At 34.2% G+C, this 72,089-nt stretch overlaps 3 protein-coding genes across 3 annotated transcripts; 1 reads left to right on the forward strand and 2 right to left on the reverse strand.

Annotated features, from left to right (window-relative positions):
* Positions 1 to 6,423: 6,423 nt before the first annotated feature.
* LOC116139109 (uncharacterized mitochondrial protein AtMg00810-like) lies at positions 6,424 to 6,798 on the forward strand. Its single transcript, XM_031424782.1, has one exon. It carries the CDS (start codon positions 6,424 to 6,426, stop codon positions 6,796 to 6,798), a length of 375 nt encoding a protein of 124 aa, XP_031280642.1.
* Positions 6,799 to 23,354: 16,556 nt separating this feature from the next.
* LOC116139134 (NAC domain-containing protein JA2L-like) lies at positions 23,355 to 25,414 on the reverse strand. Its single transcript, XM_031424803.1, has 3 exons — positions 25,167 to 25,414; positions 24,647 to 24,900; positions 23,355 to 24,095 (listed from the first exon to the last, which is right to left on the reverse strand). Exons 1-3 carry the CDS (start codon positions 25,318 to 25,320, stop codon positions 23,643 to 23,645), a joined length of 861 nt encoding a protein of 286 aa, XP_031280663.1. The 5' UTR covers positions 25,321 to 25,414; the 3' UTR covers positions 23,355 to 23,642.
* A 31,250-nt stretch (positions 25,415 to 56,664) lies between these two features.
* Positions 56,665 to 59,210, reverse strand: LOC116139141 (cytochrome P450 71D9-like). Its single transcript, XM_031424812.1, has 2 exons — positions 58,285 to 59,210; positions 56,665 to 57,530 (listed from the first exon to the last, which is right to left on the reverse strand). Exons 1-2 carry the CDS (start codon positions 59,173 to 59,175, stop codon positions 56,919 to 56,921), a joined length of 1,503 nt encoding a protein of 500 aa, XP_031280672.1. The 5' UTR covers positions 59,176 to 59,210; the 3' UTR covers positions 56,665 to 56,918.
* Between the last annotated feature and the right edge of the window lie 12,879 nt (positions 59,211 to 72,089).

Raw genomic sequence — 72,089 nt, forward strand, 5'->3', positions numbered from 1 at the left:
CTCATTTTTCATCAAAGAATTGTATTCTTCATTTATAGCCCTTTTCCATTGTAACTTGTCAACACCAGTCATAGCTTCTTGAACTTCTTCAACTTGCAAAGCATATGCAACTAAATCTACATATCCAAGTCTCTTTGGAGGTCTTATTACCATTCTAACATGATCCCTGGCCAAATGATAATCTTCCAAGTCTAAATCATGTTCCATTTGTTCATCTTCAAGATTGCCAATTGGTTCATCTTCTGTCTGATCATTCTGAATTTCAGTATCATTAGCTCCACCTTGATTTGAATTCTGTCCAAATTGAAAATTTGGAAGTTCAAGCTGTAGATTCTCAATCTCAGATGACATTCTTTTTGAATTATCAACTTCTTTACCAAGTCCTAGTAGGACATCTTTTTTGAATACCACATCTTTGCTTATAATGCATTTTCTAGCTTCCAAGTTCCAGAGTTTGTAGCCTTTAACACCTTCTAGATATCCCAAGAAAACACATTTTACTGCCCTTGGTTTTAGCTTATCATCCTTGACATGGACGTAAGCTAAACAACCAAAAACTCTTAGATTGTCAAAGTTGATTGAGTGGCCAGTCCACTTCTCCATAGGCACTTTGAAATCTATTGCTGAGGATGAAGTCCTATTAATGAGATAGATTGCAGTGTGTACTGCCTCTACCCAGAACTTCACAGGTAATTTTGTACTTGACAACATTCTTACTTTTTTTCTAAAATGGTCTTATTCATCCATTCACATAGGCCATTTTGCTAGGGAGTGTTCCTCACTGTTTTGTGCCTCACAATACCATGTAACTTGCAGAAACTATTGAACTCCTCATTCACAAACTCCAAGCCATTATCAGCTCTTAACTTCTTTAATTTCGTTCCAATTTGAGTCCCCACCATAGTCTTCCACCCTTTAAACTTAAGAAATGCTTCATCTGTGGTCTTCAAAAAACAAACCCAAACATGTCTTGAGAAGTCATCCACAAAACTGATGAAAGATTTGCATCCTCCTAAAGAGTAATGTCTAGAAGGTCCCCAAACATCAAAGTGAACATAATCAACTAGAGCTCTTGAGTAATGTTGTCCAGCACTAAACCTCACCCTGCTCATCTTACCATATACATAATGATCACAAAATGGAAGTTCGTCAATCTTGTCTCCACAAAGTAGATTTTGCTTGCTAAGTTTTGTTAGTCCCCTTTCACTTACATGAGCTAGTCTTTGGTGCCAAACCATGCTTCTATCTTGAACTTCTAGAGAGCCTATAGTAATTGACCCATTTGCAACTCCCTCATTCAACACATACAAGCCATTTTTCTTCTCAGCCTTTATAAGCACTAGAGAACCGTTCATCACCTTTATACTACCATTAGTAGCTTTGTAACTAAAGCCATTTGCATCAAGAGTTCCAAGTGAGATTAAATTTCTTTTAAGATCAGGGATTTATCTAACATTGGTAAGCACCTTAGTCAGACCATCATGAAGTGTTATTCTAACATTTCCTATTCCCTTTACCTAACACATAGCATTGTTTCCCATCAACACCTTCCCACCATCTACCTACTGAAAAGCGTTAAACCAATTCCTATTTGATGTCATATGAAAAGTACAACCTGTATCTAAAATCCATTCCTCACTTGTTTTTCCCTTAGAGACTATTAAAATCTCAAAAACTGTCATAACCATCAGCAACTACATTTGCACCACCCCCTCCCTTTTCCTTCTCTGATTTCTTTTTGTTTCTTCTCTCAGGGCAATCACACTTAAAATGCCCCTCTTTATGACAAAAGAAGCATTTTCGAGCACTAGACTTAGACTTAGATCTTTGTCTACCCTGATTGTGTGCCTCTTTTTTTCTAATGTTTCTTTTTAGATCTTTCCTTAACATTTAAACCTTCTCCATCTCCACTAGACTTATCCTTTGATTTGTTTTTAGAATCTTTTGCAGAAATTGCCCCTGTTACTTCCTCTAATCTCAAAGTTTGTCTTCCATGCTTCAAAGTATCCACAAAGTTAGAGTATGATTTAGGCAAAGAATTTAACAATAACATAGTTGATCTTCATCAATAATCTCAACATATATACTCTCTAAGTCCTATACTAATTTCAAGAAATCATCCATATTATTTGATAAATATTTCCACTCATCCATTTGAAAACCAAATAATTTTCTGTTTTAAATAAAGCCTGTTAGGAACTACTTTAGACAAATAAAGAGAGTCTAACTTACTCCAAATCTCAGCGGCTGTCTTCTCCTTCTTGATTTCCCAAAGAACTTTATCACCTAGCCCAAGAATCAAGGAACTATTTGCTTTATCCAGCATCTCCCTCTTCTCAACTGCTAGCATGGATGTTGGAAGCTCTGATTCATCTTTCAAAGCAAAAGCCAAGCCTTCTTTTACCAATGCAGGCTCCATCTTCATTTTCCAAAGCCCAAAATCACTGGTACCTGTAAATTTCTCCAACTCAAATTTAGTAGACATGATTTTAGATTAAAAACACCTTCAACCTGGCTCTGATACCAATTGTTAGGGTTATAATCTAAAATCTAAATGAGAATAAACAACCAACTACAACATAATGAACAATGGATTTAAAACAGACTTCAATGAAAATAAGAGACACAACGATATATATTGGTTCGGCACTCAAGGCTTACATCCACTCTCCAAGACAAAGAAGGATTTCATTCATTCACCAAGGTTAATTGATTATAGAGTATAGGTTAACCTCAATATAAAACAATCAAGAAAAATCACCTCTAAAACCTAGCCTCCCTTGTTTTTCCCTCTACCCTTTGTAAACCCAAGAGTAAGAATTTATACAAGAGAGATAACCCCTTTAATCAGCCTCCACCTGGATTTATATTCCCTTCTAGCCATGAGATGATAATCACACTCAATCTTGCCATTCATTTTTATCGCCATGAGCAAAAAGATGAAGAAATGGAGAGTGTTCTTTTAGTTGAGCAAATGACACGAAGCAAAACAAAATAGAAGTGGTCCTCCCATTCAAAACGGTGTCACTTCTCATATTTGGGTTTCTTTGACTTTTCAACATTGCTGATGTGGCAAAGCATGTGCCACATCACCACACATAAAATATTTTAACAATGGATCGGACTATTTCTATAATGATCCTCAGTAGATGTTTAAGATGCACCACAAAAAACCTGATCTCAATGGAGGGGACTACTAGGAAAGCCCTACGGTTGAAGTGAGGTTGAAGGTTGTTAAGCAGAATGTAGCAAAAGCAGTTTTTAGAATGGTCTAGGATTTCTAGTTTTTAGTTTTCTATAGGAACCAAAGTGTTGCATTTAGAAGTCAGTCTGGAGGACTAAAATGTAAAAAGTAAAAAGTAAAAAGTAAAAGCAATACTGTCCGTTTTGGCTTTGCTACAATTATATTATAAACATCCCACTCAACTTCTTCATTCTTTATTTTGGGTTGTAACAACTGTTTCTGTTTTTTAGTTAGTAAAATTTATTTCTTCAATTTGCTTAGCTTTTCTTCGAATCTGGAAACTTCTTTGAAGTCTTTTGCATTAGCTTGCTAGTATGTCTCTGCATGACACTTCAGCTTTTGGAAACACAGTAGTTACCACTACATCAGTTTTAGAAGCTAGAAATCTAACTTCACAACCTGCCTCTGCACATATTTCATCTCCTAGACATGTTGCCACTCCACAAACTTTGAATGATCAAACTTGGTATGTAGACTCATGAGCTACCAATCATATGACTGTTGACGAAAGCAATTTCTTGTTCAAATCCAATTACCTAGGAGATTCTCAAGTGTAGGTTGGTAGCGAATAATCGGTCCCCATCACTCATATAGGTGTGTCGTTTATAACCTATCATACTTCTCATAGGTTGTTGCATTTGAAGAATATGTTATGTGTGCCTCAAATAGCTAAAAATTTGCTTAGTATTTCTCAAATAATCAAAGATAATAATGTAATTGTAGAATTTCATTTCGAACATTGTCTTATGAAGGACAAAGTTACTAGAGTTGTTTTTGTTTAAGGCAGTCTCAAATTATACTGAAGGTTGCTCTTCCAAGTTCTTCACTTCTTGGTGTTAAATAACTTGACTTTGCACCTCAGCTTGCGTATGCTCATCTTCATGAATTAGCTTCTCCTAACAATAATAAAACCTGATCTAGTTTGAGCTCAATCCCAAGTAATTTAGATTAAGTAGTTGATGATCATCTATGTAGGAAGAATAAGCCATCTGATGTAAAGGCCAACTGCACTATGCTATGGTATGTTAGATTAGATCATCCTCATGTAAAAACTTTGCAGATTGTAATGAATAAACTGCTTGTATCTGGTTCTGTTGCTGAAAATAAAGTACTATTTTGTGAAGATTGTCAATTTGGCAAAATGCAACAATCCTCTTTTCCCATTTCTGATTCAAAAACCAAAGCACCACTTGAGTTAGTTTACTCTGATTTATGGGGCGCTGCACTTGTTATTTCTTCTGAAGGTTACAAATATTATATAGTTTTTGTGGATGGATTTAGTAGATATATATGGATTTATCCATTAAAATTGAAGTCTAAGGCTTATGGAGTATTTACTTAGTTTCATTGTCTTGTGAAAAGATAGTTGAATGCTAAACTTAAGGTTCTACATACTGATTAGGGTGGTGAGTTCAAACCTTTCTCTAGTTATCTACAATAACATGGTATTTCATTTAGGCACCCTTGTCCTTACTTACATCAACAGAATGGTAGAGTGGAAACAAAACATAGACCAATTACAAAGTTTGGATGGCTTTGTTAGCTCATGCTCGAATGCCCCTGTGTTTGTGGTGGCAGGCTTTTACAGTAGATTTGTTAAATAGATTGCCTTCAGTTCCTATAAGGTATACATTTCCATTCTAGAAATTGTTTGATCAAGACCATAATTATAGTGAGCTTAGAGTATTTGGTTGTTGTTGCTATCCTTACATTAGGCCTTATTAAAAACATAAATTGTCCTATCACATTGAAAAATATGTATTTCTTAGGTACAATCCTGCACGTAAATGCTACAAATGGCTTTCTTCGTCTGGTAAGTTATACATTGTCAACCAAGAAAAATTTAATGAGATTGATTTTCCTTTTAAGAATGGCTTTCATTGATCTTCTTTCAGGGGTACTAAATCTGCAAGCTTAATAATACACACTGATGGAGCTACTTCTTGAAGAATACCTCACTGCTCAAAGGTTTCCACTAATTCTATTCTAGCTCCTGATTTTGATCCTACTTATTCTTGTAAAATGCAGGGCACTTCTCAAAATTTGGGATCAATTTTGGCCACTACAGATACTCCTGCTCTTACTTCTGATTCTAGTTATTCTCATAAAATGCAAGACACTTCTCTAAATTCTAGATCACAGTTGGCCACTGATGATACTCAAGTCTTTATTTCTACCTCTCAAAATGCTACTACACAATTGGAAGGACCATTAAGTCCAATTGCAACTTCTTCTACTAATATGTATGTTGACGCAATGCAAAGTGTGCATAGAGGTAGTTTTGCCATCTCACAACTTGCTGCAGTTTAGAATATTCATCCCATGATTAATAGGTCTAAAAGTAAGCTTCAAAATTTAGAAGTTCGCTCTTATCTTTCTGCTCATCATCTCTCATCTGAACATAAAACTAGTTCAGAAACATTACTAGTTTTAGAATGGAAAGCAGCCATAGAAGATGAGTATCAGGCGCTCATGAGAAACCAAACTTGGGAGTTAGTTCCTATGCACCAAGAATGAATATAGTTGGTTGTAAGTGGGAGTTCAAGACAAAACTTAATTCTGATGGCTCTATTCAAAAATAAAAAGATAAATTGGTGGCCAAATGATTCCAACAAACACCAAGCCTAAACTACTTTGATACCTTCTCACCTGTTACTAAAGCAACCACTATAAGAATCATGTTCTCTCTTATAATGCATAACAACTAGGACATCCAGCAAATTGACATCAACAATGCATGTCTAAATGGAAAGTTAACTGAGAATGTATTATGGTACAACTTGAGGGTTTTTTTAACTTGTCTGAACCTCTACATGTTTGCAAGTTAAAGAAGGCACTAAATGGTTTACAACAAGCTCCCAAAGCCTGGTTTGGTAAACTCAAAATTGTCTTGCTTAAGTGATGTCAACTTGTTTCACTTCAAGAAATGAGGTCAAGTAATCTATTTCCTTGCATATGTGGATGATATTTTACTTATAGGAAATGGTTCTTAATTAATTTCTTAGATTGTGGCTAATGTGAACAACAAATTTGCTCTCAAAACCTTAGGGGTATTGCATTATTTTCTTGGCTTTGAAGTTCAAAGAGATGCTTTAGGCTTGCTTCTTACTCAAACCAAATATGCTCAAGAATTACTCCACAAAGCTGGCATGTCAAATTCCAAGCCTTGAAATACACCTATGGCAGTTGGAATCAAGCTTAGTAAAGAAGACAGTGAACCATTTGATTACTCTACTTTATACAGAAGAATTATTGAAGGATTACAATATCTTACTTTGTCAAGGCCTGATTTAGCTTTTACAATCACTAAGCTAAGTCAATTTCTTCAAGCTCAAAATGTTGCTCATAGAAAAACTCAACATTTTATCCTTGAAAGGTATCCTGATGTAGATTGGGCCAATGATGTTAGTGATAGGAAATCAATGAGTGGCTATAACATTTTTCTTGGGTGGAATCTAGTCCAATGGAGCTTTGGAAAGCAAAATGTTGTTTCCTTATCTTCAACAAAGACTGAGTATAGGTCACTAAGTCAAGCTGCAACTGAGTTAGTTTAGCTCCAGACCTGTTTCAAGAACTTGGAATTGAAGTCAAGGACATTTTTGTTTTGTAGAGTAACAACATGAGTGCAAGAGCCATATCCTCTAATCTTGTATTTCATGCAAGAACCAAGCACATTGAAATAGATGTGCATTATGTCAGGGATTTAGTTGCTGAGAAAAAATTGACTATACAATATGTAGCTACTGAATATTAGATAGCTAACATTCTAACCAAGGCTCTTCTTGGACATAGGTTTTGTTAATGTTTTTGTCACCTTATGATCCTGTTTGGAGTCTTGCACTATTTTTTCTTTTCTGCCATTGTAGGCACACTTGCTGAAGGTGAACACCTTCACAAATATGATCACTTTAGCATGTGTGTGTACACAATACTTTTGGTAGATATTTTCCCCTCAATCACACTTCACACACTCGTTTTACTTTTTGGACAATATTGTTCCTTGTCGATATTCTGTTTTGTTCTTTTACACTTGTCCACCTTTTATTTGCTGTGAGAGAAAAGGAATATTGCTTTTATCTGTGGTCCCAAATTTCTTGTACAAAAAGAAAAACACAAAAGTTGTTATTTAACTTTTTTGTCCCCCAACCCTAGATGCATTGATCTCTATATATTCACTCATTTCTGGCATTTTTCTTTAAGGAATCTGATTACATTTGTTTTCCTCTCTGAATATTCTTTGAGGTTCTCATTTTTTGTTAAGGTTTCTTACTATGATTTGATAGGTTTAGAATTACCATCCTCACTTGTCCTTATGTGAGATCTTTGGATGTTGTTTCCATTGTGACGAGAGCTTGTGTGTAAGTTGTTGTCCTGTCTTCATTGTTGAATCTTGAGAGGAGCTCTTCTTCAACATGATGGTGCTATGCTCGTGAAGCTTGTTGTGAGGACTTGAAGTTCAACCAAAGAAGATAGAGTTGTTGTGTAGAAAACATGAAGTATTGTACAACTTTGGTTATCTTGCTTTGTATTTGAACTTATAAGTATTTCATAGTGAATTTACTTCATCTGGACATGGTCCCATGGATATAGGCTTGATGCCGAACCATGTAAAAATGAGCGTGTTCTTTACTTGCTTTGATTTATGTTTTAATTAAGTTTCTCACAACTCATTTGCACTAAAAATTGAACAACCAACCCATTCCGCATAAGTTTTAAACACTTGGTAATCCTTTAAAACTTTCATTTGGTGTCAAAGTACATTCTGAAGAGTTATTTCAGTTGATCCTTGCTTGTTTTTAATATCTTTAATCTGAGTTTTTGCTTGTTTGTGCTGTCTTTCATTTCGTGTCTTGTTAAGCAGATATGCTCATTCTAATATGTGTGACCACATTTGTTGTCCTATCACTATGAGTTTTTTTGGTGAAGGTGGATCTACTCAGACCACCATTGTTGGAGGGAATTAGCTTTTCCTTCTAGAGACCTAGTGTAATGCCCACATGTAGGTACGTAATTTAATTTATGCTCTTATACCTTTAGTTGATTTTTTTGCTAAAGTTATTTTGAGAGAATGTGAAGAAAATGCCTTAAACTTGCATTAAGGGTAAAATGGTCTTTTCACTCAGAATTAGTTGAAAAAGTGGGGAGTGAAAAGAGGTAGAATTTCATGGAGAATGTATTAAAAATGAGGGCATTATGGTAATTGAATAAGGGACATAGATGGAATTTTAAAGAAAGTGCAAGGGCAAAATCGGAAAGTATGCATATTAATATGAGATACTAAGAGTTCAAGCAAAAAGACCCTATCATTCTCTATGCTCTCTCACGCCACTTCACTCTCAATTTCTCTCATCTCTTCATCAAAATTTCCAAGGATTTTAGAGGGCTTTTAGTTGGATTTTGGTAGAGATTTGATCCTAAGCACCCAAAGGTAAGAATTCTTGCAATAGATGTGAGATTAATTTTTAAAGTGTTGAATTCTTATAGTGTTTATGCTTAGGGTTTTAGAGAAAGAACAAGTCTACCAAAGAAAGAGAGATTCTAGTGGAATTACTCAAGCACAAGGTAAGTAAATCCTACCCTAAGTATGATTTAAGTTATGTTGTGTAGAGAACTTTCTTTATGCATATATATGTGTTATATGTAAAATTGTTGATGGATTTGGTGTTGAATAATGATTAGAACCTATCCATGAGAAGTTGTGTTGGTGTAGTTGTTATTTGATGAATGTTTGGATGAGATTTGGAAGAATCGAAGTGAAAATTTTGAATTGTGTATTTTGGGCAGATTTGGTGTTAATTATGGAGGAGTTTATTCCAAATTTTTGGTGGCCTAAAATAGAGATAGAAGTGTAGCCAAATTAGTGTTGATTTGTGCACATGAATTGTTTGATGAAATGCCAAATAGAAGTGCGTGTATGAGAATGATTATGTGTTACTTTGGGATGAGTTTGTAGATGGCAGAGAATGATAGTTTGCATTCCATAATGCATAATTGCATTTAAATATGTTGAATTTAGAAATAATTATAAGCATGAAACCATCAACATGCATACATATTCATAAGAGCATGAAAAGGCCCTAAAATATGTTAAAGAGAAAATAGAAAGAAGTGAGAATATTAAAGATATTCAAATCTGATTTTTTCTTAAAGAAGTGTAAAAAAAAAGATAAAAAGAAGAGAAGGTTGCTGCAATGGGGAGCCGTGAGTGACATAGTCCCACATGCATACCGCCTTTAGTGAGCGGCCTCAAAATTTAGAAAGAAGAATTGTATAGTCCGTTAGCAGTGTGTTTGGATGAGAACTGTACCCAGAATTAGAGAATTCACTCACAAGGCCAAGGCTCCAAATTCATGCCTCAACCAAGTCCGATCGGCAAGAATAGAAAGAAAGAAAGCAAGAATAGAAAGAAAGAATAGAAAAGAAAGAAAGAATAGAAAGAAAGACTAGAAAAGAAAGAAAGAAATAAAGAAAAAGAAACAGAATAAGAATAAGAAAAATAAAAAAGAAAATGCATAATCTATGCATTTGTGCATTTGCATAATGAATATGCATAATACTATGCTCATTATCGTGAGTAGTGAAAAATTAGAAAATTGAGAGAAAAATAGTGAGCAAAACAGAGAAAGAATGAGAAAGAACAGAGAAAGAATAGAGAATAATCGGGAAGTATGATGTACGGAAAAAAAATTCATCATTTAAGCAACGGAGAGAGAAGGGTAGCATATCAGGTTTACTTATTGAGTCATTAGTGCTCACCCCATTGTTTTTAATGTTTTGCAGGTAATAGATGAGTTATAGTTGCTCGGAACGTCACGCAGTGGAAGGGTTGGGTTACACTGTCAAGTTGCTACTTTTTAGAACATTTTGTAAATATTTGTATATAAAGAAAATTAAATATGGGCCCATACTTTATTACTCGTATATATATGTGTATTTTCTTATATATATATTTTTAATGAGTTTTATTGATTATTTTACGAGTATACTAGCTAGAAAGAAAGCATTACACCTAGGATGAACGCCTTCTTAAAATCTATTGATGAAAGGGCTTGGAATGCTTGTGTCGCTGGTTGGAAAGAACCACAAGTTGTGATTGAACAAAGAGGTAGCAAGGGGAAACCCCTAGATCAATGGACCAAAGCTGAGTTGGAAAAGTCTAATTTCAACTCTAAAGCTCTCCATGCACTCTTTAATGTTGTCAGTATTGGCCAAATGAAAAATATAGCCAATTGTGAAACAGCTAAAGACTCATGGGACAGACTCCAAGTTAAGAATGAAAGAACTGACATGATTAAAAAGATCAGACTTAGGAGATTGATTACTGATTATGAAAACCTGTTTATGCATGATGATGAGTCTATCACTGATTTTCATGGTCGATTGTGTGATATCACAAATGAATGCTTTCCTTTGGGTAAGATCTATACTGATGTTGAACTTGCTAGGAAAGTCTTATGTTCATTGCCTATGAAGTTCATGTCTAAAGCAACCTTTATCGAAGAATGCCAAAATCTGGATGAGATACAGCTGGATAAACTCATTGGATCACTTCAGACTTTCAAACTCAATCTGAAACAATGGGAGAAGAAACCAGGAAAGGGTCTTGCTCTAAAGTATGAGGTAACATCTGAACCTACTCTTAGTGTTGTTTCTAGTGATGGTGAGGAAGATGAGTGCGCTTTGCTCACAAAAAAATTTGCTAAATTCTTGAAAAAGAATATGAGAAAGCCTAAGTTGAGGTTGTTAAACAACCTTTTCTAAAGAAGTCCACTAATCAGGTTGGTCAAAGTGCCTTCTCGAAACGATTTTCGAGAGATAATGACAAAAAAAAAAAAAAAAAAAAAAGACATCAGGTGCTATGAATGTGAAGGGTATGGACACATTCAATCAAAATGTGGGAACACTCTAAAGAAAAAAGAAAAAGTCATGGCTGCCACTCTAAGTGAAAGTGAGGATACTGAGAGTGGATGTGATGACACGAATGAGGATGAGAATTTCTTGGCCTTTACAGCTAACCAAGAGGATAATAGTAGTGTGTTCTCAGATGACTCAAGTGATATTTATAAAGAACAACAAGAGGCTTATGACAAGATGTATGAGTCAGAGGCGAAAGCCATCAAGAAGATCAAATCTCTTGAATTTGAAAACTGCACCGTAACTGAAGATAAAAAACTATTGAATGATAAGTTGAATGCCTTGTTTATTGATTTATCCAACAAGGAACTCCTATTAAATCAAGCTTAATGCCATTGTTGAAAGATTGAATGTAGGTTCTTTTAAACTTGATGAAGTTCTTGGCCAAGGGAAGTCTTTTGGTGACAAAACTGGATTGGGTTTTTCTCCTAAAGCAAGTTCTTCCAAACCTGGTGTGACCACTTTCATTAAAGTGAGCACCTCGAAACCAGTTTTGATTGATGCATTGATTTTACAACATGCAATCTGTAGCAAGTGCACTAGTCGCAAAAAGTAATAAAGTAATAAGTAGAGTATCGTTCCCACAAGGATTGTGTGTTAAGCACTGATTTTCCTAGTTTTGTATCAAGTTAGAGTAAATGAAAGATGTTTGGATTGCGGGAGGGAAATCAAGCTAAAGTTAAAACAAAATCCACTACATAATTTAAAAGCTAATTAATGGCAGCGAAAATCAATTCAAGAGAAATATCAATTAAAACAAAGCGGTTAGGGTTTTGACTTCACTAGGATTTTATGAATTAATCTATGATTTCTGTTACTTCTGCATTCACATGCAAGGATTATAAATCGGACACCCTAACATGTAAAACATACCTTCTTAGGCTATGTTTTCCTACTTATCCCTATTAAGCTTCCGTACCCAACAATTTGAAGGTTAATAGTTCCAAGTCCGTTAAGTTAAATGGAATCCTAAATTGATTTTATGGATTCTCAAACCTATCTCTAGTATTCAATCAATCAATGGCATTTACCCTAAGAAGCTAATACATGATTCACTTCTCAGTCTCATCATGTTCAACAAGTAATTTCAATAAGTAGTAGAGTAAACACACAATCCATGCAATAGAATGTGAAAGCAACATCAATTTATTGATTAGACATTAAAATCCCAATTACATCAAAACCCTAACCCAAAAGTGAGTTAGTTCATACTAAAAATAAAGCAATTCAAAATAAAAGCTGCAAACAAAGAATTCAACATGATGGAATAACGAAAAGAGAGTAAGATCTTCCCTAATTGATGAACCCAAAGACTTCCAATCTTCAATTTCTCTCTTCTTTCTCCAAAACAAAGTCGAACTCCCTTCTAAAATAACTAAGTCCAACTTATATAGTCGATCCTCAAAACCTAAGACTCATCTCATACAATTAAAACGCATAGTTTTAATAAACTGTAAATTACAGACTTCACCGTAGCATCAAGTTGGCTTCTATTTCACTATCTAATGTGAGAGTTTCTCACCACGGTGAGGAATATACTTCACTGTGGTAAACTTTTCTGAATCTATGACACTGCCGTCCACTTGCTTCTTTGCTTGAATCTTCAATCTTTGTGATCTCCAATAGGAACAAGCTTCATAGTGCTTCGAATCTACATCAGAACTTTCCCAAATCTTGAAATTCGCTTGCTTCTGGGTCCAGAAACTCAATTCTGCTCAGTATTTGCTCTAACTGCACGTTTTGTCCTAAAACATAAAATATATGAAATTAAGTTGCAATTCAGGCACAAACTTAAGAAGAAGTATCCAAAATCCAACCAAAAAGCATAGATAAAACAGTATAATCCTAGGATTATCAGTGACCACCACTGTTAATAGAGTTTCAGACTAGAAGGTTATTGATGCACCTTCTGATTCTCTTCTTAAGGTAAAAAGGTTTACTCCTGTTTGTCATTTTTGTCAAAAAAAAAAATGTCATATTAGACCAAACTGCTTCAAGCTCATTGCATATTTGAAAAGATGCATTGGAAATCATGTTTTTCCCTCTCAGAAAACCCCGCATCAAAACAATTTTTTCAAGAATAGAAAAATATGGAGACCTAAGCCCAGTACCAACTGTTTGGTTGCTCATACATCATTACTTGCATTTCAAAATGACCAATAGTACTTTGACAACGGTTGTTCAAGGCACATGACAAGTAACAAAGGTTCGTTGATTGATCTTGAATTTTTTGAGGTTGGTCATGTGACCTATGGTGATGGCAAAAGAGGTAAAATCCTTGGCAAAGGATCTATTGTTATTCCTGGCTTTCCTATTCTGAATGATGTGTTTTATGTTGAAGGTCTTAAAGTTAATCTCACAAGCATAAGTCAAATCTGTGATAAAGGTTGTGTTGTGAACTTTTTAAAAAATGTGTGTCAAGTTTTGAATGATGATGGTACTTCTGTTCTTGAAGGAAAGAAATCAAATGATAATTATTATCTTTTGACTAACAAAGTTTCATGTTTAAGTTCCAAATCAGATGATATTGATGTGTGGCACAAAAAACTTGGACACATGAATTTCAGAGATCTTATAAAACTCTCTAAAAAGGATGTTGTGAAAGGTTTACCTAAACTAGTGTTCCCAAAAGGTAAAGTTTGTGGCCCGTGCCAACAAGGTAAGCAAACTAAGTTTCCTCACAAATCTTTGTCTCAGTTGAATACCTCATGTGTTTTAGAATTTCTTCATATGGATTTGATGGGGGCCTATGCAAACTGAAAGTTTAAGAGCTAAGAGACATGTCTTTGTGTGTGTTGATGACTTTTCTAGATTCTCTTGGGTTGATTTTTTAAGGGAAAATTCTGATACATTTGAAGTCTTTCAAAATCTGATCAAAAGACTTCAAGTTGAACAAAATTGTAGGGTGAAGAAAGTTGTGAGGATAAGAAGTGATCATGTAAGGGAGTTTGAGAACACTGATTTTTCCAGTTTTTGTGATTCGCAGGGTATATGGCACGAGTTTTCTGCTCCAAAAATATCTCAATAGAATGGAGTTGTGGAGAGAAAGAATATAGTTCTTCAAGAAATGGCAAGAGCTATGTTAAATGACAAAAAATTACTAACAAGATTGTGGGCTAAGACAATCAACACTGCATGTCACATTGCAAACAGAGTTTTTCTAAGGAAAGGTACCTCACAAACTCCATATGAGTTACGAAAAGGTAAGAAGCCTGATATGTCCTACTTTCATGTTTTTGCATGCAAGTGCTATGTGTTGAATGATAGAGATCTCCTAGGAAAATTTGATTCCAAAAGTGATAAAGGTGTTTTTCTCGGATACTCTTCAAATAGTAGGGCATATAGGATTTTCCATATGAGAACTCAACACATAATTGAATCATTTAATGTTGTTTTCTCTGATTTAGAAGATTTCTCATAGTTTCCTCATAAAGATGATATTGATGACTTAATGTCACCTCCTAATGTGACCATTGACCATTACAATGTGCCCACTCCAAGTTCTCCTAAAGATGTGACCACATCAAAATCTGAAGTGAACACATCTGCAGCTCGAAAAGGATCTCTCCCAAAGAGACAAGGACTTGAACTGATTGTTGATTTATATAATGAAATCACTCACCAAAAGACACCCAAAACTAGAGAACCACCCTCTTGGATTAAAAAGGCTCATCCACCATCTATAGTGATTGGAAATCCGGATGAGGTATTGGTCGCTAGACGTAAAACATTGAGTGAAATTATTAACCTATGTTATGTTTCCCTTTTAGAACCTAAGAATGCAAAGGAGGCTCTTGAACACAATTGCTGGACTGCTACCATGCATGAGGAGCTGGAATAGTTTAAGAGAAATAACGTGTGGAAACTGGTTCCCAGACCTGGAGAGATTAATGTTATTGGAACGAAGTGGATTTTCAAGAATAAATCAGATGAGTTTGGGAACATTGTGCGAAACAAAGCAAGACTTGTTGCACAAGGGTATACCCAAGTTAAAGGAGTTGATTTCGATGAAACTTTTATACTTGTGGCTAGGCTTGAATCCATAAGACTAATGCTGGGAGTTGCTTGCTGTATAAAGCTGAACTTTACCAAAATGGATGTGAATAGTACATTTTTTAATGGAATGCTGATGGAAGAAGTCTATGTTGAGCAACCAGTAAGATTTCAGAATCCTTATAAGCCTGACCATGTGTTCAAACTTAAGAAAGCAATCTATGGTTTGAAGCAAGCACTGAGAGCATGGTATGACAGGCTGACGTCCTTCCTTCTTTATCATAATTTCACCAGAGTAATGCTGACAAAAACTTGTTCATAAAGCAAGAAAGAGGTGAATTTTTGTGTGTTCAAATTTATGCAGACGATATTGTTTTTGGTTCCACTTCACATACTCAATTAGAAAAATTTATTGGTTTAATGAAAGATGAATTTGAGATAAGTAAGATAGGAGAACTAAGCATGTTCCTTGGTCTTCAAATAAAACAAATTGATTGTGGCATGTTTGTCTCCCAGTCTAAGTATGCCAAAAACATGCTCAAAAGATTCAATCTCGAATCTGCCAAGCATGCTAACACCCTAATGAGCTCCACTCTTAAACTCTCCAAGGATGAAAAAGGTAAAAAGACTGATAATAAGTTGTTTAGAAGCATGATAGGAAGTTTTTTATATTTGACAACAAATAGGCCTGATTTTGCTTTAGTGTAGGTGTGTGTGCAAGGTTTCAATCTAATCCTACTGAGCTTCATTTTAAAGCTATTAAGAGGATTATAAAATATGTTGCTGGAACATCAGACTTTGGGCTTTTCTTTTCTTATGATTCTAATCCTACTCTTGTGGATTTCAGTAATGCTGATTGGGCAAGTTGCTTGGATGATAGAAAAAGCACATTTGGAGGATGATTCTTTCTCGGGAATAACTTGATCACCTGGTATAGCAAGAAACAGAATTCAATCTCACTCTCCATAGCTGAAGCTAAATATATTGCTATAGGGAGTCGCTGCACACAGGTTCTTTGGTTAAAACAAATGCTACGTGATTATGGATTTGATCAAGAATGCATAACTGTCTTTTGTGATAACACTAGTGCAATAAACATTTCTAAAAGTCCTGTTCAGCACTCCAGAACCAAACACATTAACATTAGGCATCATTTTAAAAGAGACAGTTGATGAGAAGGTGATTACTCTTGCACATGTCAACACAAACTCTCAACTTACTAACTTGTTTACTAAGGCTTTAGACTTGCAAACTTTTGTAATATTGAGGAAGTCCATTGGACTTATTCAAATTGAGTAGTGTCTCTATCTTTTCTAATAAATGTCATGAGACAAATTTCCAACTTTTTATTGTTGCAAGTTTTTTTTTTTTTTTTAATTCTTGTTGGTGATTGAGATTTTTTTTAGTCTTGTGGTAGCATGTTGCTGAAATGTGTCCACCTTGTGCTTTCTTATCTAAAAGCCTTTATGTCTTAAAATCTCTCCATGAGTCTATATTGCTTGACCTTGTCACCAAGTGAAAGAGCTACCTTGCTTGTAATGTGAACATCATAGGTGAGTAATCCTCTAGGATGTAGTCATCCCAATGTTCTTGGAAGATCTACCATTTAGAGGGCTACCTCCATGCAAGTGTTAAAGCTACACTTGGCTATTGTTTGAGAGATTTTATTCTGTTTAATACTTGAATTTTTCATTTAAAAAGAAATAAAAAAGAACTCAATTGAATTGATTTGTAAAAAGAGCATAAGGGAAGGGGGAGACAAAAGATGTTTAATTGACCAATGAGTCAAGTTCCCCTTTGAGGACACTGCACACACTTATGACAAAGAATCTATGCATTCTTGCTCATCAATTGACAAAAGAAATAATTGCTCGGTGTGTGAAAGTCACTTGATTGAGATCATTCCTTCAACATCCCCAAGATTAGTGACATTTTCTCTTTTGTCACACTGATTGACAATACTTGCTTCTGTAAATTTTTGTTTATGAAATTGATCTCATGGTAATTTCCTTTAAATTTTTTTTTTTTTTGTCTCTTGTCTTTTCCCTTGGTCTGATGTCACCACTTTGAGAGTTCTTGTGTGCACATGCCTGCAGCTTTCTGACCATGATTTCTCTCCTAAGTATCTCTTTTATTGTTGAGCTTTGTGTATGGTTCGATGTGTGCACTTTGTCCACTTATGTTATCACATGTGAGACTTTCTTTAATCTTTGCTTTTTTTACGCACATGACTATTTGATGTGCTCACATTATCTTCAGTAAATAAAAAACTTCTAGAGTTGCGAACTTTTCTATTTTTAAAGTCGCATTTTGTTCTTTCAGCCATCATATCCAAAGTCCACAATTTTTTATTCTTTCTTTTCTCTCAGTATTCTCTCTTAACAACCTTTTGCAAGATTCAATGGAGCATCAACAAGGATTTGTTGACGACATTAGGAAGGCTACTGAAGCCAAGAAGAAAACAAGAATAGGGCAGTCCTCACATACCCAAGAAAGTGTGCATTCTTCTGCATCAAGTGAAGGCACCCCCTCTGCTTCAAAATCAGTGTCCAAATCTTCATCTTCATCTTCAAGATCCATACCATCTGATGATCAACCTCTCATTAAGAGACTGAAATGAAAGGGTCCTCTGTTGAATCCCAAGCGAAGAAGAAGAAACAAGCTGAGATTGCCAAGGTAAAAAAGAATGTGAAAGTGCCACCTCAATCTAAGGTTTAAGGTAAAAAAGAATGTGAAAGTGCCACCTTAATCTAAGGTTTTAGGTAAACGAAAAATTTTTGTTTTCTCTTCTACTGAGTCTAGGTTTAAAGACTCTATTATTTTTAGGCCAATTGTCTATGAGTCAAATGTCAAACTCTCTGAGTTCGCTAAAATTACCAAAATTGTGGGTGAATGAAAATGGAAAACTTATGTGGTGAAACCTATGCCACCTTGTCAGGGTTTTGTGCAAGAAATTTATGCACATTTTAGGAAAGACATTGAACAAACCTTGTTTCACAAAAACCAGGTCTGGGTAAAGGGTGTTTAGATAGATTTTACCCCTGAAGTGATTAGAAAATTGTTAAAGCTCCCTGTTGTGAAGAACGAAGATGACCTAATTGTCCCTGTAAAGGAGCATAGCTTTATGGCTAGTGATCTTAGTGGTGGGGTTGTGACAGTTTGGCCTGACAATGGTTTTCTTCTTGTCAATGTGCTCACATCCCTGTACAAGACTCTTTTCAAAATCACCATCACCAACTAGTCTCCCTCTAGGCATAATTTTTCTATTAGGCTTGATAAAACACAATTGGTGTATGGCATTGTGCAAGGAAAGAAAATAGATCTTGCTTCTGTTATTTACAAATCAATCAAGATTGCTGGTGAGTCTGAAGGGAAATCCTTCATTCTGCCTTTCCTTTCTCTGATTACAAGGTTTGTTGACTCGTATAAGGCTTCAAAACAGTCCAATGACCATTTTCTTAAGATTATAAGTATTTCCTCTAAAACTCTCAAGCATGTTGTCCCTGTTGTGGATGTACCTTTGTCCTCTTAGGCACCTCCTATAAAATCTAGTGCTTGGTAGTCCAAGTTGTTTGAATTGTTGCAAGCTCTTGATCAGAAAGTGGATTCTTATCGCACCACCTTGCTGGCTCTTGTTGACTCCCTTGAAGCTACTCTTAAAGAAACCAAGGTTGAGCTTCTGAGTAAAAGATCTTCAAGTGGTTCCAAAGATGCCCCTAATGCCTATATTCCTATTGAGAAGACTGTTGTTCCTGCTAAGCCTCAAATTGATCTGAATGCCAACCCTACCGATGCAAATATTGTCCTTGAGGATCAAATTCCAGTCACTCCCGAAGACATTCAAGATATTAATGAAGAAGACATTGTGGATGAACCTGATTCTGGAATTGCAACTGGGAAAGTGCAAAATGAATCTCTGCTTCTGTGCTTATTCCTGAAATTGATCCCTCCAACAAGGAGAAAGAACATGAAGATGTGGCCCCTCTTGCTGACTCTCAGACTATAGAAGATGGTCCTGATGTGAACACCTCTACAGTTGATCCTCCTCTAGCTCCTACTCTGTCAAAACTCGTGTCAAATTTGTTGGTAGGAAGCCCCCGACCAGAAGATCTTCTTGACACAAAAGTTGATCACTTATGATCAAAGAAGGGGAGTTGATGTCGTTATGTTGTTTGTTATTGCTGCAGAGCTAAGATTTTTTTTAGATGCCAAGACTTTATTTTTTTTATTGTGTTCTTTTGTTTTTCTGTTGACTGTTTGTTTTTTGTGATTACTACTGTTTCTATGTGATCACACTTTACGTTTTTCTTTATGCAGAACACTAGAACCTTTTATGGATGTTTTCTTGTGAATTCTTTTTTTCTGGTGCTTCTTTTTATTGCTAATGTTGCTATTGCTCATATTGGTTCTATGCATGAGTTATGTTTTATTGCTAATATCTCCCTTGCTGTGCAGATTCTCTTTAATGACATGTTGATCAGCCTCATTTGGAAATCCTTCGGTAACTTCGTTCTTGACTTATGTTTTGATTAGGAGGAGGTTTACTATTGAGGGGGAGTTGTCTTGTTCTTAAATTGTTTTTTCAATCTCTTATTTGAATTTTTTTTTTTTTTTTTTTATTGTTGTTGTCTAAGAATTGTGCTTTGATCATAAGTGACAAATGGGGAGATTGTTAGTGTTTTTGTCACCTTATGATCCTATTTCGAGTCCTACACTATTTTTGCCTTTCTGCCATTGTAGGCACACTTGCTAAAGGTGAACACCTTCAGAAATGTGAGCACTTTAGCATGTGTGTACACAATGCTTCTGACAGATATTTTCCCCTCAGTCACACTTCACGCACTCGTTTTACTTTTTGGACAATATTATTCCTTATTGATATTTTGTTTTGTTCTTTTACACTTGTCTACCTTTTATTTGCTGTGAGAGAAAAGGAATATTGCTTTTGTCTGTGGTCCCAAATTTCTTGTACAAAAAGAAAAACACAAAAATTAATATTTAACTTTTTTGTCCCCTAACCCTTGACGCATTGATCTCTATATATATTCAATCATTTTTGGCATTTTTCTTTAAGGAATCTGATTACATTTGTTTTCCTCTTTGAATATTCTTTGAGGTTCTCATTTTTTGTTAAGTTTTCTTACTATGCTTTGGTAGGCTTAGAATTACAATCGTCACTTGTCCTTGTGTGAGATCTTTGGATGTTGTTTCCATTGTGACGAGAGCTTGTGTGTAAGTTGCTGTCTTGACTTCATTGTTGAATCCTGAGAAGAGCTCTTCTTCAACATGATGGTGCTGTGTTTGTGAAGCTTGCTGTGAGGACTTGAAGTTCAACCAAAGAAGATAGAGTTGTTGTGTAGAAAACAGGGAGTGTTTTACAACTTTGGTTATCTTGCTTTGTATTTGAACTCATAAGTATTTCATAGTGAATTTGCTTCATCTGGATATGGTCCTATGAATGTAGGCTTGCTGCCGAACCATGTAAAAATGAGTGTGTTCTTTACTTGCTTTGATGTATGTTTTAATTAAGTTTCTCACAACTCATTTGCACTAAAAATTGAACAAGCAACCCATTCCGCATAAGTTTTAAACACTTGGTAATCCTTTAAAACTTTCAAGTTTCAACATGTGAGAGATAAGCTTAAAATCACTTCAACATTGTCCAATCTACAATGATTTGGTAAGGAATGTTTTGAGTTGTTGTGCCAGCAAAGTGTGTAGAAAAATGATGCAACAATATAGTAGAATGATTTGTACAATGTGATTTTTAGTTGCAGAATGTGATTTTCAAGTTGCAGAATGTAAATTGTAGACTGCAGTATTTGTAGTTGATCTAATTCTTGCAGAATTTGATCTGTTCTTATTTGATGAGTTCTATGGAAGAAAAATTGAAGCATGAAAAAATGTAGTAGATAGTTTTTAATATTTTGCAAAAGCATGTAATGTAGTAAAATGAGGCAGTAATGTAGTAGAATGATTTACATAATATGTTGTTTAGTTGTAGTTGGTTGAATTATAGTATTTGCAGTTGGCTTGATTATTTGTAGAATTTGATTTGGTCTTTGGAAGAAAAGATGCATCATGAAGAAATGTAGCAGATGATTTTTAGTACTTTGTAGAAGTATGCAATTTGCAAAAATATAGTGGCCTTAGTTTGTAGAAATTTAGCAGCCTTTAGCAAATTTAGCAACTTATCAATTTGTAGATAAATATGTAGATTGCTAGTTCAACAGCAATTCAGCAGGTTGCAAGGAATTCTGGAAGATTGCCAAGAAGTTCAGCTTTAGAGGAAATACTGAAGCAGAAACATGTAAAAGTGACTTAATGAGAAAAATATAGAAGACTTAATGATTTTTCAAAATCAACAAGCAGTTAAGTCTAAGGGGGAATGTTGAGTAAAATGCAGCAAAAGCAGTTTTCTGAATGGTCTAGGATTTCCAGTTTTTAGTAGAGGTTGGCAAAGTTGGGCCCGGGTTGTCCCAAGCTTGGGCCCTCAAGCATCGGTTCCGCTTTGGGACTGGTTCCTGAGGGATCAGGCCCAAATTGGTTGGGATCAGTCTTGGGCCCATCACTTTTGTGAGGGCCTAGATCGATCCCTAGCCAAGGCTTAGCTTATATAGGACCGGTCTTGGGACTGGTCCTATGTAGGCCTGATAAATATTCATTTAACCCCCTAATTTTTTTTTATATTTGGGGGTAATATAATTATGTAAGGGGTTTTTGTAATTTATCAAAGGGTGATTTATAAATTTTTAATTAATTAGTAAATAAATATAAATGAATGATTATAAATTTATAATGGTTTTTGAAAAATTGCATTTTAACCTCGGAATTTATTATGTATTTATATATTATAAGGGGTTTTGGTTATTTGGTAAGGGGTACTCTGAATTAACCGGGCCCAGGCCTGGGATTGGATGACGGACTGGCCTAGGTCTGGTCACCCCTCCTCAGGATTGAAGGGCCCCGGCTTTTTGCCCAACTCTAGTTTTCAGTTTTCAATTTTCTGCAGGGACCAAAGTGTTAAGTTTAAGAAGTTATTTATGGGACTAAAATGTAAAAACAAAAAACTAAAAGCAATACGGTGCGTTGTGGCTTTGCTACAGCTGTATTGTAAACATCCCGCCTAACTTCTTCGTTCTTCATTCTGGGCTGTAACAATTGTTTCTATTTTTCTTTCAATCAGAAAAATTTCTCTCTTCAATTTGCTTAGTTTTTCTTCGAATCTGGAAACTTCTTCAAAGTCTTTTAGAGGTAGGAGTGGGGGTGCTGCAAATGATGCCCTTGGAACCATTATATATTAATAATATGTTAAAGAAATATGATTAATTATATTATTTATCCTATTAAAAAAGGGAAAAAAAAGAGAAAGATAGGTAAAAGCGCTACTATTAATTTCGGATACAGGTTCGAAGACAAGTATTACATCTCCTAACTTGTAGAATTACTCGCCCCTAACCAATCTCAAGAAACCTAGGGTTAGGATCAGGGCAGAGGTAGGTTTGGAGATAAAGGAATTCCAACACCTATCCAAGGAAATATTAAGGAATTCACAAGTAAGAGCTCTTGAATTAATTTAAGAGGAAGTGCTCATTAAAGGCTCAAAGTTTTTGTAAAATCAGCTGTGATCTCCGATTAACATAATTTTTATGGACTAGCTTGATTGTGATAGGAGGTAGAGTTGAAGATGTTAATGGAGGACCACGCATGACTTGAGTAATAAATGGAAGGTGAACAAGCTTCATAAGCTTCAAGAGTTAAGGCTATGACTATTCATTCCATGTGTTTGTTGTTTAATTTATTGGATTTTCATGAATATCAATTGTGTTTAGTTGCCGAGAATCGATTCGAAATTTTTTCACTAAAGGATAATAAGTTCTGAACCCATAAAAAAACAAACACTCTTGGAGAGCTTTTACATGTAAATGAGAATTTATAGACCAGTTCACAGGAGAGAAATATTGGGTTGTGCTACTTTACTCAAAATTTCAAACTAATTCATAACTAAATTGCTAAGTAGACATTGACACACTATATACTTGTGCTTATCAGTCAGTTGACTGATAAGCACAAATATATGTCCCCAACGTAAACAAATGTCATCGAAGTAGTACTCAACATACATGGATGCACATGACCACGGAAACTCTCCGGAATAGTGCAAACAATCAACATACTTAATTTTATGCAACTGCAAGTAATCTCTAGATAATTTAACAATATGTCCATTTTTCAAACATAAATACATAGATAGTGATTCTCTCTTGCGGATATCCTAATTTTTTTAAACTCCGATTACAATAGCTACTATCAGCTAATTGGTAAAAAAAATTAGGATGTCCGCATCCGAGAATTTTCAAATACTAAGATTCATTCATTCAAACACTAACAAAAGAAAAAAGTTAAAAGAAAGCCACAATGTTAATCAATCCAAACAGAAAACTTTTCATTCAGAGAGAGACTCTGAAGAGATCAAACCGCCATACTTTTGCTAGTTCTGCCACGACCAAAGGCTGAGAAAGAGCTGCTCCGATGAATCTGCAGGTTGCTCAATCTGACCATCAAAGTAATAGGGATCACATGAAGCTTTTGATTGTTGCAGCTTCTCATCAATCACTTCCAGTAGCATGTTTTGTGTAAAATAAAGCTCATACACATTGTCTAGCTGCAGGAGTTGATCGGATTGCAGCGGTTCTTCGCCACCGAAACCAAATTGTTCTTGCGTCTCCATTGAACTTATGGCTTCAAAACAAGGCTCACACACATTTTCAAGCTGCAATGGTTGCGGTTGCTGATGTTGATCACCGACAAATTCTGACTGCAGGCTCATTATTGAACTACTAGCTTCAAAATCTTTATTTGATGCAACTCCTTTTCTGCTATTCTCCAGCTCTTCTTGCGCACTTGGTTTCCCCTTATATTTGATTTTACAAAGTCTCCACTCCTGCAAATCATCAAACATGAAACTACTACTTATTTCATTACTGGAAAAACACTCTCCACCGACGAAAACCGGACACCTGGACTGGGGGTCGGTGCCGCTACAATACACCGACGCCAAGGTGGCGGTGGCGTATAAATTCAATACTCCTATGCCGCCGGCCTCATTGGGTCGGAGAAATACCAATATTTCTCCTTAGGCCGGTTTCTCGGCGATTTTTTTTCTACACATTAAAAGGCATACCAAATCTCTCAAAATGAGCTTAAAAAGTAGAGTTTCTGAAATATAACGGTTATCATGAGTAACTTATTTTTTGTGCAATGAGCTTCTCTACAACAAGATCAACGCATTGATAAGTGTAACACGTTTTCCCTCAAAATCCATATTTTGATTTATGATTAAAGGAAAGTGGGTGGCAAGTGCACTAGTATAAATGTTACTGTCAATTCTTCCCCAACATTTAAAATTTTCAGGGGAATCTACTCATTAGCATAATTAATTTATAGAAGAAAGAATAGGAAAAATGAAAAAGCAAAGAATGAAATGAAACATACAGTTGTGTTGGATTCTAGATTATATTCGTGCATAATCCAATTAGTCTTGATGGCTGTGTTGCGCTTCTTGTCATTACCAGTGAACCTGTGAAACGTCAATGGCCTCTTGTATCCCACCACTCGTTCGTTCGCATAAATTGTCTTAACATGCCCGGTAGCTCTCCACCATCCTCGACCTAAGACTTCTCGAGAATCATTCTCCTTTATACAATAGCAATATCTCTCGTTGTTAGGCACAGCCATATTATAGTCCCCTGTCAACACAAAAAAAAAACGCTAAAATAAGCTCGTATCAAAGTGATGTTTAAAAAAACTTAAACAAAAATTCAATCATCTAACGAAAGTAATCCAAATGCTCATTCATGACAGTATAAGTTAAAATTAACATGCAATAAGCATCAATTGCTTTAAGGAAGAATCTAAGAATCCAAAAAACAAAAATAAATAAGTAAACCAGATATGAAGAGAGAAGAAGGGAAATTAATTAAAGAAGCAAGAAATTAGAGCTTAATTGACGAACATTCAAGATCTTGAGGATCAAACTCATAGACGTTTCTTTCAACAATGAAGTGGCCATGGAGAGGCATTTCTTGGCCATAAACTTTCCTTTCAAGAATTTGGATGAGTTCTTCATCGGTGGGATTGAACCTGAACCCAGTTGGCATCATCTTCATTAATTCCTCTGAAAATTAAGCTGATTTTTTCACTCTAATTCATAAGAAAAATGAGCCCCAAGAATTACCCTTTTAACAATGGAGAGATTTAGGGCTGACTAGGACAATAAACTAGAGGAAGGCAGTTTGTGTCCACATTTACAAAAGTCAACAAAATGATGATGATTATGTCGTGTTACTTTTGATCATGTTAGAGATTTGTGGTAACTTTTGCATTTAAAAGGTGCATTAAAATAATTATAATTTAACTTTCTTGTCAGGTTATGATAGCACTACCACAACTATGTGAGCATTTAAAAGGTGCCAATAATGTTTAACTTGATATAAATCTTGTCAAAACTTTATCCCTAATTTATTAATTAATTATATTTGATCAAATCATCTTCATTATTGTGTTAGAGATAGGATTTATGAATTATTGGAGAGACTTAAAATATTACTACCTAAGTTTCTTTGTTAATTATTATTATTATTTTTTAATAATTTATAAATTTGTCCCACTTGTTTTAGAAGTGTGAGTTTGAAGCTGAAGCTCACGCCGAACCCTATCATCGTTAGGAGACCATTAAATGTCGTCATATATAGATACTCATAAGGAGGGTTCGAACCTTATACCTTGTGGGAGCAAACTACATACTAGACTTGACGGTTAACTATTATATTATACTTTAATAATTTTGTGGATAATTGGAAAATTTATTAATTAAAAACATTCAATGTAACTATTGCGGTTAACATAATGACTATACCTCTTAAATAAAAAAGAAAAATTATTAAAAATTTCACATATACTAATAATTTGATCTCCACCCTAAACATATAGGTTAATACTTAGTTGGTGTAGAGATAGTATTTATTATTTAAGCTATACGCAATTAGGGTAAGACAATCTAAAAAATGCGGAGACGGGTAGAATGTATAGGTTATCACATCGTATCAAAGTCATATCATTGTATGAAAATTTTCTTGTTAGAGTCTAGATAATCAATTATCACTAGTCATGAAATACATATCACCGAAAGTTACATATAACTCACACACCATGTTAAGTTACTGTGTGTGCAATCCTGCGCCGCCTCAAACTGTTCACTAGCTTGAGTTCTAGAGGAAGTTAGAATATTTATTATTATCCTATAAAATGTTATATAATCAACATAAAATCTGCATATATATGATAAATTATATTGTTAACACATACTGATCATTTGATATCATTGTAATACTTATAGTATGTAAAATACAATTATCAAGTTTAATATGTATCTCAATATTGTTTTATACACCATTTCGTTTTATAACCTAAAAGAGTGTATTTGGTTGTTGAATGTTAAATCTCACTCCTCGTGACCCAAATCAATCACTTGATATCCAATAATTAAGAGGTAAGGACACTTCCAAGTTCCAAAATAGTATCTAGAGACTCCGACATATGTATAAACCTAACCCACAAAGGGAAGTTAATCTTATAAATGTTTAACTCAATTATTTTTCCATCTGTATTTTACAAAATGCCTTCTTTGTTTTTTTATGAATAATTCTAAATCTACAAATTTCTTATACAATTTTTTTCATATAAACTACAAAGTGAATGGATAGATTTGTATACAAAATCAACTCAATAAATTTTAAATAACATAGTAAATAATGTGATAATGAAAGAGTTGTGTCACATTCGTTTCTATACTTGATTTGTATATATACTGTAGTACTACTCTTTCTATTTATATATTTATTTATATTAAATTATAGATAATAAAATTATAATGAAGATTAAAAAAGTTACGTGAATTACTGTAATTCTACATTAACCTGTATTAGTATAATGATATAATTGTCATAAATTCTTCAGATTTTCTTCCAACTTTCTTAACTTTTGTTTTTTTCTTAACTAAAGTTGGAAGAAATCAAGAAAATAATTCTAGAAGATGGAGTAAAATCACAAGTAGTGGAGGTCATAGGTAGATAGAGCTAAAGGTCAATGATAAAGTTGGAAAAAACAAAATAGAATTTTCATTAAGAATTTTCAGCTGTGATTAATCTTCGGCCGCCCAGATTATTTTCTTGCATAGACAAAATCATTAATAGGTGTAAATACAAGAAAAATATATACTTGTCTGTATGGCTGAAAATTCCAGCTGCCATGTATGCCTCTGAAGTCAAAAAGATAAAGAACCCTGTTAATTTCTTTCCTTTTCTCTCACGCATAGAGAAACATTCTTAGCACCACAGAAAAAAGAAATGGTCTAAGATTTTTTTTGAATCATAATCCTTGTATTGAGAAAGAAGTCACACTTTTACCTTGTAGTCTGGGGTGGATCGAGCACGATGGGCATACTGATTGTCAAGTCCCACAAATATTTTCAATAATAATAATAATTGCTTGATCCTACCCTAAAAGACACTTAACCCCAACCACAATGGCAATTTCTTGGCTCTGCCCTAAAAGGACACCATAAGCTGAGAAGTCTAAAGCTTTTCATCGCTGTTGCATGCACATGTTGACATATGCCCATGCACATGCAACTGAGTTATATGAAGTAAAAAAAATAATGATCAAGCTTTTGAATCAATTAGATCATCGAATAAAAAAGATTAAAGAATTGGAAAAGGGAACATATATAATTTGTCATACTTTTGGAAACTTGAAATTGATCGATACTCGAAACCTAAAGTCAATACAAGACTTCATCATCTGTACTCTTTATTCTAGAACACCATTAAAGTAGACAAAATAACCCACCCATGCATTTATCTTATTATATAACTCTAAAAATTATAAATAATTTAAAGATCATGATGGTTTGAAAGAGAATAATTTCAGTGGAGGTCCCATTTATTTTTTCTCTAAATAATTTATCATATACTTTTAAGAAATATTGTCATAATTCCCTCCTTTAAAATTATTTATTCCTTCTTTGATATATAATATGAGATATGATCCTCCCCGATCTAATCTTTTTATCTCTTAATTTAATTTATTATTTTTTCTTTTATTACATTTTTTATACGTACTTTTTTTTTTAATTTCTTAGTTCTTCCCTCCATTAATTGTTTGATATTAATTTATCAGATTCTATTTGGAATCGTCTCAATAAGACACAATCTTGATTGATCCATACTGAGAAAAAAGAAAATAAAAGATATTATTCAAAAGAAAATAAACTTATTTGTTACACATGAAACTTGGATATTTTTTAATTTTTAATTTTTCTTATTTGATTGAATGTTGGAATTCAAACTTTTTACTTTTGGCTCTGATATTAAATTAAGTTATTATTTAATCCAAAAACTTAAGTTAATATGTGAGGTGAGAGCTCATCATTAATTTTATAGTCCAATAGGGTCCTACACATGAAACTTGGATTATTTTTATTTTTTCTTTTATCAAGTTGAATATAAGGATGTATGGTAACTTAACATGATATTAGAACCAAAAGTCTAAAGTTTAAATCCTCGCAACTCAACTAGATAAAAGTAAATATAAAATATCTAAGTTGCTATGAGAAGGTTTATTGTACTAATATAATATTCGAGTATTCACATGCTATCTTCAGTTTTTAGGTGGGATGGCAAGTTAACAGCTATGACTATAATTTTTTCCTTAGTTTAGTTGATCATGACTATTAAAATTTATTGAACAAATATTAATTGTGAGGATAAAATTAACGGAACAACCTTGACAAATTTGCTCGATTTAAATAGAACAAAAGGTAATATTGGATCCATGAGAACCGAACACATAAATCATTAAAGAGAAATGAGAGTACTTATTTTTTATACCGATTTAATAACTTTTATTAAATTTCATTGGATTAATATTTACAAAAAAATATATATATATTCTAATAATAACTTGACTTTTGAAAAAACAAAAAAAATAAAAATAAAAAAATCATCAACTAATTTAGTTATAATTTGACATCTAAGTGGATGTGTATAGAAAAATAAAATTATACTATAACAGTATATTTATTAATTAAAATAAAAAATATAAATCAAGATACAAATATTCATGGTTTATGTATACTTCTCTCTATTTTATTAAATTAAATCTTTCTTAATTTTAACGCGGCATAGACACGTTATATGAATTTGACTAAAGCTCATGAAAGGAGTCAAAACGAATCTAATTATGTAAAAATTAGTTGACCCCTTAATTAATTGACTTTAATTTTCCAATGAAAGATTCTATAACCAAATTTTGTGAAATCCAATGGTTGAAAGTTGGGACCATCCTAATCATTCTATATGTTTTGAATATCAAATAAAAATTAATGTCTGTTCAAACAAGTAACCTTTTTCAATAATCTAGAATGGTGTTTGAAAAATATATTAAGATAATATGAAATAGTCATATAATGATTTGAATTTAAGAATTTACAGAATAAAAGAAGGATTTGAAAACAAAAGAAAAAGTGGTATAGAATTATAACAAAAAGGTTTATAAAATTAAATCATTTATTAGAATTATGGAATATTTTCTAGAAAACTATAAAAATATTGAATATTATAAGATAAAGTATAAATTTAATTATAATTATAAAAATTTAAGTGTTTTTTCCTAAAAATGTGACATGGGTTGTAGTCAGGGGGAGCCATCTCCTGGCTCCGCCCCTGTTTGCAACTATAACAATGGTAACTTACATAAGGTGTTACTTCTAAATCTGGGGTAGTTATGTGTTCCGTCGATGAGTCAATTCTTAATTTCAATCTCGTTTTAAACATATTTTTATGTGATTTAAGCTGAGTAAAGACGAGGGATCCCCACATGATAATGATGGATGCTTCCAACTTCTTAATTAACAGTTTTCAAGATAAAACCATCACTGATCAATTATACCAATAAAGGAAAAGACGTTAAGTATCATAATGGATGCTTCTGACTTCTTAATTAACAATATTCAAGATAAAACCATCACCGATAAATTATACCAATAAAGTAAAAGACGTTAAGAATAATATATGAAGTAGGTCGGTGAGCACCTAATTTTAGCTCCTTTGAATAAGATAGTGTAAAATATTTATTTTTGTCAAACTTATGAATTGTGTGTACATAACAGTTATGTGTGTACACTAGTTGTCAATCCTTTTATTTAGCTTGTCTCATCTGTTGTGTGTGTGCACATTAATTCTTAGTGCACACAGTTTACCAGACATGTGTCTTGGTTTGTTTCGTCTCGAATGTGTGCGCACAATTATCTGTGCTTACACTCTCGCTTCAAACTCTTTGCAACCCGACATGAGTTGCATGTCTGATAAAGAGAAAAAGATTTTATTTATCTTTGTCTCTTAATATTTAGGACCTTTTTACATGTATCATTTTTTTTCTTAAGTGGTCCTAGAGAATAAAGTTATCTTCCCAATTTCTTTTGTGGTCCAAACCAAAAGAATGAATACTTTCCTTATATGGACAAACATGAGTCAGCTCCTTGTTGGTTGACGTGGCATTGTTTTGTTGAGAAAGAAAACTTTTATTATATACTACTCTTTCTTGCGTAAATGTATCTAACCTTTTGATCTCTTATTTCATTTTTACTCTGAATTTCTTAGAGTATTCTTTCTCTTAAGGTTCAAGGTTCATTTTCCATTTTGTGCGAAAACCTCACCATATCAAACAAAGACTTGATGGCTCTTGGAATGTGATTCCTTTGCTGATGCTAGTGTGTGGCGTCGGTACTTGAACCTTGGTGGTTTACAAGATGTTTTTAGGTGTGTTCCCGACGAGAGGAAGCTCCAAGGAGTTGTTACATGTTTAAGGACTCAGAGTATAGTGCTAAGTGTAAAGTTGAACAAGGAGTTCTTTTTTACTGTAATTTAGATCAGCTTTGAACTATATCTTGTAATGTTTTTTAACTTAGTGGATTGCTTCAATCTGGACAATGTCTCATACATGTAGGCTAAAAGTGGATTTAGCCGAACCATATATATGGTTGTGTTCTTTACTTTCTGCACTTGTGTTTGATGTGGCTAAAACCTGGAAATGTCTTAATCTACTTGGTAAATATTCCGCTTCACTTTAAAATGGGTAATCCAAAACCAAAGTGGTTTAACCTATCTCCAACAAGTGGTATTGGAGTGAGTTCTGATAAGTTACTTCAGTAGATCCTTACCCATTTTACTCGTTTTTGTTTGCATCTGAGTGATCTGGCTAGTGGACGAAATATATTCTATATTGCGTTTTTACTTCAAATCTAATGTTTGTCTGTGTGTGCATTTTCATCTATGTGTTAGCATCGGTCTACTTGCTTTTCGTCATGAGTTTCTTCACTGAAGGTGGATCTACTCATAGACCTCCTCTATTAGAAAGTCCTAACTATTACACATAGAGACCTAGGATGCATGCCTTCCTTAAGTCTATAGATGAAAGAGTCTAGTCCACAGTTGTAATGGTTGGACAGCCCCGGTTATTGTTGAAAATGAAGTGTCTAGACCAGAACCTGTTGATAGTTAGACTGCTGATGAAATAACTTTGGCAAATTATAACTCTAAAGCACTTCATGCTCTTTTTAATGTTGTTAATGTGAACCAAATGAAAGTCATAGCTAATTGTGAGCTTGCTAAAGATGCTTGGGATAGACTCCAAGTCAAGAATAAGGGAACTAGTACTATGAAAGGAAATAGGCTTAGAAGACTTGTCACTGATTTTGAAAATTTGAACATGGAAGAAGATGAGACTATAATTGATTTTTATGGTAGAATGTGTGATATTTCTAATGAATGCTTTGCTTTGGGAAGAACATATACTAATGCTGAACTTGTCAAGAAAGTGCTTTGCTCTTTGCCCTGGAGATTTATGTCAAAGTTTACCACCATTGAAGAATGTCGAGATTTGGATGCCATGGACATCAATGAACTCTTTCCAAACCTACGAGCTAAATCTGCAACGATGGGAAAAATAGAAATCGATGAAAGGTTTGGCTCTCAAACATGAGGTTGATTCTGATTTTGATGATTGTGATTTAAGCTCTTTGGATGATGAAAATTGTGCTTTACTTACAAAGAATTTTTCAAAGTTTTTAAAGAAAAACATGAAAAAAGCCTCATAATAGTGGTTATGGCCGAAAACCTTTTGTGAAAAAGCCTTATGACCATCAAAACCTTTACAAAGAAATTTTCAAAAGATAAAGAAAGAAAAATAAAGGTATCAAGTGTTTTGAATACGAGGGTTTCGGGCACATACAATCTGAGTGTGCTAATGCACTAAAAAAGAAGAAAGGTAAAGCCATGGCTGCCACTTTGAGTGAGAGTAAGCATGATGAGAGTGATGATGATGATTCGGGTGATGATGAGAATGTTTTAGCCTTCACTGTGAATCAAAAAGATGGTAAGAGTGAAGTTTCAGATGACACTGAAGACATCTATGCTGAGCAACAAGAAGCATATGATAAGATGTATGACCAATGGCTAAAGGCTGTGAAAAAGTTGCAATCTCTTGGTATTGAGAATGCTTCCTTATTGAAACAAAAGAAAGTCTTGTCCGAAAAAATTGTTGCTTTTACTGCTGAACTAACTAAGGCTAAGGCCATCATTGATAAGTTGAATGCAGGTTTTCTTAAAGCTTTATGAAGTGCTTAGTCAAGGAAAATCCTTCGGAGATCGGTGTGGTTTGGGCTTCAGTCTTGGTGCTAGCACATCAAAAGCTAGTGCTAGCATGTTTGTGAAAGCCACCGAAACCCCTGCTGAAGGAACTGCTATGAGGCATGTTACAAAGGTATCAAAATTCATTCCTATATGCCATTTTTGTAATAGGAAAGGTCACATCAGACCCAAATACTTTAGATTCATTGCTTATTTGAAGAAAGTTTTTAAAAACCATAGTTTTGTTGCTAGTATAAATCATAATGCTAACAATGGTCTTTCTTCCAAGAAAGTTTGGAAACCTAAAGCTGATATGAGCTGTTTTGTGTCTCATACTTCTTTGCTTACATTTCAAACTGATCTTTGGTATCTAGACAGTGGTTGTTCAAGGCATATGAAAGGTAATAAATCTCTCTTGACTGAACTTGAATCAGTTAATAGTGGACATGTCACTTATGGAGATGAGAAGAAAGGCAAAATTCTTGGCAACAGATCAATTGTGCTTCCTGATTTTCCAGTTTTGAAAGATGTTTTACTTGTTGATGGTTTGAAAGCTAATTTGATTAGTATTAGTCAAATTTGTGACAAAGATTTTGTGGTTCAATTCTCAAAGAACAAGTGTCAAATCTTGAATGGTAAAGGTGTTTCTCTCCTTGAGGGAAAAATGTCAAATGACAATTGTTACTTACTTTCTAACTGTGTGTCATGCTTTAGTTCAAAAAAAAATCCCACTAACTTGTGGCATAAGAAGCTTGGTCACATGAACTTCAAGGACTTGGTAAGACTCTCAAAGAAGGAAGTAGTTAAAGGACTACCAAAATTTGAACTTCCAAAAGGTAATGTGTGTGGTCCATGTCAACATGGTAAACAAACCAGGATTTCTTATAAAACTTTGTCAGATCTCAATACCTCATATCTTTTGGAATTGCTCCATATGGATCTAATGGGTTCTATGCAAACCGTGAGTTTGGGAGGTAAAAGGTATGTGTTTGTTTGTGTTGATGATTTTTCAAGGTATGCTTGGGTTGATTTTTTGCGTGAGAAATCTAATTCTTTCAATGCATTTCAGAAATTGGCTAAAAGGTTGCTTGTTGAGAAGATAGAAAGATTGTAAGAATTAGGAGTGACCATGGAAAGGAATTTGAGAATGCTGATTTTGCTAATTTTTGTGAATTGCAAGGTATATTTCATGAATTTTCAGCACCAAAAACACCTTAACAAAATGGTGTTATGGAAAGGAAAAACAAAGTGCTTCAAGAGATGGCTAAGGTAATGCTCAATGCCAAAAAATTCCCTACAAGACTTTGGGCAAAAGCTATTAATACAGCATGTCATATTTCCAACAGAGTTTACCTTAGAAAATGTACTATTCAAACTCCTTATGAGCTGTGGAAAGGTAAGAAACCTGATCTCTCATATTTTTATGTGTTTGGATGCAAATGTTACATCTTGAATGATAGAGAGAATCTAGGTAAGTTTGATTCTAGAAGTGATGAAGGAATTTTTATTGGATATTCTTCTAATAGCAGTGCATTTAGGATCTATAACATGCGTTCTGAAAAAGTCTTAGAATCCATTAATGTTGTGTTTAGTGATGCAGAAGATTTTTTAGAATATTCCCAAGAATGTGAAATTTAAGACATATATGTTCCTCGTGTGCCCACACAATATGGTGTGAACACTACTGAATCTCCTGAACCTAAACCTTCGGCAAAGGTGCTATCACCTACCACTGGTGCTACAGCAACAGAATCTGCTCCATGCAAAGAATCATTTGTTGATTCATTATTCCAAAATGAGGGGATAGAGCTGGTTGTTGATCTTTCTGATGAAAACCTTCAAAGGAGAAATCAAAGAAAAAAAGATCCACCAACATGGGTTCAAAAAGTTCATCCACCTTCAACCGTGATTGGAGATCCAAATGAGGTAATGGTTACAAGAAGGAGAAGACGAAATGAAATTAACTATTTGTGTTAAGTTTCTCTTGCAGAACTTAAGAATGTCAAACAAGTGTTGGAAGATGAAAATTGGATTGTGGCGATGCAAGAAGAACTGGAACAATTCGAAAGAAATGATGTGTGGACGCTTGTACCAAAACTAGAGGGAATCAACATAATAGGTACCAAATGGATTTTCAAAAATAAAACTGATGAGTTTGGTAATGTTGTCAAGAACAAAGCTGTGCTTATAGCTCAAGGATATACACAAGTTGAAGGAATTGACTTTGATGAAACCTTCGCCCCTGTTGCTTGACTTGAATCAATCCAGTTGCTGTTGTCTGTTGCTTGCTGCCTTAAGATCAAATTTTTTGAAATAGATGTCAAAAGTGCCTTCTTGAATGGAATGCTCATTGAAGAAGTATATGTTGAAAAACCGATTGGCTTTCAAGATCCCCACAAACCTGATCATGTATTCAGATTGAATAAAGCTCTCTATGGTTTGAAACATGCCCCATGGGCTTAGTATGAAAGGTTGACAACTTTCTTTCTTAAGCATAACTATGAACGAGGTAATGCTAACAAAACCCTTTTCATTAAGCGTGCTAACAATGAGATCATATGTGCACAAATTTACGTTGATGATATTGTGTTTGGTTCTACATCTCATTCACATGCCCTTGAAGTCATTAGTCTAATAAAAAGTAAGTTTGAGATGAGTATGGTAGGGGAATTGAATATGTTTCTTGGCCTTCAAATTAAACAAATGAACAATGGCATGTTTGTTTCCCAATCAAAGTATGCTAGAAACATATTGAAAAGATCTTGTCTTGAGAATGCAAAGCATGCTAGAACCCCTATGAGTGCTACCTTTAAGCTGTGTAAAGATGAACATGTTAAAAAGGTAGACAATAAGATGAACCGAAGAATGATTGGAAGTCTTCTTTACTTAACTACAAGCCGGCCTGATTTGTTTTAGTGTTAGTATTTGTGCTAGGTTTCAAGGTAATCCATCTGAGTTGCACTTGAATGTAGTGAAAAGAATCATAAAATATGTTTCAAGTGCATGTGAATTTGGCCTTTGGTACTCATTTGATTCTAACAGTTGTTTGGTTGGCTATAGTGATGCGGATTAGGCAAGAAGTTTGGATGATAGGAATAGTACTTCGGTGGATGTTTCTATCTTGGAAACAATCTTGTCACAGGGTACAGCAAGAAGCAAAACATAATCTCCTTATCCACTGTAGAGGCTGAGTACATTGCCGTAGGGAGTTGTTGCACTCAAATTTTATGGTTAAAGCAAATATTGTATGATTATGGTATTTGTGAGTATCAGAAGAATTTTCTTCATATTAATTGTGAACAAAATACAACAATATATACACATTCAACAGTCCATATAATGAATCAAAATAATCTAAACTAGGAAAGGGTTGATCTAATTTCCTATTCTAAAGATCATATTCCTAAAACATTTGATTTGTACAACTCAACACTCCCCCTCAAGTTGGGGCATATAAATTATATGCACCAAGCTTGTTACAAATAAAGTCAATATGAGGACCCCTAAGTGATTTAGTGACGATATTTGTTAGCTCACCACTTGAGCTGACATGACTAGTGGTGATACAACTAGATAAGATTTTCTCTCTAATAAAATGACAGTCAATTTCTATATGCTTAGTCCTCTCGTGAAACACTGGGTTGGAGGCAATATGGAGAGCAGCTTGATTATCACATAGTAACTTCATCTTTACTACTTCTGTAAACTTCAATTCTTGGATTAGCTGCTTCAACCAAATGAGCTCAGAAGTTGCTAGAGCCATTGCACGGTATTCTACTTCTGCACTCGATCTGGCAATGACAACTTGCTTCTTACTTTTTCAAGATACTAGGTTTCCTCCCATAAGAATACAAAAACCTGAAGTGGAACGTCTATCAAATGCAGAACCTGTCCAGTCAGCATCAGCATATCCGACAATCTATGTATGGCCCCTGTTTCCATATAATAGTCATTTGTCTAGTGTGCCCTTGATAAATCTTAAAATCTGAATAACTATCCCAATGACTGTCACAAGGAGACTGTTGAAACTGACTAACAACATTGACGGAGAAGGAAATATCAGGTTGTGTAATAATGAGATAGTTAAGTTTACCAACTAGTCTTCGGTATTTCCCAGCATCTGCAAGAGGCTTCCCCTGTCCATGTGAGAGCTTTGAATTAGGATCCATAAGAGAGTCTATTGGTCTATAGTCTGACATCCATGTTTCTTCCAAAATATCCAGTGCATATTTCCTTTGAGAAATAACAATACCTAAGCTAGATTGAGTCACTTCGATACCAAGGAAGGATCTAAGTAATCCCAAATCTTTGGTCTAAAAGTGGTGGAACAAGTGTGTCTTCAACTGTTTAATGCCATCCTGATCACTTCCCATAATAACAATATCATCAACATAGACAACCAGATATATGCATTGCCCTGATGAGTTATGTTTATAGAAAATAGAGTGATCAGACTCACACCGAATCATCCCAAACTCTTGAATGACATTACTGAATCATCCAAACTAGGCACAAGAGGACTATTTTAAACCATACAGAGAGCGACGAAGTTTAATACCAAGGCAGACTCCCCTTGAGCAACAAAGTCGGGCAATTGCTCCATATAGATTTCTTCCTGAAGCTCACCATGAAGAAGGGCATTCTTAATGTATAATTGTTACAGAGTCCAATGGCGGAGAGTAGCCATTGATAAAAACAAGCGGACAGAAGACATCTTAGCCATAGGAGAAAATGTCTCATAATAATCCAACCCATAAGTCTGAGTATAACCTTTTGCAACCAACCGTGCCTTTAGTCGATCAACCTATCCATCTGGGCCAACCTTGACAGTATAAATCCAACGACAATCAACAGGCGATTGGCCAGGAGGCAAAGGAACTAATTACCAAGTATTATTATGATGTAAAGTCGTCATCTTTTCAACCATAGCTTGACACCAGCCGGGATCAGTTAGTGCCTTACGAACATTAGAAGGACAGAGACAAAAGAAATAGTTGACACAAAAGCATACTATGATGGAGATAAGTGGTGATAACTAAGAAAATTATAGATCGGATGAGGGTTGCGAGTAGACTACATACCTTTACAAATTGCAATGGGAAATTGGTCTTCAGGAGGTAGGGCCGCAGCAAGAGAGGAATTTGACGCAAGAGGATCAGGAACAAAAGCCTTAGGAACATCATCAAGAACAGTGTCAGTAGTCGTACTCGGAACAATAGCATCACCTAGAGGAGGAGACTCGCCCATAGGGGTAGGACTTGGAGGAATAGTAATAGACTGCAAGATTATCAAAAATAGACTGCAAGATTATCAAAAATAGACTCAATGTAGGGTATAGGAAGGACAGTAGTGATAGAATCACTGTTTGATGTAGAAAAGAAAGGAGAAGACTAAAAAAATGTAACATTGATGGATAGAAAGTATTAATGAGTGGATGGAGAATAACACTTATAACCCTTTTGAAGTCTTGAATATCTTAGGAAAATACACTTGGTAGATTTGGCAGACAATTTGTTGGTACCTGGGGAAAGGATATGGACAAAACATGTGCAATCAAAGATACGTGAAAGAAGAGAGTGTAAAGGTTGATTAAGGAACAAAACAGAATTAGGGACCTGGTTTTGTAGGACAGAAGAAGGCATCCTATTAATCAAGAAACAGGTAGTTAACACAGCGTCTGCCCAGAACCGAAAAGGAACTTGATTGTGTAAAAGCAGGGTTTGGGCAGTTTCAATCAAATGTTTATTCTTACGCTCAGCAACTCCATTTTGCTGTAAAGTATAAACACAAGAGGATTGATGGAGAATTCCCTGAGATGACATGAATTTGGTAAAATGAGTAGAAAAATATTCACGAGCATTATCACTCTGAAACACACGAATAACAATATTAAATTGTGTTTTAATTTCAGAACAAAAGGATTCAAAGATAGAAAATAATTCGGAATGACTTTTCATTAAAAATAACCAAGTGCAACGAGAATAATCGTCAATAAACGTAACAAAATACTAAAACCCTAAAATGGACAAGACTCGACAAGGACCCCAGACATCGAAATGAACTAACTCAAAAGGGGACGTAGCATATTTATTAATACACTTTATAAATGTACTACGAGTATGTTTTCCAAGCTGACAAGACTCACAATTTAAAGATGATAAAGTAGATAGAACTAGAACCATCTTCTGAAGCTTTGCTAAACTAGGATTACTCAAACGATTATGAAGGAGAAGAAGAGACAGTGCAGGCAATGGGGGCATAAGGTAACTTCAGATTATAGAGGCCCTATGACTCATGTCCTACGCCAATCATTCATCCCATGCTGCAGTCCTGTATAACAATAGAGTCATTAGTAAAAGTGATAGAACAATTTAAAGAGCAAGTGAGTTTACTAACAGATAGAAGGTTAAAAGGGCAATGGGGAATATACAAGACAGAATCTAAAGTCACAGAGGAGAGTGGTTGTGCACGACCTACTGCTTTAACAACTGCTTTGGTCCCATTGGCTAAGGTAACATGAGATAAAGAGGTAGTATTAATAAGATGAGAAAGCAAACAGGGGTTACCAGAGATATGATCCGATGCACCAGAATCAAGAACCCAAGACTCTGAGGAGATGACTGAGTGAGGCAGGCAACTGATTTACCCGACTGAGCGATGGAAGCAACAAATGAAGAAGACTGCTTTTTTGCTTGGAACTTGAGATATTCATCATAATCAGCACCTGTAAGTACCAAGGATGGCAGACTTGGTTCTTTAAAAGATTCAGAATGATGATCAGGATAAGCGACATTGGAAACTCGAGGAGGACGCCCATGTAATTTGTAGCATTTCTCCTAGGTATGCCCTCATCTATGATAATAACTACACTTGGGTCGTCCTCCCCTGCCACTACGATCCCCCTTATTCTTCTTTAACAAAAGTTTGAGACTGAGAGGCCATGATAGAAAAATCAACTAGGGAAGATCCAACCACAACACCAGAGGAAGAGACTCGAAGTAATCGAGCAAAAACGTCATCAAGAGAAGGCACAATAGTACTTACCAGAATCTGATCTCGTACAGGAGTGAGAGTAGGACTGATAGCGACAAGAGTAAGAACCATAAAGAATTTGTCTCGTTGTGCCAGATCTTCTGCTTCAAACTTGCCAACGGGTAATAACAAATTAAATTCCGCCTTGAGAGAGGCCATCTTGCCAAGAAAGTCAGACATGCCCATATCTTGCTGTTTAAGATTAACCAAATTGGACACAATAAAATAGTCTCTGGATATCATTAGTATAAAGCAATTTGGTATGTCGCCATACATCAAAACATGTTCAATATGCTTTATAAGTAGAATGAAGGTAAGGGTCAATAGACTACCATAATAAACCACATACCAAAGCATATGTCTTGACCCAGGTAGTTTTATCATTCGTGAAATCTTCAGCCTTAGTGGTCAAGTGATCCTCCAGACCATGTCCCATATACCACAGTTCAACAGAGGCAGCCCATGAGGAATAATTGGAGCTGCCTATTAATATTTTAGTCACGATCGGAGGAAAAGACAAAAAAGAAACAGAACCTGATTTGGTGTTGGATCCTGCAGGGAGCATGATTGTTTTGTGGGATAGACAAAACTAATTTGATTATGGGCTGAGAAACAAAGCTGATTCTGGGCAAATCGAGAAAAAAAGGAATATTTTGACAGTAGTGGGCTATTTTCGACGTCGGTGATGACAATACAGGTCAGATGGTGGTGGATGTGCTCACCGGTGGTGTCTGAGTGCACAGGTGCTGGCGGTCAGACCTCACGCTCGCCGGAGAAGTAGATCAGAGAAGAAGTTATTGGAAAGAAGACCGACACATAGAGGCACGTACGAGGGTGACTGGCAATGAAAATTTTAGGTTTTGACGATGAGGAGAAGATAAACAGACTGGTGTGGTCAGAAGAGTGATTCAACACGAGAATGAGATGGACTGAACTTCACTGGAAAAAAAAAAGTTGTCAAAAAAAGAAAAATAAATTATAGGATTTTTTATTTCTTAGCTCTGATACAATGTGAGAATCAGAAGAATTTTCTTCATATTAATTATGAACAAAATACAACAATATATACACATTCAACAGTCCATATAAGGAAATGAAATAATCTAAACTAGGAAAGGGTTGATCTAATTTCCTATTCTAAAGATCATATTCCTAAAACATTTGATTTGTACAACTCAACATATTTGTACAACTCAACAGTATTGACCAAGATTGTGTGACCATATTTTATGATAACACGAGTGTCATTAACATCTCTAAGAATCCAATTCAGCATTCTAGGACTAAGCACATTGACATAAAACGTCATTTCATTAAAGAGTTAGTTGAGGAGAGCATCATTGCACTTGCTCATGTGAACATAAAATCTCAATTGGCTGATTTATTTACAAAAGCACTAGACTATGATACCTTTGTTTTCTTGAGGAAGTCCATTGGACTACTTCAACTTGAATAGTTTTTCATTTCAGTTAATGAATAAAACATGAACATGCTACTTTTTTTTTTTTCTTTTTTTTTTTTTGTCAAGACTCCTTGATCTATGCTAGCACTCTAATTGTCATTTATTTTCTCTTATCTGTGTGCTAACTCTAGTATGTTGTGTCCACTGAGACTCTCTCTATAACATGACCTTATTGCATCATGAGTTGATTATCCCTTCTTATCACCATTATGAAAGAGCTACCTCGCATGAAGTGTGAAAGTTGTTTTGAGTAATTTTCTGATTTGTAAAGAGCCATATATTTTGAAAAATCTACCATTAAAAGGATTACCTTCTTGCAAGTATGAAAGCTACACTTTGGTTACGTTTATGAGAGTTATTTGCCCTTTGGTCAAAATGAAAAGAAAAATCTTTATTTCCTATACTGAAAAAGAAAAATGCAAAATATAGTTAGGCATGAGGGAAGGGGCAGCTTCTCTTGCAAAATTTAAAATTGACCAATGTGTCATTTTACCCCCTTGAGGACATTATCACACACTAAGATAAGCTCTTGGAAATTTATCTCACTTGTGTGTAATTTAGAAAGTGTTGTTTTGATTGCACTATGTTGACAACTTCCGTATGAGTTTTTGTGCCTTTTAAGATTGAAAATTTGATCTCTTAGGTTGTTTCGCACAGATTGACTGTCTTGACCTTCAAATATTCATGTGAAGCATTTCATAATTCTAACTTTTATGCTCTTTAATTTTTTGCTCAATAAAGTTTAGTCTTTTAAAATTTCTAATGTTTTTTTGGGATGCTGTGAGCTCACACAATTGCATATGTACACTCATTTAGGATAAAGTCCTATTTTTGGTAAAACTCTTTTTCAAGATATCAGAATTGCAACTTGCCTTATTGTGCTACCCATTTTATTCCTTGCGTCAATCTTCATTTTTTTCTAAAACCCTAATAATGCCGACTATTTCCTCTGTTCCTTACGATTTTTCTTCTTTAAAAAATTTTTCATTTTTTTCTGCTCTCACATGGAATCAAGGAAGAAAGCAATGGAGGATCCTATAAGAAAAGATGAATCCTTGGGAAAGGGATTCCTGACTATGAAGAAAGCCAGATTGCGGGGTCAAATGCCGTCGAAAAACCCTTCTCCTCCAACAAATGATTCAGATTCTGAAGAGGGAAGTCAATGGAATGAATCAAATCACTCAACCTTCCCTGGTTCGTCCCCTGTTTCCAGTTACCATCAAACCTCGAAATGCTCACAAAGTGAGTCTGCCCCTGCATCAACGAAGAAGACGCCTGACAAATCCTCTTTGGCATTAGACAACTCCTCGGAAAACACGCTGATTGCTAGTTTGAAATCGTGCAAAGAAGGTTTATCAAAGGGCATGACTTCAAAGTCTCTAACTCCTGCAGAGTTGGCAAAAAAGAAAGGAAAAGTCGTCTTGGAGAAGCCTTTTTCTAGTAAAATCTCTCCTTTTGTTTTACCTGCTGCTGAGAATAGATTTAGGAGCCACATTGTCAAGAAGACAATTATGAGCGAAGCAAATGTTAGACTAGAAGACTTTGATGAATTCCATGCTTTGATGAAAGAAAGAAACTGGTTAGGAACTGTCTCTGGGTTGACTGCCCCTGTACAAACTCTTATCCAAGAGTTTTATGCAAATTTTGGGTTTGATAATGCTTCCTCAAAATCGAACAAAAATGATGATAGAGTTTACGTTAAAGGACATTAGGTCTTGTTTACAAAAACTGTAGTGAGGGGTGCTCTTGGTTTGAAGAAGAGCAAAAAGAATTTTGATTTGAAAAGCTTAGACTTAGACAAAATTGTCAAAGTCATCACTAGTGGATCAGTTGCTGTTTGGTCGAGAACTGGTGTTCTTCAGCCTGGTGTGCTCACACTGCTTTACAGATTACTCTTTAAAATCTCACTGACAAATTGGTCCCTTTCAATGCACAATTCGACTGTCATACTTGAACGAGCACAACTCCTCTATCGAATTGCTCAAAGGAAAAATATTCACTTGGCTAAGTTGATTTTCACCAGTATTAGAGTTGCAACGCAATCAACTTATTCTCTGCAGATTTTGTGCTTTCCTTCTTACTTTACAAAATCATTTCCACTTACAAGCCTAAGTCCTATGGAGTGGAACCTGTTTTTAAGATAAAGATTGTCACCAAGAAGTCTTTTAGACAAGATACAGGGCACTTGCCACCATCTTCCTCAATTGATCACTCTATGACTATCACTTGGTAGTCCAAGCTTTTTGTTGCCATGCAAGATCTAGAGACTTGAATAGAGTTTGTCCTTCAATATATGAAGGAAATTCACATTTCTCTCCACTCACCGATGGACAAAATGGAGGTTGATCTGAAAAAGAAGAAAAAGAAAAAAGACAAAACTATTCAGAATGAGGTACCTCCTACTCCTCAAGTTGATCTTGCTGATGATGCCAATGCTGCTTTTGAGACTCAAGTTGAAGAACAACAAGCTGTTGATGAGGAAGAAGAACAGGTCAGTGATGAAGAACAAGAAAAAGGTGCTGATGAAGATGAACAAGAACCTCCTAAAGGTCCAGCTGCTTAAAAAGATTCTCCTGTGCGCACTTATCCTGCTGTCTTTCCAGAAGTTCAAGTAGAGGACTCACATGTCACTATCACTACCCCTCTACAATGCAGAACCAAGAGAAAAGCTAGGCGCTCTTCTCTACCCTCCCAAAAGTTGTCAAGACTTATGAACAAAGAAGGGAAGTAAGAAGCAGGGGGGAGTAAAGTTTATAGTTTTATTTATGTTTTCGTGTTCTTGTTATGACTGTTGGATAAATTTTGAATCTTGTGTTATCTCTCCATGGGGGAGCTTGTTAAGGAGTTTGTTATTTTGTTTGCTACTTTTTAAAACTCCTTAGTTATCTTGCTTTGACGTTTTTATCAGTTTTATTTACTATCCATGTGTTTACATTTGTGTTGTTTTTGGTTATCTTGTTTTCATGTTTGTGTGTTCAAATCTACAAGTCTTAAATGGTTGATTTAGACAGGTTTGCACTTGATCTCTTTTATTATGTTCTTTGTTCATAAGTTTGACAAAGGGGGAGAATGTAGAATATTTATTTTCGTCAAACTTATGAATTGTGTGTGTGTGCACAAGTTGCCAATCCTTTTATTTGGCTTGTCTCATCTGTTATGTGTGTGCACATCAATTCTTAGTGCACACAGTTTGCCAGACATGTGTCTTGGCTTGTTTCATCTCGAGTGTGTGTGCACAATGGTATGTGCTTACACTCTCGCTTCAGACTCTTTCTAACCTGACACGAGTTGCATGTCTGATAAAGAGAAAAAGATTGTGTTTATCTTTGTCTCTTGATATTTAGGATCTTTTTACATGTGTCATTTTTTTCTTAAGTGGTCCTGGGGAATAAAGTTATCTTTCCCAATTTATTTTTTGGTCCAAACCAAAAGAAGGAATACTTTCCGTATTTGAACAAACATAGGTCAGCTCCTTGTTGGCTGACATGGCACTGTTTTGTTGAGCAAGAAAACTTTCATTATATAATACTCTTTCTTGCGTAAATGTATCTAACCTTTTGATCTCTTATTTCATTTTTACTCTGAATTTCTTAGAATATTCTTTTTCTTAAGGTTCAAGGTTCATTTTCCATTTTGTGCCAAAATCTCACCATATCAAACAAAGACTTGATGGCTCTGATGCCATGAAAGATTCAAAGAGAAAACGAAAAAGATTGGAGCAAATAAAGATTGGAGCAAATCTATGTAACAGTATTTTATTTCTATTTTGCTAACTGATACAAGAGGAAGACTGCTCTTTTTTATATGAAATGAGGGAGAGAGTCAAAACAACACCGTTAGAAGGACAAGTGGAATTTACAACTTTACCCATTTTGACTCTTTTTAGCTTTGGTCAACATTTCCCCTCAAATACAGCTGGGGTGTCAACCTTACTTCTAAGAGATTCTAACATTTCCCCTCAAATACATTGAAACAAGTAAAGGTAAGTAAAAGTAAAGTATATTGGTTGACTGTAGCAATTCTTCACTTCATCATTGGCAAAATATGCACCAGGCTATAGTTATGTTTTCACTACTTTAGTTTCTAACTCTGCATTACGCCTTCAGACTCAAAAATATATAATGTTCAGTTCAGACTTCATTCTAAAATTCTCAGACATCATTCTCAAATTTTATACAGCACCATCAACTTCACCATCAATTTCTTCCCACAACTTGAGAGCATATTTTCAGAGAAGATCCACATCAAACTAATTTCAGATTGCAAAATCATCATAAGTGAAACTCCACAGCAACATCAACTTCTTCCCAGAATTTTAGTTACATATTTTCACACAATCAACACAAAACATTCCTCCATACTTTTTACACAATCAACATAAAAACATTCTTCCCACAAGTTTTTCAAGCACAGAACGCAACTTCTTCCCACAATTTTAGTTGCATATTTTCACACAATCAACACAAAACATTCCTCCATACTTTCAAGCATAGAACACCATTTAACATTCTGTTTGCACAATCAGCACAGAGCACTGCTTTCACGATTTTTAGCACTATAGAATACCATATTTTAGCACTACAGAACACCATTTTTCAACATTACAGTACACCATTTTTCAGCACTACAGAACACCATATTTCAATACATTCAGCACAGAGATATTTAACATAGAGCACCACTCAGCAATTCAGATAAAAGGACACAAATTCACAGTAGAAGAAAAGAGTAGACTTGCAAATTCTTCAGCGAAAGGACTCTGCTCTATTTAAAGCATACTGGCAAAGTGTTCAGCAATATGGTTCAGTTCAAACTTTCCCAGAATAAATCTTCACCTCAACAACATTGAGGATTTGTTTCAGCTCCTGAAATTAAGCTATTGATAAAGACTTTGTTAATACATCAGCAATCTGCAATTTTGATGAAACATACTGCACTATGACTTTCTTGGCTAGAACTTGATCTCGGATGTAATGTGTGTCTATTTCAAGATGCTTAGTTCTAGCATGAAATACAGGATTAGCTTCCAAAGCTTGTGCACTAAGATTATCACACCAAATCACATAAGTGGCAGTTAATGTAATTCCTAGCTCAAAAAACAGGTTGTCTAACCAAGCTAATTCAGTTGTAGTCTGTGCAAGGGCTTTGTATTCACCTTTTGTTGAGGACAAGGCAACAACTTTCTACTTACGAGAACTCCATTGAATTAGGTTGGGTCCTAGGTAGATACAATACCCATTTGTAGACCTCCTGTCATCAAGATTACTTCCCCAATCTGCATCGGTATAGCACTCAACATAGAAGTAGCTACTGGTTTGAATTGTAATCCATGAAACTGAGTGCCTTTAAGATACCGTAATACCTTTTTGCAGGCCTACCATTGAAGCTCAGTTGGAGCTTGAAGGAATTGACTAAGCTTGTTAACTATGAAGCTTATATCTGGTCTTGTCAAAGTCAAGTATTGTAGAGCTCCAATGGTGCTCTATATAGACTAGGATCCTTGGACAACTCACTATTAGAGGAGCAAAGCTTAGTACCAGTAGCCATGGGAGTTGGACAAACATGAGCATCTTGCATTTTAGTTTTGGTCAATAAGTCACCAATGTACTTAGTTTGCTTCAAGTGTATACCTTATGCATTTCTAGTTGCTTCTAAACCGAGGAAGTAACTCACAAACCCAAGTGTTTTTAAAGAAAATTCACTGTTTATATCTGCTACAAGTTGTAAAATAGAGGCATTCTCGGATCCAGTAATAAGTATATCATCTACATAGATGAGGATGTAAAGAACTTGATTTGTTTCCTTAAGAATAAAGAGACTAGAATCTGAAGCTGAATTCTGGAATCCTCTACTCAACAAAGCTTGCTTGAGTTTGTCAAACTAGGCTCTCGGTGCTTGTTTAAGACCATACAAGGCTTTTTTTAGTTTACATACATGAGAAGAAAAATAAGGATGCTCAAACCCAGCAGGCTAACTCATGTAGACTGTTTCACTCAGAATGCCATTGAGAAAGGCATTGTTTACATCAACTTGTTGGATATCCCATCCTTTGGAAACGGCACGAGTAAAGATGATCCTAATAGTAGAAGGTTTGACCACTGGACTGAATGTTTCAAAATAGTCTAAACCAAGGGTTTGTTGAAAATGCTTTGCCACTAAATGGGCCTTATATTTGTGTAATGAACCATCAGCATGATACTTGGTTCAAAAAACCCACTTATTCCCAACAATATTCATGTCAAAGGTCCTAGGAACAAGAATCCATGTTTCATTTCTCATCAGGGCAGTGAACTCATCATGCATAGCCTCTCTCCAGTCTTTACAGGCAAGGGCTTCATTTATTGAGTTAGGTTCAGGTTGAACAGAAGAAGGTATGGAGGCTACCAGGACAGTTTTGTCTGGATCAGGAAGTTTGACTTTATTTTGATCAACAAGTTTAGCTCTAGTGATCATGGGATGAATATTGGCAGGTGAAGGATAGGTCGCTGGTGTACTTAATGTTATTGATGTTGTTGAAGAAGGATGTGATTGGGAAGTAGGAAACTAAGATGATGACAAATCAATTACAAGACTGCAGTCAGTGTTCTCACGAGGTAGAGGAAGTTGGGATTGAGTTGAAATGGTTAAAGGCATGGATTTGATGGGTGCAGATGGAAAACAAGTAAGATCCATGACTGGAGGATTAACTGGACAGTTTGAGGTACATAGAGGAGGCTGTGTAGGTTGTGTTTGAGACTTGTGAGCTGTTTGGGAGGTGGATAAAGATGGTGAAACAGAGGCAGAGGTAAGAGACTTGGAGGGTGTGAAAGGCTGAGAATTATGGTTAGAGTTAAAATTATGAAACAGATCAGGAGATCTACTGAAAACAATAGTAGTGGAGTAAGGAATTTGCTTACTGTAAACCCCACCTATGCATCCAAGGGTAAAATAGTCTTTTCCTTTTTATGTGTTAAGTTAACTACCATGCACATGCCTTAGGGGTAAAGTGGTAAAAGAATAATGATATTTTGTTGGCTTGACAAGATAAAGATGATGAAGGATTAAGGAGTAATTAATAGACAATTTTGTGGGCAAAAGGGAAATAATGTTATAGGACATTAAATGCAAAAGACAAATGTCAAATGAATAATTCTTTTGCAACAAAAAATAAAAAAAATATTAGGTGATAAGAGTCGGCCAACATGTCTTCTACCACTTTTCATTCTCTTCTTCAAGTTTTCTACAATCTTCCCTATTTTCTTCACTTCTCCATTAAAGTTTCAAGTCTCTTAGTTGCAAATCTCTCAAGTGTCTTATATTTCTCCCTTTATTAAGGATATTAGGAGGTAAAGTTCAGCTCCTTATCTTATATAAATATTGTGTATTTCAAGTTATTTAAGTTTCCTTATAATTTGTGTTAGGATAAGGGTCAATTGGAGATAAGGAGGAGGAAATTTGCAAAGGAGTGTGGTTTCTTGACATAAGGTAAGGGAAACCTCCCTTTAATAGGAAATAAAAAATCAGGTTTCTAGGTTCAGTATTAGGGAACCTTAATTCTTGTCACACCATAGCAATTGAGTTTGGTTTGATGCTATAATTGATGGATTTATATGTGAATTGTAAAAACAATGAAGTTTGATGACAATCAATGGAATTAGTTGTGACATGAGTTTTTAACATATTACAAGGGAGGTTATTATTGATCATTTAACATGTTTTCACAGGGGAGAATGGTTAGGAAAGGTTAGGGAGTAAGTGGAGGTAAATAGGTAAGGAAAAGCCCTAAAATAGGCATGTTACCATGGTTGCCCTGTCACAGCCGTGACCTTCTAAGTGATTTTTGGGCATCTTAACGATTGAACTGGGTTGAGACCTAAACATAAAAGTTGTAGCCCTGTCTCTAAGCTTTAAAACGAGACTAGGATCATATCAATCCGATGTGTGTAACTCAAGTTATGCCTTTTTGAATCTGACCTGTGCAGAATGATTGATTCCAAGTATGGAAATGATGCTTAAAGAGTTTTGAAGTATGTTTGAATGAGTGATCTTTATGATTATTTAGTGATTGTATGAGCATATATAGTTGATGTAATGAATGACCATGGAGGTTATGTGTAATATGTTATGTATTACCTAATTATGAGTTTGCGCAAAATACTTCCAAGGTACATAGACATGCATTTTTGTGAAGGAAAATGATTTGTAAATGTTATGGAAAACGTTGTCATGTTATGGGGAACCTGAGCTCACTCATGCACATGTCTAGACCGAAAGAAATGAACAATCCATAGCGTGCATGACCATGGGGACTATGTTATAAGTTAAGGTTAGCTCATTGGCCAAAGGTTCCGTAATCCATGCCTCACTTAGTTCGATCAGTAAACAGTAAAAGGTTTTCAAAGAAAAATGTATTTATACATGCATGACATTGATGTGCATTATTCATGAACATTAAAGGAAAGCATTGCATGAATTAGATTATGCCTTATGATATGACTTGAATATGCTATGTTATATTACTTTTATGTTATTAATGTTTGTTTCATGTACAAGTAAATAAGATGCTTCCTAAGTTTAAGAATGTTACATAGGGTTAATTGATCGATACCCTTACTGAGTGATTAGCACTCATCTCCCTAGTTTCTATGTTTTGCAGGTAATGGTTAAAGCGGTAACAGCGAGTGGCAGTCAAGGAGGCTTGGGGCATGCATGTTTTTGTTCTAACTAAACTTATGATGTTATATAAAGGATGTTGCTTTTGAATTTAATGTATATCGTTTAATGTTTATAATCTAAGTTTTATGAAATAGTAAATATATTTTGCTTATAAATGATGGGAGATATTTTATATTTGCTTCCGCTATTAAAACAATTGATGTTGTTGTTTTCTTTAAACCAGATTTTTTATATATAGTCATGTCTTGATAGGTTGATTAAGAAAGTAATATACATGAGAGGAGACGTTTTTATTTATTTATTTTCATATAATACATGTTTGTAACCAGGATTTGCCTTTTAAATTACACAACCTTCCAGGCGTGAATTCTCTAACTTTCCATCCTAATGGAATACTTAGAGGGTACCCGGCTGGAGGGGGGGTGTTACACTTACCAACTACTGTAGAAGTACAAGGTGAAGAAAAGGGCATTGTTGAAGGATCTTTGTTGCTTGAATCAGTTGCACAGTTTATAGATATAAAAGGAAAACTGGATGGTGAAGTGTAAGGAGATGTATGACTAGAGGTTTATGAATAACAGACTGAGAACCATTAGGAAAACCAATGGCAAATGGAAATTGATTTTCATGGAATTGAACACTAGGAGTAATAATGATTTTCTCTTCAGCAGTGAGACATTTATACCCTTTATGAATGAGACTATAACCAACAAAAACGCAGTTGGAAGAGTGAAAATTCAGTTTGTGTTTATTAAAATCTCTCAAGTAGGGAAAACATGTACAACCAAAGACTTTTAATGAAGTATACAAGGGAATTTTGTTAAACAAAGCTTGATAAGGTGAGATAAATTGCAAAATTGAATAAGGCATTCTATTTATTAAGAAGACAGCAGTTTCAAAGGCAAACCACCAAAATTGCAATGGATGCTTGAGCAAGTAAGTAAGACCAGTTTCAACTATATGTCTATGTTTTCTCTCACTTCTCCTGTTTTGTTGATGTACATAAGCACAAGAATGTCTAAAGGCAATATCAGCCTCAGTAAGATATGACACTAAACCTCTATATTCTCCCCCTTGATCAGATTGCAAACACGTGAATTTTTTATTAAATTGTCTTTAACTAAATGATGAAACCTAATGAATATGGAGTTAACTTCAGCTTTTGTTCGTAAAGGAAATATCCAAGTAAAGCGACTATAATCATCAATGGAATGGATGTAATACCTAAAACCTTCAATAGATGCAATTGGAGCTAGACCCCAAACATCACTATGGATAAGTTCAAGGGATTGAGTGGCCTTGGATTGTGAGAGAGGAAAACTATTCCTATGTAACTTGCCTAACTTGCATGCATCAAAAAAAGGCAAGAGGAGGCAGATTTTGTGAATTTGACATGAATTTGAGACAAAATTTTATAAAGAGCCTCAGTGTGAGGATGACCTAATCTATTATGCCATAAGGATATACCAGCAGTAATGCTACTAGCTTGTAAAGCAAATGACACATTAGGTAGCATGAACTGACCAAAATTATTATTAGTGTGATCATGTAACAATTCAGAAGATAACACAGTAGAAGCATTAGTGTGATCAGTATTATTATTATTGTGAGCAGATAATAGTTCAGAAGATAACATAGTACAAGCATTAGAGCCATAATCATAATGATTAGCATAAGCATTAGACAATTCAGAATGTAACACAAGACAATCATTAGAATTGTAATCAGGGTGATTATTGATAACATTGTGATCAGAAACAGATTTATTTATTGAATTGGATTTATAACTAGAGACATTATCAAAGGAACATGTTTGTGAGTTGAAATCAAAAGTTCCCAAGTTACAATTATCATCAGTAATTGACAATTTGCATTCAGGAATAACACTAGAGGTAAGACTAATGTTATCTAGTATAGAATTAAAGACTTGAGGTTGCAGACTGTTTGGAGCTAGTTGCTCAATGTACTTAGGTGAATTATGAAAAGGAACGGGAGAAGATGGCAAATTAGAAGGAATGTGCAGCTGATACAGGCCAACTTTAAGACCTCCCTACAGAAGCACTGTTTTGGTATCCTTAGCCTTAACAAGACAGTAGTCAGAGTTAAATTCTATTACCACATTATTGGCTTTTGTAAATTTTGGGATACTAAGAAGGTTTTTAGTTATTCTAGGCACACATAGAACATTTTTTAAATAGAAGCATCTAGAGTGTAAAGCAGTAGGTAATAAAGGAATACCAACATGGGAGATGTTTATAGACTCACCACTGCCGACTTGCAATTGATCAGTACCATCATAGTTCCTGCTGGCTATTAAGTGATGGGGATTAGAAGTAACATGATCGGTAGCTCCTGAATCCATGTTCTAGGCTGGATCAGGTGGTGTGGTGGTGGAAATAGGCATAAGTACAAGAGAGTTGGGAGCTGGTGATGGATTTTGATGGGATAGGGTGAGTTTAGTTGTTGGCTTAGGACAAGAAAGCTAGGCTATGATGAAGGTTGCTGTTGAGTGGAGAAAGAGACGCCATGATGTCCTTGTCCATGAGACAAATTGTTCCCAAAGGAAACACCTCCAATAAGTCCAGAATTTGAGCAAGAACCAAGATCTCTATCATGTGTAAATTGAGGATGAGGACCTCCATACTGAGTTGCTGAGGCACCAAACTGAGATTGAGCAGGAGTGCCAAATTGAAATTGAGCAAGTGGAGCCCCATTATAGGTTGGATTGTACCTATGATAGCATTGTGCTACTATGTGGCCAACTTTGTTGCATACTTGACACATTGGTTTGCCTCTGCCAGCACCTTTGCCTCGACCTCTGACAGCACCTTTGTCTCGACCTCTGCCAAAGGAGTTATAACCAGATGCTCTATAAATTGGAAAGGCAGCACCAATAGGTCCTCCAAAATGACTCTGATGTGTAGAGGGAAAGAGGGAAAGTGTGAATCAGTGTGTGTAACAGGAAAGGGATAGGCTGGATAAGTTGGAGCAGAGTAAGCAGTTGGTGCTGATGGATAAGTTGAGTAAGTTGACGAAGGATGAACTGGTGCTGGAGGCAGAGTATTCATCAGAGCAGGTGCATGGTGCACTGTGTGGAGACCTCTAGCAACATCATTAGGATTTAGAGATCCCTTTGTACCAATAGACAGCAACGGTGAAGCATTAGGATTACTGAGAGATGCCATATGCACTGAACTATTTGGAAAATCAACGCTATTAAACTTCTCAAGTCTCATCTCATATTTCTGGAGCAGAAATTGAGCTTCTTGTAGAGACACTGAGTCAAATTTAAACTCAATTCGAGATGTTAGATTGACTACGGTAGCATCAAACTCTGGCCCAAGGCCATCTAACACATATTGAAGTAGATCTTCATCACTTATCACCTGACCACTTCTCGATAGATTCTCATATATATATAGACACACACACACGAAAATTAAACCCATCCCCATCTTATTCTAACGTAGAGATTTAAAATATTTCCCCAAACCAATATCCTTCTTGTCCACCATGACTAACGACCACAACTCCATCCCAATAAAAGCAAATCTCACGGGTCCTCAACCCTATTAAGATGCATTTTGTCACCCATAATGTCGAGAAATGAAAGCCAACAAATTTTTTAAATTTTCTAAAAAAGAATTGTGAGACCCACAAGATATGTATTTAGTTACAAATCTAACGTTCTGTATTATATTTGCATTATGCAAATCTTATTCTAAAAAATGCATGTTCTTGTAAGCAAAGACCCAATATCCAATTCATTTAAGGTTTCTAATTCTCTTGAGAGATTAGGGTTATTTTATAAAATTCATTGTGTTACCCTTAATTCTTCCTAATTAAAATGACTTAGATCTTGCATACAAAATTAAGTTAATAATTAATTAAACGAAGAAGGAAAAAAAAATTGAAACAATTAAATGAACTAGCTAGATAGAAACCAAAACTTAAATAAACACATTGTACAATATAATTGGACAATACAAAGTATTCCATGCAATTGATTTTATAATAATAAATAGGCAAAGATTTCAATTATGAGAATTCGTCTTTTGAATCACGATACATTAAAAAATTAGAATTAATCAATATAAAAGAGTACTCCATTAGCCTAAAGACTTTAGCTACTCTTATTATAAATTCATTAATGTGACATTTCATTAAACTCTATCTCATCGAAATAGTTTAATTTTCACACGTAAAATACGCACGATGTGACATCTTTCTAGATTTTGGACACCTTACATGCAACGTTGTATTTGTTTATAGAAAATATCTTACAATCCGGTTCCGTATATAATATTAAATCACATTTTACTAATAATTAAAGAGTAAATTACTTTTTCCCACCTAAGGTTTGCCTTAATGACCCTTTTTCACCAAAAAGTTTTAAAATATCACTTTCTCACCTAAAGTTTATATTCCGTTAATATCCAAAATATTCTTTGCTTTCTCAAAAAGTGTTCGGTGAGTTACCAGGAGTTAAGGTCAAAGGGGTTTCATAGAGTGGAGACTGATGGATCGAATGGTGGTGACTGGTTGAATATTTACTATTAGAATCAGCCGGAAATCAGTTAAAAATAAGAAATTAGGTGCTAGAGTGAGGGGGGGCTTTGTAGAGAGGACGTCGAAGGTTCAAATGATGGTGACAGAGAGAATTTTTGCCACTAGATTCAGTTTTAGATGGTAATTAAATATTAACTTTGGGTGAGAAAGTGATATTTTGAAACTTTTGAGTAAAAAGTGTCATTAAGGCAAACCTTGGGTGGAAAAAGGTGGTTTACTCTTAATTTATATACATAAACAATTTTAAAGTATAATTTTTATTTATTTATTAAAAAGTGGATTAAAAGAAGAGATTTTTGCGGTATTCCTCCTATTTTAAAATTGATTAATTACAGTAACACTTTCTCAATTAAGTAACATAAGCTTCTAGTCACTCTTAATTAAATACTCTTAGTTCTTCTGTTCACAATCACTTTACCTTAATTAATTAGTGCCAGCTGCTTAAATAATTATGATTATTATTTAAGAAGCTTTAATTAGCTTCTCAATCTCAAAGTGCTTTTGACATTATTAATTATATGTTACGTATCCAGCTTCCTCAGCTTCTATTATTTTGCTTTTGCTTTTGCTTTTCCAACCAAACTGCTTTTACAACAAGTTGATCATAATTCTTTTCTAGATCCTCCAAGTTGTAATTTGTTAAAATAAACACTTGTAAGGTAATTTTTTTTACTATTAATTTTTGGAAAAAAAAAATTTCATAAATTTAATAAATCTATAAATCTTTCTTTAATTAGTGATTCATCGTAGAAAAGAAAAAAAAATATATAAAAATTATTTGTATTTATTAGAAATTCTCTTAAATACATCCTTAATATAATAATTTGAACTTAAAGCCTCATTTTAAGTTTTCAGTCTTATAAATAATATAATGTTAATTTATATATGACTTCTAATTTGTCTACCCNGTGCCAACCTTGTATCTAAGAACTTCTAATCAGTCAGCATCTAATAATAGTAGATAAAACAAAGTCAGCCATCTTTAGGACTAATATACAATATTATAGTTATGTTCTATCAATAATACTATAATGTTGTGGTTTTGGCCAGATAATCTTGAGTAATGACTTTCTTCATTGCGTAAGCACTAGCAATTTGGTAGTCATTTTCAAGTTACAATTATTATTTTTAGTTATTATTAATTTGGATGTATTAATTAAATGAAAGGAGCGTGTCCATGACCTGTTCATAAAATAAACTATAACGAGAAAAGAGGAACTGGGCTATTTCTAGAGTTGGAAAGGAGGCAAAGAGATATCGATCAATTTATACAGATTTAATTGTCACCATAGTAGCCGCAACTAACTGATTCCCTATTAATTGTGGCGTTTTCCAGTTTTCATGTGAGTTGATTACTGTTAATTGTTTTATTAATAATACTATACTTACAAAGATTTTTATGCAAAGTGAGATAACAAAAAATGAATAAAAGAGTGAAACAAAAAGTCAAACTCATTATATTCACTCTTCCATTTATTTTTTGTTACATCATTTTGTATCAAGATCTTTATAAGTATAACATTACTCTTGTTTTATATGGACAGTCAAAAATGTTTCCTTTTGTAATAACTTATGACAGTGGTCATTCATATTTTCTTGTTCTGATGCAACTGAACACAAATGTTATTTAGATAAAGAATGGCTAGATCAATTAGTGATCATTCTTATTTTCTTGGACTTCTTGTATATTCCTTTATATGTAATTCCAACTTTAGTTCTTGATGTACATGTAACTAAGAAATCTCTGGGTTTCCTTTAATTCTTCTGAAAGGAATTGCATATTGAAGATTCGGAGCAAAACGAAACATAAAAATATATATTTTGCCAATTTTAACATGAAAACATAATCATGTCTACCGAAATCTTATGTTTGGTCATAATTGACTAGTAAAAACATTCAATGAACGAGTGCGTAAATTATTTATATGGGCGCATTTAGGAAAATGATTCATCAAAAATTTCTTATTACAATTGATTATAATTATTATCATTTAGAGTACAACTGTTTTCAAATTTTACAGTAAATAGAAGTTTCAAATCATAAAAAAGAAATTAAAATATGTAGCATAATATTATTTATTCATAAACGAAAATACATAGCTTTTACAATCCAGAAAATCTTATTTTAAATAACCACACAATGCAGTAAAAAAAAACCAAACCTAAAAACTGTCTGAAAATTGACTCTAAATCAAATCATATTCAGACTTATTAAACAAACATGCCACAGTGATAGTCTTATTTCGAAATGGTGGAACATATCGTCATAAACAAAACAGCCATTAATTGCTTTCATTTGAAGCTATGGATGATAAGGAATGGGAATCAAACACAAATCATCTTTTCTCCTAGCTGTCAGACCAAAGGCCTCGGTCATGTCTAAATCTTCATGTTTCATTCCATTGGGAAGTTTCCAATCAAAATGGTAGAGCAACATTGCAAGCGCAATCTCGACGCTGGCGAGAGCATATGAAGTTCCTGGGCACATCCTCCTTCCAGCACCAAATGGGATGAACTTAAAATTAGTTCCCGTATATTCAATATCCAAATCAAGGAACCTCTCTGGTTTGAAGATTTCGGGTTCAGACCAATATTTTGGATCCCTCGCAATCGCCCATGCGTTAACAAGGACTCTGGTTTTGGCAGGTACGTTGAATGATTTAATTTCACATCTCTCTATGGATTCTCTGGGAAGTAAAAAAGGACCAGCAGGATGTAATCTCAGAGTCTCTTTTATTACTAGCTTCAAGAATTTCATTTCATTAATGCCTGTTTCATCGACTTTTCCTTTTCTATTGAAGACTTCCCTCACCTCATCCTGCACCCTTTTCATCAATCCAGGATTTTTTATCAACTCAGACATTGCCCAATCCATTGTTGTTGCAACGGTGTCACTGCCACCCACGAAAATGTCCTGGAAAATAGAAAATAAAATTTGGAATCACAGTTATAGCAAAAGATTTTTCCAAGAATGGAAACGTTAACGTTAAAAGATGTAGTTTTGTGATTTAAGTTGAAAGTTGTAGAAGTTCAGTGAATTAAGGAAAATCTTGAGTGATTTTGTAAAATATATTTTCCAAGAAAATAAATGCCAGATTTCAAATATTTTATTTTCCCTGGATTTGTTGTAGATAAATAAGTTGAAACTTGTAGAAGTTTAGTGAGTTGAGTTCATTTTCTAAAAAAATTTACACCTGAAAGAAACTTTAACAAAAAAACTAGGGTCGTCCGTTTTTGATATTTTGTTGATTTTAAATTAAAAACTAGTGTACAATGAAAACTGAGTTTTAATTATTTTGTAATTTTACATTAACTTTTAGGATTATATTGCCAAATTGTTTTTAAAAACATTTCGGCTCGTTTCTACCAAATACATTTCTCTAAGATTTTTTGCACTCTATATTTTCAAAAACTAAAAACCATATTCAAATTCTATATCAAACATGCTCATTATTTAAATGCTTGATTATCCATGTTAGATGCTTTCAAAGAAGCCGTACACATAGTTTGAAAACTTTGTAGTAATGCTGAGAAAGTTAAAACCTTGCAGTTTTAAAGGGAATTATAAAAAGTTCTATCTAAGGATGTAGACAAAGTGCTGTACATAATACCAATGTTTTAAATATTTACCCGGACTATAGTTCCATGTAAGAATTAAAAATACTTACAAAAATAGTGGCTTTGATGCCCTCGGTAGTCAAACAAAATTGAAGATCATCACGCCCTTGTAATTCCAAGAGAATATCAACTAGATCTTTATTTTCTTCCATCTTGTCTGACTTCTTATGTTCATTGATGATGTTTTCAAGTATTCTGTCTAATTCTTTATGCAGTCTCTCTAATTTAGACCGGGTTCCACTGATCGATTGGAGAAATTTGATTGAAGGAAACATATCCGCAATATAAAAACCTGCCATCAACCTTATAGTTTCTGTCGCAACAGGTATTAACACTTGATTATCTTTGCATTTTCCCCCAAAAGCTGCCCTTGCAGTGATTCCATAGGTTGATGTGAAAAAATTGTCTGTGAGGTTGATCACCGATCCCGATTTCGAAGCAATTGAGTTGACGAGACTAGACATCTCTTCTTCTCTTAAAGATCGAAAAGATTGGACTTGTTTTGGGCTCAAAAGTTCCAACCTATAGAGATTCCTCAGTTTTCTCCAATAGTCTCCACAGGGTGAAAAGGCCACATCACTATAATTATAACTGGCGATTCGTACGATTTCATTGTGAGGCCTTGATGCAAATTTAGCATCATGAGTTTTCATCACCTGTTCAGCAAACTCAGGCGAAGAGACGACAACGACAGAGATTTCTCCGAGCTGTAAGTGCATAAGGGGTCCATATTTTTTGGCTAAATCTCTTAGTCGATAATGAGATAGAGACTCAGCGGAAACAAGCTGGTGCAAGTTTCCAATAAGGGGTAATTTCCATGGCCCTGGGGGGAGATTTGAAGTTCCGTCGTTGGTTTGGGATCTTTTCATTATTTTCAACAACATGAAGAGAAAGAGAAGAAAGATTAGAAGGATTGGGAAAGAGGGGAAGACGAGCTCCATGTAAAAGATCAATAAGAGTACTTAGTGTTGGATACTTTTGGTTGTTGGTATGTTAATGAACTGAGTGCTGGTGCATTTATAAGGTTGATATCCCATAAAAACGCATGTGCCGTTCAATAATAGTCCATTGTATTATGAATAATGCTACATGTAACTCCTTATACAAGCTAATGTGTTTTAATGCGATTAGATGATTTTAAATTAGAGATTATTTAAACTAATTAGATTAAATAATATGTGAAACATACATGATTATCACAGCAGTTTATGAGAAATCATTTGAATATGTAGCATTATTCTCGTATTATATTAGGTAGGATCGCACCTCTTTATATGAACATATTTTCCTCAATTTTAACTAAAAAAATCAATGTGGCAAATCCCACGAAAATTTTATGAAGAAAACGGTATTGTCGTTTGACATTTGTTATGGTGAACTATATATTAGTATATAAAATGCCAGATTGGGCACTCTTCTTAAGCCATATCTTCCTCAATTTAATTTACAGAAAATGTCGTTAAGAGAGAAATATAGATGAGTTTAATGTTTCTAGAAGTATATCTACGACGTTGATGTTCCATGTGAAAATCAGCATTCACTTCTCTAATGAGATCCCATCCGTGACCAAAGAAATTTTCAAGAAAAAAAAAACCAAAAGCATAGGTGGAACATAAACATGACTAGCGGGACTATTTTGATGAGGACAATAGTAATACCTAATGATAATGATATAATAATTTGGTTATTATAGAAATATGTAAATCCCAAAAACAATTTTTATTTAGGTTTGCACAACTATCTATTGAGTATCTTTATATTGAATTGAAAAATAGTCTATTTTAAAAAGTCCTACACTCTATAATCCTCTTTTTATACTATTGGCGATTTTACCCTTATTATAAAAATCCAAGTTGTTCATCTATCAAAACACAATTTTTCTCCCTAACGATCGACAACAAATCAATCATTTATCACCAATTCACCATTATATATATATATATATAATTCATTCTTTCATCTATTGTAAGCTATAAAATATAGGTTAGCTTTTATATGCATAAATTAATAGGATAGGATTGTAGAATCCTCAAGTCAAGACATTCAAATGTCAAGAGGAAATCAAGTTATTCAACCTTAAGACACTCAAAAGAAAGATCCCAACCAGAAAAGTCAAGATCATCAATCCCAAAGAAAGATGTTTAGTTATGTCATCTTCAACTTCACAAGAAAAGATTGTTAACAGTAGCTGATTTATTAAGTACTGTACAGTTTAGTTAGTTTGTTTAAAATGTAAAATTAGTTATTGTTATTGTTAAGAGAGTTAGTTACAAGTTTGGTTAGTTATTAACTAGAGTTAGTTAACTGTAGTTAGGAGCTTACTGAGTTAGTTTGCAAGTATAACAATAGTGTACAAATTGTATTTGATAACCCGATGAAACACACAATAGTTTCGCCAATTTTCTCTCTTCAACATGGTATCAGAGCAGGAGACTTCTTGCAAATTTTCTAGAAATTGGTTCGATTGAACCTCCATATTCTTCTTGTTCAGCTTGAAGAGGCTCAAAACTCGTTAATTTGTTTCAATTTGAGCTGTAGACTTTGGAAGCTAAGCTTAGTTAGTTATGGCAAAAGAATCAGTTCTACCTTCGATTGACTCAAATTTGCCCGTCTACATTCATCCATCTGATACACCAGGGTTAGTATTAGTATTAGAACAACTCATAGGAATGGAAAATTATGGTATTTGGAGCAGAGCTATGACTGTTTCCTTATGTGCCAAAAACAAGCTAGGTTTTGTCAATGAAACTTGCACAAAATCTTCAATACATGATCGTTTAGCTCCACAATGGGAAAGGTGCAACTCTTTAGTTCTTGCTTGGATCTTTAATTCAGTCTCCAAAGAAATATTCAACGGGATTATGTATTCAACCAATGCTTCACAAGTCTGGTAGGATTTAAAAGAGCAATATCACAAAGTGAATGGCACTAGGGTTTTTGGTTTCCATAAAGAAATTGTGAATCTTACACATGGAACCAACACTGTGGCAATTTATTTTAACAAGCTTAAGTCGTTATAGGATGAATTGGATTCTCTGGTAAGTCTTCCTGCTCCAGATAGTGCTTCCGCAAAGACATATCTTGAACACCTTAATCAACAAAAGTTATTACAATTTTTTATGGGTTTGAATGAGTCGTACTCTATGGTCAGAAGCCAAATTTTGTTGATGAATCCCCTGCCAAGTGTGAGACAAGCATCTTCCGTAGTGAATCAAGATGAGAGCCAAAGGACTTTAGCAGGATTGAATACTAATGCAGATGTAACTACTACACTCTATGCTCAAAATGGTAAAAATCAGAATTCAGTGCAGAGATATAAGGGAAAGAAACCTTATATTAAATGCGATTATTGTTACCTACCTGGTCACAAACGTGACAATTGGTACAAGCTAAATGGTTATCCAGTAGATTACCAGTTTATAAAAGGAAAGGGGAACTCAAAATCCAAATACTCTGCTAATTAGGTGCAATCACAGGATACAGTTGCAGAAACGATATATGCAAAGTCTCCTAATATTCCAGCTGGACCTGTTTTCACATCAGAGTAGTACAATCAGATTTTGGAGCTGTTAGGAAAAGAGAATGTACCCTCTACAAATCATTCAGTTGCAAACCTTGCATGTATCTTTAATAGTACACATGATATTACACTGATTAATTTAAATAAAAATGCTTGGATCATAGATACAGGGGCCACTAATCACATGACCTATGACCTTAGTATTCTACAGTCTCTTACTGCCATAAACCTTCTTCAAATCCCATTGTAGGGTTACTTGATGGCACTAAGACTCATATTGCACATGTAGGTTTTGTAATTTTGGACAATGGCATACATCTCTCAAAAGTTTTGCATATACCAACTTTAAGACACAATTTGCTTTCCATTCCAAATTTACAGTTTCTAATAACTGTTCTATCAATTTTTACCCTGATTTTTGTCTAACCCAGGACCTTTACAGTGGAAAATTGAAGGGGATTAGTAAGCATAAGCAAGGCCTGTATTTCCTTGATCCAATTTCACAAAAATCAATAATGTTAGTAGATGCTTCGCATAAAGCTGTTTGTAATATTTTAAAAGGTCTTTGTTCAAATAATAATGTACCATGTCATTTTCAGTTGAATGAAGACTCTGAATTTCCAAATACTTTTCTTGCTGCAAATGTTTCTAATAGTGCTAAATTGTGGCACCAAAGGTTAGGACATGTTCCTTATATAATATTATAGCATATGCATAAAAATTTTGATGTTTCTAATCCTCCTCATTGCACTATTTGTCCATTAGCTAAGCAAACTAGGGTTCCCTTCCATCATAGTAATTCAATTTCTACTTGCCATTTTTATTTGTTACATATTGATGTTTGGCGTCCATATAGGATTCCAACACATGGAAATGCTAAGTATTTCCTTACTTTGGTTGATGATTTTTCAAGAGTAACCTGGTTATTTCTCATGCAATACAAATCTGAAGTTTTCATTACCATTAAACATTTTATTACAATGATAGAAACTCAATACCATTGTACTCTAAAATGCATTAGAAGTGACAATGGCCTTGAATTTTTTAATAAAGAATGTCATGATCTATTTCTTAGTAAAGGCATTGTCCATCAAAGCTCATGTGCTTATTCCCCTCAACAAAATGGAGTTGTTGAGAGGAAACATGGACACATCATTGCAGTTGCTAGAGCCTTGAAATTCTAGTCCAATATACCAAATCATTTGTGGGGATATTCTATGCAAACAACGGTTTACCTTATAAATAGGTTTCCTTCATCAGTTCTGAAAGGTATATCACCCTTTGAAAGATTTTTTGGTCACCCTCTTTCATTGGATCACATCAAGGTTTTTGGTTGTTTAGCTTATGCTACCATTCTCACCCCTAAGGACAAATTGTCACCTAGATCTACCCCTTGTGTCTTTTTGAGTTATTCTTTGACTCAAAAGGGATACTTTCTTAATGATCTTTCTTCTCATAAAGTTTTTGTCACTAGAGATGTTCTTTTTCATGAGACCATTTTTCCTTTTACTTGGCTTATATCTCCATCATCACCTTTTCCCTTTGATCCTGAATTTCTGGATATTGAGTTGCCTTCTACAACTACAGCCCCTACTATCCCTTTATCAGTTGATTTATTGTCTGTTGTCTAGCATGCAGAACCTACAGGACCTCCCTCTCCATCTATTACTTCCTCTCCACCTCAACCTATCATTCCTCTTAGGCAATCCAGTCGAATTAAAAGGCCCCCTATCTGGACATTAGATTTTGTTTGTCCATCTATTTCTCCTTCCACTTCAACTTCAGCCAATTGCCTCCCATATCCTATCTCTAATTTTGTATCTTATAGTCATATTTCACGAAGCTGCCAAGCCTTTTTATCCCATCTCAATCTAGTAGAGCCCACTTCTTTTAATAAAGCTTCTCAAGATCCTAATTGGGTAGCTGTCATGCAAAAGGAGATACAAGCCTTGGAATTAAATAAAACCTGGTCCTTAGTCCCTTACCCCAAGGTAAGACTCCAATTGGTTGTAAGTGGGTCTATAAACTCAAATATAATGTTGATGGTTCCTTGGAAAGATATAAGGCAATATTTGTGGCAAAGGGGTACGCTCAAATGGCAAGTGTAGATTATGCAGAAACACTTTCTCCTGTTGTTAAAATGGTTACCATTAGGTCTATTTTTTCACTTGCTTCCATGCATAATTGGCCACTTTACCAAATGGATGTGGATAATGCATTTTTGCAAGGGGATTTACAAGAAAAGATTTATATGACTTTGCCTCAAGGTTTTGCAAAGTAAAAGGGGGGGGGGGGGGGGGGGGGGGGGGGGGGGGGGGGGGGGGGGAGCCTGGGGAGCAGCCTATAGTCTGCAAGTTACACAAGTCTCTATATGGACTTAAACAGGCCTTTAGAGCCTAGAATTACAAGCTTACTCAAGCCTTACTTGCTGGACGATTTACTCAATCTAAAGCTGATTATTCTTTGTTCATTAAGAGGATGGATTCTGATATTGTGCTGGTTTTAGTCTATGTAGATGACATTGTTCTCACAGGGGACAACATTGACATGATCCATTCCACCAAATAACTATTGCATTCTCATTTTAAACTCAAGGATTTGGGTGTTCTGAAATATTTCTTGAGTTTAGAGGTAGCCAGATCCTCCAAGGGTATTCACTTATGTCAAAGAAAGTATGCTTTGGAACTTATATATGAATCAGGTCTGTCTGCCTCCAAGCCTTCTGTAGTTCCTATGGATTCTACTTTGAAACTTACATCAGTTGCTTGTGATGACCTTTTCCCTACTGGTTTTGATCCCTTTCTTCCTGATCTGAGTGTTTAGTTGGTGGGTTAGCTGCTATACTTATGCATGACTAGACCAAACTTAAGTTTTTCTGTCAATCTCTTAAGTCAGTTTATGCATAGTCCCAAACATTCACATATGACTACAACACTTAAAGTGGTGAAATATCTTAAGTCTGCTCCTGATTTAGGTCTATTTTTTCCAGCTGACAATCTTATGAATTTATTAGCCTTTTGTGACTCTGATTGGGGCTCATGTCTCATGATAAGAAAGTCAGTTACAAGGTACTACATTTTTCTTGGCAATTCTTTAATTTCATGGAAGTCTAAAAAGCAAGCCACTATCCCTAAATCTTCATTAGAGGCAAAGTATAGAGCTATGGCCTCCACTGTATGTGAGCTGCTTTGGTCAATTCAACTTTTTTAGGAACTTGGGTTTACTAATTTGCTTCCTATGCCTCTTCATTGTGACAACCAGACTGCTAATCACATTGCATCAAATCCCATCTTCCATGAGAGGACTAAACACATCGACATTGATTGTCACATTGTGAGAGAACAACTCAAACTGGGAGTCATTACCACTGCCTATATTCCGTCATTTGATCAGCCTGCAGACTTGCTCACTAAAGCTCTTTTTAGTCCACTGCATTCCAGATTGTTAACCAAGTTGGGTGTGCTTGACCTCTACCACCCTCCAACTTGAGGGGGGGTATTAACAGTAGCTGATTTATTAAGTACTATACCGTTTAGTTTGTTTGTTTAAAATGTAAAGTTAGTTACTATTATTGTTAAGAGAGTTAGTTACAAGTTTGGTTAGTTATTAACTAGAGTTAGTTAACTGCAGTTAATAGCTTATTGAGTTAGTTTGCAAGTATAACAGCAGTGTACAAATTGTATTTGATAACCCGATGAATTAAATTAACAATAGTTTCCCAAATTTTCTCTCTTCAACAAAGATAATATCACCAATTAATCCCACAAAATGAAAATGAAGAAATGATACAATCAATCAAACACTAAGTATGGTTGAAATTTAGTAAATTCCATAATATCCCATAGTGGGGAGGGACAGAACTAAGTGGGAGCTGACCCGTGCTGTAGCCCAGGTCAAAATTTAAAAAAAAAAATTCTTAGGGTAGGCTGAGTTTTGACATATATATTAGGTTTTAATTCACATTGAGCTTTTAATTATTATTTTTTTTTTTTTAAAGATTAGTATATTTTAAAAATATGGGCTACTAAAAGGATTTTGAACCGGACTAGTGTGATCATGTTTAAAGAGGTATAAGCCCGTTTGTTTGCTAATACAATTTAATAATACATAATCAATTTATTTCATGTATTTCTTTATCCATCATACATCAACATTTATTCGAAAAAAATTCTTCTATTTTATTATTCCATATCAAAGAATTCATACTCCTTAAGGGGTAATCGAAATTTATATTCCAAACCTTATTTGAAAAAAGATTCTTTTATTTCATCAATCCCTATTTAAAAAAATAAAATAAAAAAATTCTTTCTTTCTATTGTTCCTTAAGATAAAAGGATTTTTAATCACTTATCCCTCCTAGAAAATTAGTACATCTCTCGTAGCGCACAACTTAAATGAATTCTACTTCATTTGCATTACATTTCTCTTTACTTTTATTATTTTATAATTAGAATCTAAGAGTGATATATAAATGGATTTAATGTGTTTGGGAATACATCTCTGCTGCAAATGTTCCATTTAAAGTCAACATTCAGCTCATTAACGGATATCTATGATGATAAAGGAAATTTGATTAATTGGTTAGCTAATTAAGAGCCTTGTTTAATTAATTAGTCCGGAAGAATTTCTTTAAACTGTTGGAATTTTCAAGCAGGTTACTAAATTTATATTTGTTATAATCTGATTTGTGTATGATTGGTTCAAGTTTTTTGCTTATTAATTTTAAAAAAAGTCAATAAATGAATATATCCAAAAGAAAGAAAAGATGGAAATGATAGCATCATTTTATGTTATGTATGCAGCAATAGTTTTATAGTTACTATACCAACCGCAAAGACAAATAACGAAGTAAATGATATCATCATTTTACAGTACAATTTTTTGAACTGTCGTATATTCTATACAAAAATTTCACACTTCGAAAAATATTTTACATATTTGTTTTCCAAATTTCATGAGACCGAAAGGTCAAGGGAGTCAGTCAGCCTTTGGCTCCACCCTTGGCTAATAAAATATTAAATTAGTTATATATAATTTAATCTTTAATATTTATGGCAAAATATAACATTATTACAGTCTGAATGTGAAAATCAGGTTTTACCAACTTTAGGGGTATTATATGAATATCCATCTGCTAAATCTAACCATGAAGGACAAACGGCTAATAAATGGAGAAGGGTTTATAGCTATTTATTGGATGAGAGATAGTTTATTTGTCTAGGTACAGGTTATGGAGCAATTTTTCTAGAGAATATATAGGGAGAACTATTATATAATATTTATTACAATGAAAATTAGGGATTATTTAACAACAAGAGTTGGTTAATTATCCTGCTCTAGAAAATTCTAGAAAAAGGCCCTCCTTCTAGGATGCAAAAAGGGGAATTTTCTTAAATAACATTTTTCAAAATTATACTATAGAATCCTTAAAACTATTATTTTATATGAAAATGCAATAACTAATATAATTCATTAAAAGTTATTAGATCAAATCTTTGACTTTTAACTGAAAGCAATTTATCCTTATTAATAGCATAGTACACGTTTATAATCTTCAATGTGGCTTTAATTTACGTTTATAATTAACTATGTATTGAAATAACTTATATTTTCTTTTCCAAGATTTCATGAGAGCGAAAGCCCAAAGGAGTCAGTCAGCCTTTGGCTCCACCCTGGGTCAATAAAATATTAAATTATACCATTTTGTTACATAATTTAATTTGCTACATCAACTATCACGAAGAAAGAAAATGAAGAAAACGATATCATCATATTTACATTATGTTTGTTTTGATAATCATATATTCCATAAAGATTTTAAGATTTTTGAAAATATTTTAATTTTTTTTTTTTCCAAATTTTCAAGAAAGCGAAAGCCCAAGGGGGTCAGCCTTTGGCTCCACCTTTGGTGAATAAAATACTAAATTATACTATGTTCTTACATAATTTAATTTGCTACATGAATTGTCCCAAGGGAAGAAAACGAAAAAAAAAATGGTACAATCATATGAATAAATAAATAGTAAAAAAATAAAAAGAAAAAAGTTAAAAATAATACTACACCAACAACTTTCTCTCACAACCCTGACGTGGAACTCGCAATTGGTCAACTCGCAATTAATTATTAGAACCCATTATGAACTGACCAATTATAAGCTGCCAAGTCAGGGTTGTGAGAGAAAGTTTGTGAGAGAGAGAGAGTTGTTGGTGTAGTATTATTCAAAAGTTAAAGCATGCTGGCAAAGTTGCTGACCAACTATTTTTGGCGGTGGTTGGCTGTTGTTGCCAACGAATTTGCTGGTAGCGATTATATTCATTGATACAATAGTTGGTTTGAGGTGGGGTGTCAAACGAGCCGAGCCACTAAGCTCGAGCTCGAGCCGCTCGAATAAGGGAGTCATGCCAAGTTTGCTTAGCCCAAGCTCGGCTCATCGAGCTCTCGAGCTTTAGCAAGCTCGAAAGGGTCAAAATGATAGTTTTATAAGTTTTAGGGAGTACATGTATATGAAGTTATATAAAAGGTTTTGAAAATGACAAAGACACCCATGACCCATTTTCCCAAATCAAATAAAAGTGGAATTGCAAAATTAGATTGTAAAAAAGCCCTAAACCTAAATCAAGTCAAATTGAACTCTCTGCTAACGCCGACGACGCTCAATGTCGCCACCCCTTCACTCTGAACATTCTCGTTGATGTCTCCAGACTTCATTGGATTTTGGGCTCTCTCTGTGATTTCGTCACTTCGTCTCACTCAACTCACGGTATGAATGTCTCGATTTTTTATTTTGCTTAGTGAATGTTGGTTTCATGTGCTTGCTTTTTTGTATATGGACTATGGTTTTGTTTTAATACAAAAGACTAAACAAATAGTTGCTGCAAAATAGTTATTTATTTTGCGATTTTCTTCTTTTGCTTAGTGAATGCTGGTTTCAGTGAATAATGTTCTTTTTGGTTGACTGTTTTGGTAGATGTTATGAACTCTCAATGGAATAAATGAGCGTTTTGGTAGATATGAAACTGGAGAGTGAAATTTAAATATAATTTCTAGCTTTTGAAAATAAGAGAGACAATAAATTTGACTGTAATTATGAAAACTCATATTGTTTTGAAAAACAAAAATTTAGCTAAATTAATTACATATGACTAAATTTAACTAGGTCCCAATTTGATAAGTATGAATTAATTAGTAAAACATTCTGCCTATATAGGATTTCATGAAGCTTCAGCCTTTCACTTAGTAAAACATACACCTAGTCACTTGCAAGCCACAAAAGTACATAATTGGGTATGGTAGCAATAAATAAAAAAATTAAAAGGTATCTAAAAGTGTATGTAACAGTTTTATATATATAAAAATAAATAAATAGATAAAGTTGCAAAAAATTATATTAATTGAAATAGCATACAAGAGTTTCCCAGCAGGACTACGGCCATCATTCCTCAATAGATTTTTATTCATTCGTTTTATAGATATTTTTCCAATCCTTTAGTAAATGCATGCATGCATGTACATACAGTCGGTTTATTTATACTATAAAGAGGATTAATGATTTTTTTATTTTTTTTTATTTATTGCATATAAGAGTCAAGGAGAGACGAATATATTATGTTATATGTATCCTATAGAAAAAAGTTTAAATATAAAGAGAATTTTATACATCTATAAGCTTGTTTATATTTATCATCTCAATTAAAGTATATGATGTGTATTCTTACAATAAAAATTTATAAGACATAATATGAACGGCATGCAAGGTATCTCTATGCAGTGACGGATCCAGGATTTTTGTCGAGGGAGAGCCTCTGCGGCTCCGCCATTATTTGTCAAATAACTAGTGAAAACTTTAAAAAATCATCAAACCTTAATAAAAAAAATATATAATATTAAGAACCTGAGAAAAAAGAATATACAATAACATAATATTTTCTTACTTGAATAAATATATGAGAAACAAAATTTTGAATAAAAGTGTTGAGTAAACCTTAAACAAAACCTTCTTTTAATATTTTTATTTTTGGCTTTCAAAAATTATAATATAAATTTTCATAGCGTTGATCAAACTTAGTTTAATTAAGTTAAAGTCAACCAAAACTTAAATCAAGTCAACGTTGCATTGACTTTTAATATGAATTAATAAAAAAGGGGAAATTGTTTTAGTATAAACATAGATAGTAACTCAAATTTCTTTAATAATTTTAAACAACTGAACAGTGACATTTAAAATGTAGGAAAGTGGTGGGTAAAGAGTGAAGAATAACGTCCTTTAAAATATAGTTAAGGTTTTAATTTAAGAAAACAAATTCATTCTTAGACAGAAAATATAAAATAAATTCACAAGATTAATATCTTTTTTCTCTCAAATTAGAATAAAAAACCTCAAAAAGAAAAAAAAATGATTCAATCCTTAAATAAACTAAATTGAAATAAACAATACACATACCTAAAATCGATAAAACAGAAAACGGAGCTAATTATAACACATTGAGTAGTGACAATTTAACAATTTCAGTCTTTAAAAATTTTAAGAGCGAATAACATGAGAAAGAGAGAGTAAAGAATTTGGGGATAAAATCATAAAAAACAAGTAAAGCCATATAGAAAAACACTGAAGAGAGTTTTAAACTTTTAATATGACGTGGGTATATAACAAGTTTTTTTTTTAGACCTAGATATACAGTATGTATAATAGTTCTTATTTTTTGAAAATATGAAGGTGAGTTTGGGTATATATGTTAATTAACAATTTTTTATGATTTGTATATTAATAATTTTTTTTTCAAATATGAGAGTAGGCCCAAGCCTACTCTCAAAGGGGCTGAATCCGCCCCTGTCTCTATGTATTAAGTTGCTATTTCTCATAAAAACTTAAGCTAGTAAGTAGATGTTTAATTTATGTTGTACAATAAACATCCTCACATGAAATTTGGATTATTTTTCATTTTCTTTATCTACTTAAATGTGAAAGTTTGAACTTTAAATCTTTGGTTTTGATATTATTTAAATTATCATCCCACCTAAAAACTTAAGCTAATATGTGAAATCTCAACATTATATTAGTTCAGCACTATGGTACAAAATTATCCCTATGTTATAAATGCAAAATATGCTTAAATGCGAGACTATTATAATTTATCATGCGTGTGTATAAGATACGTGGCTATGCCTTATATTCAGAAATATCATTGAGGAATTGATCTCCTCACATGTTGGGATGGAAATTGGCAGTGTGACAAATAGGTTTTGGTGTTGAAATTCCAACCGTGAATATATATGGTCTTCAATACAAAATGGTGTTCTCTCTGTGTGTGTGTATACATTAGGGATGGACACCGACTGGGGCAAGGCTGAGGATGAGGGGATTCCCCAGGGCCGAGGATGAAGGGGGATCCCAGGCCCGACCAGTAGGGATTGGGTTGACCCTCGGTCCCACACTAGTCAACGGGGTCTTTGGGGTCAACCGTTATGATGGGCTTTAGAATTCTTGACTGTGGGCTAGGTTAGGGCTTTGCTGGGCTTTAGGACTATTCTTGATTGTGGGCCGAGTTAGGATTTTCATGGGCTTTAGGGCCTTAGGTTTTTTTTTTTTTTGAAAGTACATTTACATTTTTATCTAACTTTAGAAGTACAAAGATTTTTATTTGAATATTTAGCTTTTATTTGAATACAAAAACATCTATTATTACCCATTTGTATATGATTTTACTCAATGGTCCCACAATTATAATCACATTTGATCAATTAATAGCGTGAAAATAATAATTATTAAAATGGTAATTTCTTGACAAATGTGATTGTTTTTAGAAAAGAAAATGAATTGAAAAATTTCAAGCAAAATTAAATTACTGGACAAATTAATTACAAATTATTATTTAAGTGAAATGAAATGTCACAAATCAATTAATATATAGAGTTTGATATTTTAAGAAAAAATTAAGAAGTAGTTAATTATGTTTCAAATTCATTAATAAATGTCCTCATAACTCTACTATGAAAATAATTATTTAATTAAGGATTAGAATTATTAATTTATGTGCATTTATAATTGGGGTGGCCAATTTAAAAAATCAAATATTTTCTTCATAAATGCATATCATATATCACATAAATGATAACGAGGGTTAACTGCATTTTAGTCTTTATGATTTTAGTCAATTATTAAGAATAGATTAATTTTCTACTTTCAAAATCTTCATCAAACTCAAAGGTGGTACGCTGAAGTCTGAAATGAACAGTGAAAGGGCACATTTGACTTTCTACACTAAAATAAAATAATTAACATAGTAAACACAATTTATTTAAACAAAAAAATTAATTTTATCCACTTAAATAAAATA

This window comes from Pistacia vera, unplaced genomic scaffold (assembly GCF_008641045.1).
Source record: "Pistacia vera cultivar Batoury unplaced genomic scaffold, PisVer_v2 Contig347, whole genome shotgun sequence".
NCBI classification, from domain to species: Eukaryota; Viridiplantae; Streptophyta; class Magnoliopsida; order Sapindales; family Anacardiaceae; genus Pistacia; species Pistacia vera.

Coding starts and splice junctions, on each gene's coding strand:
- LOC116139109 (XM_031424782.1), top strand. CDS start 6,424: ATGGCAGTTGGAATCAAGCTTAGTAAAGAAGACAGTGAACCATTTGAT.
- LOC116139134 (XM_031424803.1), bottom strand. CDS start 25,320: ATGAAGATGATGCCAACTGGGTTCAGGTTCAATCCCACCGATGAAGAA. Junction 24,901..25,166: donor TGATCCTCAAGATCTTGAAT/GTTCGTCAATTA, acceptor TTGTGTTGACAG/GGGACTATAATATGGCTGTG. Junction 24,096..24,646: donor ATCTAGAATCCAACACAACT/GTATGTTTCATT, acceptor GATGATTTGCAG/GAGTGGAGACTTTGTAAAAT.
- LOC116139141 (XM_031424812.1), bottom strand. CDS start 59,175: ATGGAGCTCGTCTTCCCCTCTTTCCCAATCCTTCTAATCTTTCTTCTC. Junction 57,531..58,284: donor GCATCAAAGCCACTATTTTT/GTAAGTATTTTT, acceptor TCTATTTTCCAG/GACATTTTCGTGGGTGGCAG.